A 60948-nucleotide genomic window follows, 5' to 3' on the forward strand; every position below is an offset into this window, starting at 1 on the left:
TTCCAATTTAAATTGGGTAAGTTCATAAAATCTTCACACTTTGATAAGGAGGTATTGTTTTAAAACAATATGTGTAATGATATTTATCAAATAGACTAAATATAGGCCCGTGACCAGAAAGGAGATCCCCTCAGTGTCTCGACTCCGGCGGTTTTAGAGCGAGCAGGTTGGAAACTAAAACCAGTCAAACATCGACTTACATGTACAAAAAGCAGGAATCAGGCCTGATGTGTCGAGTGTACCATCACTGGGTGAAATATGACCCTGACGTATAAATCCATGCCAGAGTCATCCACACCGGGACCATCAGACGCTGTCACACTGTACAATAGATCTGGCTTATCAATAATTCATAATTCAATTGATTTTACAATATCAACAAATATGCAGATTATCTAACAAGCAAATCACCTCGCAGATCATTTAGTCTGGCTTCAGTCTGGAGGGGAAGGGAGACTCCAGCATGGATTAGTGGCATTAACAGCCACTTCACACGTTTTAGCCAGCTGTGCAGGGACGAGAAGGAGACTTTTTTTTTATTCTTGGCTCGACTATTTTTGTACTTTCGTGGTAACAACAAGCAAGTGTGCAGCTTTATCCCCATGTTGAAACGATATCACAACTCCCTCCTCTCATGGGAAACGACTCTCACCTCCTTTAAATGTGGAAGTAGCTGACAAAACGCAAGACTTGCTGACTTATTTGTCTGTTTTTGAAGCTTTTTAGGTTCATACATGATTTACACAGCTGAAGAAAGGAAACCTGTTCTGCCTTTATATTCGTCACTGTCTCCTCGTACCTGCACAAACTGAACTGCTGATTTTTAGATTCGTGGCGGAGGAATGTCAGCTTCACATCATTTTGTGCCTCTAACTCAGTTTGTCCTCATTGTGACAACGTTTCTGGGAACTCTAGGCAGCCTGTTAGTGTTGGATTGAATCATCCAGCACGTACAGTTACTCGCTGCAGCTTTCATTTGATTCTCTCACGCTCTTCTGAGACACTTTTAGTCTTTAATTTCTGCCTTTTTTTTCTTAGTATTCACAAGAATTCTGAAAATAGCTTCATCCACCTGAGAGTTAGTACCGGGCTGTTTGCCAGTGGGACACCTGAGCTGTTAAAAACTTTTCCTCACCCTCTCTCTGCCTCGCAGACAAAGTGACTTGACTCCAGGCGGTGTTTGCTGTACACTGTACCATCAGCGAGACGTTCAATAATGCTCGTCTATAATTAGAAGCTGTAGTAGTGCACTCATTTCCCCTCTTTAATCCTCTCTGGTTGCTGTTGGCTGCAGCCCTGCTTTGATGATATGATGATCTTAGCTGTGTTTTCCCACCATATGGCTGCCTGACATATAAGTAGGCTCTACAATATCCACGGTTTGATTAAACTCATTAATTTCCCTCATGATTCTCTGAGAGCCGGTGGATTGTAGGTTCGTCAACCTGTGCTCATACCTGTATTAGAGGCTTTATCTCGTATAATCCATCCATGTTTTGGTGCTTTTGGGGAACAAAGATTAGGGCGTGGCGTTAAAACGATCTTGTTAGATGATTGTGATCAGATTGACGTCAATAGTAGTGATGAACTTTGGACAGTTTTACTAGAAATGGATCGATCAACCAACGAGTAACACAAAAGTAAAGGTGACAAAGACAGTCTGTAGTTTTGCATGTTAAGTACACACTGTAACACACCAGTGTTCATTTTGGCAGCTATTTTACTTTAAGTCTTTCATTTAGGCCAATGACTGTATATATAGATGGACGACGCGTCTCCATCTGTTCTCATTGTATGAAATTGAAGCCAAAATACCTCACCTAATAGGTGCTGCCATCGTGCGATGGTGACGTCACTTGGAGCCAGAGTCTGCGCAGTAGAGTTTGGCGGGTGAAGCGGCAGGATCCCACATGCCGGTGTGTTTAACAGCAGAACAGCTTCTTGTGTTGGTCTGAAGCAGACGTTAACAGATATGGAAACTTCAATGACTGTAGTGATTGTTTTAGTTACTCTCTCCAATCCTCCTCTACTCTGCTAATCCGGAACAGACCGGCTGCAGGAGCCGTATTTGCCAACAGAGCTGTCAATCATCCTTTTTACAGCATCAAATAACTAATTTAAACTACATTTGTCAGAAAAATGAACACTTATAACTGAACTAACTATAATGACAGAAACCATGTTTGAGAAAAAATTATTTGGTGTGTATTTTGATTTATAGTTTGACTCATGTCCCATCTGTTAACATGGAGGAGGCGGGCTTTATGAGCTATACTGCAGCCAGTCAGCAGGGGGCGATCGAGAGGTTTTGGCTTCACTTTTAGGGAGCTGTCATGTCGACGAAAAATGTTTTTTAGTTCTAGTCACATTTCAGTAAATGTTTACCTTTTATAGTTTTAGTCGACGATAACTCAAAACATTTTGGTCCAGTTTTAGACAATAATCACATTTCATTGTCATTACTTTAAGTCACAATGTTTTCTCTCTTTAAACTAAATCCAGTAGCCTGATACAGGTATCAGACAGTGATATCAAGGAGGCAGGTTGTACCAAGTTTTGGAATCTGTAAAGCAACTCACTCTCTGAACACTGTTACTTGTATAATATGGAATTCCCTACCTTGGACCCTAGCCGAGACTCACCCACTGATTCTTCCCACTAATTTGTATCCACAGGGCGTCTCTCCGCCTCCTGTTACTATGGTGCATTGCGTTAAATAAATGAAGTAAATAAATGACCAAACCTGTTTTGCAAGGATGCTGTCATGTTGTTGTCAAGCTGCCGCTTTGAGACATCATCACCTGTATGTCTGTGTTGGATTCAGGGGGATCTGGAATGCATTGCTTGTATTTTGACAGACAGATTAGACACACAGTGGGTGTAAATGTACGACAGCCCGTCAAGAAAGATAATGTGTTATTTAAAAGAGGGGGAAAAAAAGACAGAAACCGAGAGTCTGTGAATGTGAACTCCTGTAATCCTCCAATGACGAGGAAATTGTTCAAAAAAATGGCAGCTAGAAACACCACAATGGACGTCCTGCATCCTCGGGGGAGCGTTGTTAGGAACAGATATCTAACCTCTAATTACTTTTTTCATTAACTTTATTCTTTTTTCTTTTTAAGATTTTTTTTTTGGCCTTTTGCCCTTATTGTATAAGACAGTGGATAGAGTCTGAAATGTGGGAAGATAGAGTGGGGATTACATCTAGCCGAGGGCCGAGGGTTGGACCCGAGCCCGGGGCCCTTGCATCAAGGACTTCACCCTCAAGTTCCACATGATCCGTCTCCGGCACGTTCCGTGTGCACCGCGACCTTCAGAGTCGATCACGCCCATTCAAGTCGATGCTCGTGATTCCACAGCACGCGCCATGGTCCGTCTCCGGCGCGTCCCAGAAGCGTCTCTCTGCTCTGCTCCGCTAAAGATACGCGCCGAGTCTATAAATGGAGGTCACTTCAAGCACGTGTCAAGCTGAACAGAGCAGATCGTTCCAAACAGGAAGTCACACACGAAAACAGCATAGAGCATCCGGTCATTTCAAACGGACGGAACAGACGGAACATGCTGATCCTGTGGGATCCAGGCGTTAGCCTCTATACACGGGGCATGTACCCCAACAGCTGAGACAAACTGGGACCCTTTTTTAATCTAAGTAAAGTTATTAAAAAAAAAAAATACAGCCTTAAAAATGTCCAATGTGTAATGCATTTTAATAAATTATAGTCTAAAGTCTAACTAATGAATACTCTGGTTTCTTTAGGCCGCCTTAATTTTCAGGATACTCCTCAAACTGGCAGAATTATCAAATTATACACATCGAGATAAATATCTGTATTGATCGATATAGAAAAAATATTCGTTGCCATATTTTCTGCCGTATCGCCCGGCCTAAAGATAGAAGCAATTGACCATTTCAAAAAGGAAGCACTTGAACATGCACGTGGAAAATCTGTGTTTGCCTTAGCTGTTGTTTGTTTGCTGGTAGGACCCTCCCTCTCTCCTCCCCTTGGACACCACTTGCATCATTACACCATTCAGCCCCTGTGCTGGGTTTAAGGGGGCAAACCAGCCCCAATGGATTCCTTCAATGGCCATTATTAGTATTCTGTGGGGAAATAAAAGGACCCATCTGTGGAGGTGGTGATGAGGGGGTGACAGGAGGACAGGGGGGAGGAGTGGGTGGGAGGGTTGTCCCCTGAGAGGCAGAGGGATTAACCACTGACACATGGAGCCTGCTAATAAGGCGGTTTAGAGAACCCCAGCTATAGGATCAGTGCATGCTGGTGTAACACACACCGCGCACTCACACACACTCAGAGTTTCGTATATGCACTTTAGCAGTGTTTCTCACACACTCCAGCAGACACACACACAGAGGCAGACACACACAGAGTGACATCTTTGCATCTTTATTAAATTTGTAGTAGGGCCACATCTGGTCACATACACCCCGAGAACAAAAGGAAGAGGTGGAGGAGGAGGGAGGGGGGGCCCAGTGTCAGATATGGAGATTTCATTCCGTGCTGCAGAGTATTAATGTGCGTGTGCACGCGCCAAGCATCTGTCACATCTAATTGGAGGGTGTCAGGTGTGGACATGGGGGCCAGATTCAGTCCACCCACAACATGAATTGTCTGCTCCTGTGACTGCTAGAATCTGTGTGTCAACATCTTTATTTATTACGGGGCTGACCCAGAGGTTTGGGAACGACGACTGCCTGATGGGGGATGAATGACTCTCGAGATTGTCGTGAATCACGCCGCATCAACCCGACAGACCAGGAGCGCCTCATTTGCAGCGGCCTCGACGTTGCTGTTGATTTAATCAGAATTCATTGATTGTCCGGAGCTTTTCCCCAGAGAGGGTTTTTTTTTTTTTGTCGGCTGAGTAAAAACGTTGGTTCAGTGAAGGTACACATGTTTACACTCGAGTTAATAGAGCGTCTTTGTTGAAGCAGTAAAGCAGGACTTGTTTGTTTGGCTGTCCAAATTATTTCGTCGCCAAGTGCTGCACACACACGGGATCCAAGTGCATGAACATGAGACCCTTCCTCTCATGAGACTTACCTGTCACTACGAACGCACACAAACCCCCGAGAGTCTGTGCTTGATAGGAGAAGCCGCTGTGCCACCAGCTCCGGCAGTGAGGTTTTGACATTTCTTCGCACTAGTTTCTGTTGGTAAAAGCAGTTCTGGTTCTGAATGTGTGCTGACATGAGGCAAAGTGTTGCTCATTACCTCCAGGTTCCATTCACGCTGGGTAGGTAACGTGACGCGCGGGTTGATGAGGCTGCTTGGAATTTACCCAAGAGGCGATGCAATTAACAGACACGCAGAGCCGCCTCAACAACAATATGATGAGGAGGGGGTTCTCCCCTCCTCCATCTTTGCGTCTAACCTAAATTTAACTTAAGTGACAGAATGGTTTAGAGTTCTCGGATAGAAATAGATCACTTGGACCGGAGGAGAGACAAGGTAATGTAATGTCATTCACAGCAAATCAGGTCTCGTTGGCTTCCTGAGATACGCTGGATCCAGAAATAGAATTTTGCTGACAGAGGAAGTTGTTGCGACCAAAGATCGATACGCTCACTTGCCCCCCTGCTTCAAGGCTTCGGCATTTTCTGAGCGCTGCATTTTGTTTTCCCTGTTCCTGTCTGGCCGTGCACTGACTTAAGAGTTGCTGGTTTTGACTCTAATAAAGTTTACTCTTGAAAGACCGGAGAGCCCGCAGAGAGAGTTTACAGGGGAATTATGCAGACTGAGCGTACAATCAGCCGGAAGTTTGCCTTGAGAACAGTTTTTCAGCATTTACAGGAATGCAAGTAAGCAATGTTTCTTTTAAAAGAGAATAAAATATAAAAGCTGCCTCACTGCAGCTCTTTAATAGATTAAAAAAATCACTCGCTTTAATGTAAAACTCACGGAGGCAGAGTGGTAGGGCGAAGTCGATCCGCCTCTGAGCCGGCATCTGAGGTAGTAACGGAGGCAAAACGGTGTCAGTTTAAATGGCGGAGCCGGCAGCGCGAAACAGCGGCGTGTTCGTTCACACCTCGCACACGTTTTGCTTCCGCCACACCAGAACGATAATATGGCAAAGGCAGCATAACGGCAGAGCTTCGTTACGGCGATGACGCGGAATTGTAAAAAGGGCTAATGTCACATTTACACCTACATACGTGCATACAAGTCCCAAAGTGCTTTGTGCTGCTACATTCATTACATGACGTACACTCAAACGAAGAGCCAGAACAGCACTGTGTTGCCAAACTGTTGCTGTTTAAACTAAAAGACTCTCACTTTTGAGAAGTTGGAACCAGCGATACTAGAAGTCGGGTGCCTTTATGTAGCTTGGTGGAAAATAAGGATGATGCCGTGTGTCTGCACTGTTTCCATTGGACTGGAGTTTATGTCCTGTCATGGAAATGCAATCAGCAGTCTTTCACCAACAGTACCCACGTGATCTGTTGGCAATATATATTTTAACCATTGTTCGCCATAACAAAGATCTTTCCCTATATCATTAACCAAGTCACCCTTTATACTGTGACCATGATGGTTTTATATTTGTAAAACTTTCCAAGAGAACAGTTAAGTAAAGCGTTGTGTGTTGTCATCCAAATATCAAGGCAGTGCATTAAAAGAGAAATTCGCCCCTGGAAAAATCCACCATCAGTCAAAGCTGGTGTTCTCTATAATCGATAGAAGCAATAATATTTGAAATTGGCGCCATAGCTGTGGAGAAAGTTGTACAAACAGCTCGTGGTTTCGCCCATTCTACATTCCTACAACACCCAGCGTGCATTGCGCCCCTCCCTCTGAAAGGAACATTCAAGCGAGAGACGCCGGAGTGAAATACTACCGTTTCGCTGCAGGCAACGGCTCAGAGCGGTACAGAATCTGAAATACGACAAGAACATACCGGTAAATTGTCTAAAAAATCTTCAGGTCTGCAGTCTACATTTCAAACCTGACGATTTTGAACGACACATGACATCGGAGGTGGGCGTCCTAGATTGAGGAAGTGTAGTTTAGCAAGTTTCCCGGCCTTGGGCCCTGGAAAACCTCTGCCACACTACGTAAAACATGTAATCATGGGCCCATTGGAGAAGCAGATAGTATCCTCCAAAGGCGCAGAGCCAAATTGCAGGTTTTTCCTACCATAATGATGATGAAAATCGGCGAACTGGCCCTTTAATGAGCATTAAACACTGTTTTGTCTCATGTGCTGGGTTTCCATTCAAATGAATGATTGCTATCTTGCAGTCAGGTATCCACATCTTATGATGCATCCACACATTAGACAGAATTCAGGGTTTAGCTGAATTGTCCGATCTCATGGGGGTGTCTGGTGATTGGGCTGTGACAACTTTATGTTAATGTGGCAGTGAGTCAATCCGCCCTCCTTGCATATGTGAATAGTTATCAAGTTTGGATGAACATAATGTGCTCTGAGGTGATCTGCTTCTCGCAGTGGCTCTTTCAAACTGAGCTCCTAAACGAACCAATCGATTGCTTCTGTCTGGCATGGAGCTGAATTTTACACTCAGAGTTAAACACTGAAGCTTTCGCCTCACGCCAACATGCGGCGCTCAGTCCTTCCCCATATGGCTCCGAACATGCTCACAAGCTGCTGTCAGTCAGTGACTCGATGCCTCCCACACCCTACAGTGGAAGTGAGACGGGCCTACGCTACACGTCCAGCAAAACAGCAGCAGATGGTGAATATTCTGGATCCACGAGCCATTGTGATGAACACCTCTGAGGCTCGCCTGAGTGACAGCTGTTTCTCAGTATGCGTCCAGTTACTGTGCAGTCAGCTGCAGATCAGGAGGGTGACCTGGAGGTGGGAGCTGGCAGGAGGTTTGGCTGGAGAAAAGCTTAATCACAGATGTGATGTGATCAACATGCACTCTTAGATGTATCATTAAGCGGTAATGAGGTGGTCAGAATCAGCGACAGCAAGACAACAGAGGCCTGGATGATGTGTCAATCATTAAAACATAGAAATAAAGGATACATTTTATATTGATGTATAAATATTCAAAGTAGGATACCTAAGAATAGACCCTCTTTCTGAGTATAAATATATACTGTAGACGGCATTTCAAAGCTCTCTAAACATAGTTATAAAAGCCATTAACACAATGTGAGTGATGGGATCTTAAATTGAGTAAGGTTTTTACAAATTTACTGAAGCAATAATTAATTTTTCCACCCTGGTTAGACATTTTCTTTAACACACGGAGGCTCTCTGTCAGGATATTTTACCGATTCAGTCATGTAGTACAGATGTTCCCTGTCAGCCTCTTTAAAAACCTATTTATAATGAAAGCTGGCTGCGTGTGTCCCACCTGAGTAAATTATCATCAGCGTAGCTTGAAAAGAAAATAAAGCATCTAAACCATTTAAGCAGACAATCTGTGAAGCGGGCTTTACACTCATGATGATAAAGTGACTTTTAACATCTTTGTTAGTGCATTTTCACTATTTTTAGCCCGATTTTCTTCACTTGTTTTCCTGTCTCAGAAAGACATCTTAACCATCTGCTAGTGTTTGAGCTCCTGTCAAACATCTAACGACGCTCTTTGCGGTACAAACGGCATATCAACTCACATGTGAAGAACAGTTATGCTTATGATAGAATACAACATGCACTTGTTAAAGGTGTGTGACAGTTATGCAACAAATACAGGAAATGTGGTAATGAAAGGAATCAACACAGATTTGAGTGTGAAGGATCCTTTTCTGTCAGAATCAGTCAGTTCTTCTTCTGTTGCTACCTTTTCTTCCTGTCTTCTGTTGTTGTCCTCTGAATTGAGCCATTAGCTTGACAGGGAATCTCTGAGGTATCTGGAAGGCTTCTGTAGATTGTTAAATGGCTTCACCAAGCACGACATCGGCGCAGATTCTTATCGGTGCACTTGCTGTGCTGCTTCACTGTTATGAAATAATACTCTGTTAGAAATGTATTTCAAATATTTGATACAAGGCTTATCTTAAACCCTTGTTCTTGGAAACTGTTATCAATCGGCACACGGCTCATGCAACATTGACTTAGTTGTTGACCTTGGTTATTATTAGAGTGCATTGTTCTTTAGCAGTGTTTAACTACTTCATCTTCAGTCTCTCTCTGAGCTAAACATCCATCAATGAAGTTCTCTTAGAGTGATTATCTGCAGTGTTTTTGTTGTTATTTGCAGACATCTTTGCTGTGTGTGTGTGTGTGTGTGTGTGTGTTGTTTTCACTGCATCTCTGAGTAATCACTGTGCCAGTACTGGGATGTCACCGCACTGACAGCAGCTGCCAAACCCCAAAACAAACAGGCACGAGCCGCCGAGGCTACAAATAACACAACGGCAGAAATTAACACGGTGACTAAGTCTGGAGAGACCAGAATATCAGCACTATTTTTCAAGTGTGTTTCATGATGTGATGTGATATAGATGTCGTTACTTGATATGTATTAGGAAAACTGATGAGCTCCTATAATGATAGGGGCTGTTTACAGTATCTGTCAGCAAAACTATGCCTGCATCTCAATAGAGCTAACACAAATACTTGATGATCCAACACAACTAATGCAAGTCGTCTAGACTGCGGCTTTTAGCAGCTGTGGAAACAATCCAAATTAAAAACAGCCAGATTTGCATTTAATAATCTGCCCGTCACATCCTCGGTTTCATAGAAAAATGAACTTAATCTTTAATCTGCTAACCTGATGCTCCATCCATCAAAGTAAAATTGCCACTCTATGTATCATGGAAGAATTCCTAAAGAAAGAGCACCATGGTCTCAGTGAATGCTTTGAATGTTAAGGTGTAACAAATAATTGACATCAGTCTGCTTGTATCGAGCAGTATGACAGCAGAGCTAATGTTAGTTTACTTAAAATAGTGTAAAAGTGACTAGTTGGCTCAAGACGACATGTTTTTGTTCCATCCACAGAGCAATCTAGCAATGAATACTAAAGCATACATACTACATACTACATACTTTATACTACATGCTGCGTTCAATTTATTTTGCAGTACGCAACGCCAGGCGCCAGTTTCCGGTTTTCGAAAGCGGAAGTAAACAATACCCCGCCAAAAGCAAAAAGTTGCTCCATAGCGCCCCCTTTTGCTCTTCAGGAATGCTGCGCCCATCTGCCATTTCAACTGCCGCTGTGACGCTCCAGGGCTTTGCATTGTTGGATACACTAGGCCAGGTAGAGTGGTCTGATGCATGCTGGAGATTTTTCCCGAATCTGGACGATATCCAGGTATTTTTCTGCACACTGCACATTTTGCTTTTGTTTGCATACTACATAATACATTTTGGCCAAATCATTACGCACTGCTTGTATAGTAAGGCATTTCGAACACAGCAAATGTTATCACATATCTGTGAAGGTTCTCGGTCATCCAGGTCATGGTAATTCAAAGTTTAATCCAATTGGCAACTGGACATGGTTGATACTGATACTGAAGACATTTTGCCTCTCATCTGAAAGTATTCTTTAGTTCTGAACTGCAGGTTGAATAATCAGTAAGTTACAGTAGTGATTAACAACGAGGGGGTTCTTTTAGGGGGGGAATCTAAGTAAATACACTAAATAGAGATTATAATTTGATTAAAGTAATACATTTATTAATTCAGGCTGTATCACCTGAACACTTTATATTACAATCATTTTAGAGTGTGTTAAAACTAGCCAACAAACGATTACAAAAGTCTAAACGGGTAGCTTAAAGTGATGGATAGATGGTCGAAGAAGTGAGCTCAAGGTAATGGAAGAGTTTGTTAAATTATAAGCTAAATGTTGTGGATAAACAGTTGAAAGTAGAGAAAAGAAAAGAAAATAGCAAAAAGTATGGAATAGATGGTGGGAATAGTTAGCCAAAAGCATTAGATAAACCGTTAAATAGTTTGCTATAGTAAAGTATGAATGGGTGCAATAGTTAGCTAAAAGTTGTGGATAAATAGTTGGAATATTAAGCTAAAAGACAAAGCTAGAAAGTTGAAATAGTTAGCTAAATGAATGGATAAATGGTTGAAATAGTTAGCTAACACATAAAGTTGGCCAATAGTAATTGATAAATAGTTGAATTAGATAGCTAACGCAGACTTAGTTAGCTAAAAGTTCTGGGTAAACAGTTGACATAGTTAGCTAAAGTAATGGATAAATGCTTTAAATCGTTAGCTAACACTGGAATAGTTAGCTAAAAGTAATGCAAAAAAAATTAAAGTAGTTAGCTAAAGTAATAGATAACCGGTTGAAATAGCTAGTAAATGTTGAAATTGTTAGCTAAAGGTAATAAAGATATGGTTAAATAAGTGAGCTAACATAATGTTTGTTAACTTAAATAGGCTAATGGATAAACAGTTGGGATATTCAGCGTAACCAACCAAACTACCCAGAAAAATCACACTTAAATTGTATGTACAGAAAATTGTAACAATATCCAATTTTATACAATCAGTAGCGTCATACATTTTGAACCTGAAAAGAGGTATTTAATTTAGGCGTACATGAATTCATCTGACAGGGCTGCGGGGTAACCTCAGGCCTGAAAGGTTATGAACCACTGAGTTACAGAATCAGTTACAGAGATTTAAATGTCATGGGTTGATCCTTTAGGAGCATGACTTCCTTTGAGCATGTGTCTATCAATGTAACAAAAGATCCCTGATGGGGAGAGCCGTGTCTGAGGGGAGCCCTCCAACAGACGTGAGGAGAGAAAAAAGGGAGCTTGCAGGAGACACAGGCAGAGTCTGTCTCCCCTCTGTGCGATGCTGCTGTTGTAACAGGATGTCACTCACAGGTGTGAATGAAGAGCCTGGTTGGTCGCCTCGCCTCCCTATGTTTCCCACTCACACCTCCCCCCTCATCACACCGCCTCATTTCCTTTGGAGCTGCCGCAGACAATTCCCAAAGAGTTATGTGTTGCTCGGTGACAGGCAGTACATTCGGTTTAGAATATGTGTGAAAAGACGGGAAAGCCTATGCCTGCTTTGTGCCTCTGCCTCTCAAAGTGAACACTTACCCTTTTGGTGCGCAAGTGAGGTTTGGGACAAAGAGATCTCGAGGATCTTTGTGTTTTAACACTTGCAAGTGTGAGAAGTTTGCGAGGAACGAAGACGATGCGTTTCAAAAAGCTGATATGAGAGTTTTAACACAACAAACTGTTCCCATTATGATCAAAAACTGTTGAGACAAACTGAACTTCTTCATGTGCTTCCTTTCAGGCTGTTCCTGAAAAATACAAACTTCACAGCTTTTCTTTTTCACCAGAAACTTTGTCTTCAAACACTTGTTGTGCTTCATCGTCCATTGAACTTGTTACATCTGTTCCCACAGAAAAGGGATGTTTGCATCCTCCAGCGTTATATAATCTTTGCCTGGATTTTGTCGACATTTTAAACCATTCTCTACTACACACTAACACCCACAGAGACACAAACACCCACTCATGCTCATTTTCTGTTCATTAAAAGGAAAGAAAAAAGATAACATAACCAAGAGCTGTGTCTCAGCGTGTCAATTTGACTCACACGAACACATAACCCCTGAGGCCTAAAACCTGACGAGCGTCTCTCTCAGCTGTTCGCCATTCATTAACACTTTTCTCATTCAGGAAATGTGTCACAACTTTAGAGAAGTGAGGGTGAGTGATGTGGAAAGGGATAGATATCTGTCTTTCTCCTTCATTTAGAGGCAACAGAGAGACACAGGGAGGAGAATAAAAAGAGCATGAACATGTTTCTTCCCACTAATCTCACACTGAGTTTTTCGCACCTAACTGCTCCAGCAATGATACATTATTCAGTGTTTGCACAGCTTCACCCAATGCAGAATGAGCTCTGTGAGTCTGTGAGCTACAGGCAGAAATATAAGACAAAACGACAGTAAAGCTTCGAGGTGTCTGTTTGTTCACCTCACATTTACCTCTGAAGGTCAGTGTGTGTGAAGCTTAGATGCTGCAGTGTATCCTGATTTTAAAAAAGCAGGCAAAGATAACTTTACACCCTAAAGAAATTAAGTCACCTACTCGGCTAAGTTCAAAAGCCAGTCGGCCCCTCTGCTGTGGCACAACCCCACTGGCTTTGTTATTGACAGATTTTTTTTCGGGCACATGGGACGGTTGTGTATTCATGTGTTTTGGAAAACCACGCTGGGAGAAGACGGCTTTAAAGACACTTGTTTGAAGTTAAAGAACACAGAGACTCAATCTCTGGGGATCTTTCCGATGACTTCAGGGAAAGAGTTCTGTTAAAAATGTCTGCTAACACATCGGGGTTTGCACAGATATCCTCAGTTGTAATGGACTTAGATGGGAGGGAAGTCCTGCAGGGTCATATTCCCAAACTATTGTTATTGTACATGATTGTGTAACCACTGAGATCTATAGGATTTACCATCATGCTCTATTCAAATGGTGTCAGAGTTGTCAGGGACATTCAGGTTAGTTTCTATCGTCGTCCTGACTCTTACAATACAATTATTGATAGCCTGCCATCAAATATCGATATTTTAATTTACAGATATTTGGCGCTCTAAACAGATTTACCTGCAATTTTGACTTGGCGTGTCACTACTTTATAGCTCCTCGTGGTGGTGCTTATGACATGAATGAGGGTAACGTGAATGGAAATTAATTGGCCGAAGAAGTAAATCAGATATCGTGATGTATCATTCTATGATGGTCCTAAAATATATCAGTTATCGCAGAATCGCTGTATCGTGATAATATTGTTCTTGTGGGCCACATATCACGTATTGTCATTTACCCTGCCATTCCCACCCCTAGTTACAAAGGCAGCTAACATGCTCTCCATTTCATCTTTGTATGCTGATGATAAGATAATGTTCACACAGTTTTTGCCTTGTACCCAAGTAGAGAAAATGATGTTTTCGTGGGCCCATGTATCGCGTATCGTATCTTGAGCTACCCTGCGATTCCCACCCCTAGTCACAAAGGCAGCTAACATGCTACTTATATTACCCTTGTATGCTGATGATATGCTGATGTTCACAGTTTTTGCCTTGTACCCAAGTAGAGAAAATAATATCGTTATAGTTGGCACACGTATCACGTATCGTATCGTACCTTTGGCTACCCTGCAATTCCCACCCCTAGTCAAAAAAGCAGCTAACACGCTCTCCATATCACCCTTGTATGCTGATGATAAGCTAATGTTCACAGTTTTTGCCCTGCACCCAAGTAGAGAAAAAAATAATATCGTGGGCCCATGTATCGCGTATCGTATCTTGAGCTCCCCTGCGATTCCCGCCCCTAGTTACAAAGGCAGATTACATGCTCTCCATATCACCCTCGTATGCTGATGATATGCTGATGTTCACAGTTTTTGCCTTGTACCCAAGTGGAGAAAAAAATATTGTTATTGTGGGCCCACATATCACGTATCGTATCTTACCTTTGGCTACCCTGCGATTCCCACCCCAAGTCACAAAGGCAGCTAGCACGCTCTCCAGATCACCCTTGTATGCTGATGATAAGCTAATGTTCACAGTTTTTGCCTTGTACCCAGGTAGATAAAATTGAATGAATTCAAGTTTAATTTTACTTGCATAATAACTTACTCTAAATTTACAACTGTATTACTTTGGAATTGCAAATATGAGTATTGGAAGTTTTATCGTCTCCTAATCATTTAACTTCAGCAACTGGAAATGTACACATGATATCTTGAGCATCTTTTGTTAGTCTCAGAATGTTGTTTATCATAAGTAACACTTCATTTTCAAACTTTGCTTGCAGACACACACACGGAGCACCTGAGAGAATGACATTTGAGATGGTCATCTTCCTTTCCGGCTGTATCGCCTCGTGATAAATGATGGATAGTCGTGGTTACCCATGACCAGCCAAGCAGCACAGGTAAAGTGTTTCCTTCTAAGCCTGAAGCAACTCCTGATCAGTGGTCCACGTCTGCAACCCTCGCCCACAACTCCTATATTTTCCTCCTCCCTGTCTCCTTTCCCTTCTCCCAGGGGGGCTGCTGTTCTCGCAGAGTGCCTCCTGCTTAATGCTGGATGTGACAGAACCCGCCACATGATGGGATTTAAGGGAGAGGAGGACTCAGGGCTTCGGGGTGTGACACAGTTTGCAGGTTTCATTGCAGGCATGAGTGACCGGACCGTCTGCCCCCCCCCCCTTTAAACCTCATCGCTGAATGATTCATGATGTGAAATGCAAGGGGTGGAGGGGGTGAGGTGGGTGTGTGATTGCATCATAGCTGTGTCTGGGCCTCTCTTGTGAGTTCTGTATTCTTAACCCTGACACCCAAGAGAGTTGGAGGGGGTGCAGTGTTTGAGTTGGAGGTAAATAAGCACACACACACACACACACATTCAGAGGAAGGCAAATGTTAATAATACAAGCAATAAATCAGCATTACACATGCATACACACTCTTGGCTCCTGGCACACATTGTGACAAAGAAAGCTGGGTGTGGCTCCGGGTTGGGGGGGGTGTAGTGAGGGTATCCCCACTGGAAAAGCCCTGAACACAACCTCCCCTTCCCCCTCTGACACCTTATACATAATTAAGACATGTCTAGAGGCGCTGTAGGTCAAAGGCAAGACTATTACAAAGCCGTGTATGAATCCAAACTCTCTGTGTGCGGTGAGTAAAGCTGATTTTGTTGCTTTTATATTCAAAGATCTTCCAATTTTCCACTCCAAGGACGCGCCAACTAAACAAGTCAGGAACACGACTCTCATGAAAATAAAAGATCAATTGTAAAGCAGCTCGAAGACACTAATGGGGAGATAAGAAGTGGAGTGATGCGGGCTATGAGAGAGGAGGAGCCATCTTTTATTGATTCAGGCATTAATGTACATTATGTACAAATTGGTTGAGGGTGGCCCCTCATGTGAAGCCCACTGCTGCGCAAACAAATTGGAGCATTTGTCTCAATATCCACTTGTGGGCGTATCAACGCGTGAGCTGCAAATCCAGTTTATTTATGAATACATGTTTTTTTCTTCTCACTCGCTCGCTCGCTCGCTCCATGCATGCTTTGTAAAACCAGGAAGTGGCACAGGAGAGACGTGTGAATCTCTGCGTGTCAGGAGGACTGAGCGAGCTTTATTTCCTGACAGCTGAAGAAAGAGAGGGGGGAAGGGAGGGGAGATAAATAAAGAATAGAGTCGTCATATATATCAAACAGGTAGCTCAAATCCTGATGATCGACATTCTGTCATAGCAACAGGCCACACTCCCAGGAATCAACGTCCTCGGGAGGAAACGAGGATTTAAATCTCAGAGAGTGTGTGTCCTTTTGTTTGATTTCATTCATCATATTTAGAACCTGTACCAGTGACTGATTATAGTATGTTGGAGCGACATACAGTGTGTATCTGTGTTCCCTCTCTTCTGCAGGCAGCATGTGCGTGTGCACAAGTGTATTGTAGATCCCCAATGCAGAGCCTGCTCAAGGTCTGCCTGTGTAGAGCTCACAAACAGCACCCTGAGACGCCTACACACACACACACACACACACACACACACACACACACACACACACACACACACACACAAACACACACACACACACACACACAGTCTCTCTCTCCCTTTCCGCACATCCAAACACACTTGACACATGCGTATACATAACCGTGTCCCTTTGTGGACCGTTGCCATGCAACATTTCTCTGATTGGGTTAGTTGAGCTCTGCTGCATGTGCACACACACACACACACACACACACTTCTGCCGGCTGATGAGGATCAGATCACACACACACACACACACACACACACACACTCCTTCGCCGCCACACCCATCCTCCTCTCCCACGGGACACAGCTGCTCTTCCTCTTCCAAGGCCAAGGATGCAGAGAGCAAGGAGGAAGTGCTGCTCGGTCTGGGGTCGAAGCTTCTCTCGTCGGCCTCCTCGATGTTGGACGATCCTCTTGTTGGAATATTAGGGATTTTTATTTTATGAAACTTGGTATTTTTCTCTCACTTTGCAATGTGGTGAGGATTGATCAAAAAATACCCAAAGTGCACCTCTCTTTGCTTTTTTTCTTTTTAATGTTAATTTGTCTTGCTAATAGTTTAAGCCAGTTCTGCCCGGTGTACCGATACTTTCACCAGATTAATTCCTGTTGAGCTGACTTTGGAAAGATCAATTTAACTTGACAACTTCAGATCAAGATGACCCGTCGAGAAGAGCAGAGTTGGTGCTGAAGGATATTTCACTTGTAATCCCGTAATATGACTCTGCTCTGACAGCTATGTGGCCCTTTGTATTCATGTGAACTACATTTTTAAAGCTACTTTAAAGCTTTTTTTTTGCTAACAAGTTGCACAAAACGACTGCAGCCAAGATGGCTACCGCTAGCCAAATCTACTCGTCCCTCTCTCTACAGTCTCCCTCAGCTTCCCGACACACGTCTCCAGAATGATCAAAGATTAGACATTGATTAGAAAATGTTGTTTACAAAAATTTATTCATACAAATCTTACAACACTTTCATGACATTGAGAAACGTAAAACCCCATAGAAGGACTCCTGTGTGGATAACGATGTCACTTGTACTAAGGTTCACTTTTCAAACACATTGTTTTCAGATAGATAAGAGATTAAACATTGAAGTAAGGCGTTTGGCGCTTTCAGAAATATCAACAACAGGCATTTTCTAAGATCTGAACAACATCTCTTGTCATGTTCTCAAACCCTTTGAATCCTAGAACGTGATGCACAGAATATGTCGGGGCTATTTTTCTGATTAATAATAAGTTACTGACCAATATCAAAAGAACAACACCTCATAATCAACAGGAACAAACACTGGTCATTGTTCACGACTCGCACGGACACTGAACACCCCAAAACTCATGCACACACACACATACACGCACACGTTGCTTGCTCCATCAACATGTACATTCTATTCTTTTTTTTTTTTTTTTACATTTTATTTTTTACTCAATGAATCATTGGCCATGCTTTAATAAAAGAACGCCTAATCCTACTACTCTCGGGGCAGACTAAGCCGAGCGTTAAACAGACTAAAAAAAGGTTTCAATGTAAGCTAATGGACTGCAGCATCGTAGGGCCACTAAAAATTGCCATCTGTCACTTGTGGCGAATTTTCTCGTTTGTTTGTTTTTTTTTTCTCACGTCAAAGCAAAGGCACCAAAGCCAAAAGCTGTTTCCACCTTCAGACAGTCAGCTCATTCACACAAACAGACACCGAATTCACGCGCACGCTCGCATGGACACAAAGTGCAAACATCTACACACTCGCACAGAGCCTGGAAGCCGAATTGAATGTATGGATGGTTTTCGGTGTGGGATCGCAGGGCCGCTGATTGGATCGCAGGGGTGCAGGAAGCTGCTTTTGCATAATATTGAATCGATTTTTTTCAAAATAAAAGCTTTTCCTGGAGGGCTGGTTTCTATCACCTCCTTTGTAATCCAAGGTCTGAGGGGACTCAGTGTAACTGATGTGGCCTCGTCCACTCTTTTAATCCTGCTAAGTGAAGGGAATTCAACATCTGATGTTTCCTATCAGACTCATTGACCCTGCCATCACCTCTCTCAGACCTGCCTCTTATGTAACAGCTTTTTCTCTCTCTCACACACACACACACACACACTTTGATTCCTCTCTCTTTGTCACATCCTCTCTGCACACACTCCAGTATACACCTAACACATATCAGCTTCGTCTTAACAAAGAACCACAGCACTAGAATCAACTATTTCTTGCACGGCGATCTAGAAGCAGAAGAATCTCTTCGAAAGAAAAAAATGCTACTAGGACAAAGGCAAAGAGGGGGGGAGGGGGGGGGGTCCAGTGTCTCGTCTCATGATATCCACAATGACAGCAGCAGGGGAGGAAAAAATAAATCAACAAGTCAGTGCAGTACCAGCTTCCACCACCTCTAGCCCTCCTTGTTCACATCTGAGGAGGGAATGGTGCTGAAATCCATTTAGCACAGGCCACAATCCCCCCCAAAAAAAGCACCACGGCATGCAGCAAAAAAGATCCAGATGTCAGTCTCAACATGCACCGATAAATAAGCGATAAAGTGGTTAAATATTCCTGACTTCGGATGCTACCTTTCCTCTCCAAAGAAATGCTTCATGTTCCTGCATCTTGCAACGCTCTGGGTCCTCTCTGAATATCTGCAGTGCCGCTCAGATACAATCAACAGTTGGAGCACATTCTTCCAAATAATCCTGCTGACTGACGACGTTGACGTGTGCACTGTGTATTTTCTATACTGTACATAACACGCACACACTGACACACACATGGGACATTCTTTACACGAGCATGATTTATCTCCTGCGCTAAAATGACTTTGAGGCAAGTGAGCAAGCAGTGTTCTCCGCATACTGCTAACAGCAGCTTTGAGTGCTTCCTTTATCTTTAGTGAAGACGATGTAGCGCCCTCGGAGAAGCCTGCCATTAAATTTGTGTTTATAAAGAGGGGTTGGATTTATTTATTTTTTACCACCAGTTACACCAATCACTGTGTAAGTCAATCCATCAGATGAGAGGCAGTGCAACAAAAGCCATCTGGATTCCCCTGGAGGGGGCAGCAAGCTGTACAGACCCACAGAGCTCCCATTAAAGGGAGCGATGAGGAGAAGAAGGAGGTGGTGGAGGAGGAGGAGGAGGAGGGTGCACAAGGGCAAAACATCTATCATTTAGGGGTAAGCCGGATATGCCTCACAGAGCATGCTCACTGCTTCTTTGGGCCTGTTTTTTTTTTTGGAAAACAAACAACACTAAAAAAATAGAACGTTGGTTACAAAAATAAGTATAACATTCAATACTTTGATTGTCTTTTTAAAATCTATTTATTTTCTGCATATGATGACTTGTTAAAGATTTCAAGCGCATAACGTTGAAGGTGCACAATTATCTTTTTTTCTGATTTCTTTCTTTCTTTTCTTTTTTTTTTTGTTGTTGTTTCTTTTTGTTTTCAACATCTTAACATGAAAATAAAATATTGGTCCACAAAGTATAACTGTGCGGTATCAAGTGCTTTTGTACAAAAAGAAAAAAAACCGATATTATTATTAAAATATTCATTTTAATGGCTTTACTTCATACATAAATACATGTTGAAAGAACACAGGCGCAATCCACTGGTTGGTCAGATATATCTGAATGACTTTGATTTAACGACTGGATGTATTTACACAGGAGGGCAGTTTGCGCTGAAACAACGCTACAAATAGGCAAGCCGGCGTCCTTTGTTCCTAACTCTCTGTCTGTACCTTCTTCCCAGAACCGCTGCCAGGTATTTCTGCACCGCCTTCTGCTTTCTATAGCGGCTGTAGCTGTCGGTGAAGATCCCATCTGAATGTCTTTTGGATAGGGGCTCCGACTCTTCCTCCATGCTGGTGTCATCACTGGAAAGAAAACATCAACACAACATTTGTTAAACCTGCATCCTCCCACTTCTTCACACCCTTTTTTAAATGTAGATATTTGATTATTTAATTCTGAGTGGCTTAAATAATTAAGAAAGGCATTTTTGGGCCTTTTACGCGTTTTTATTCCCCTTTAAAAATATGCAACAAGCAAAGACAGCGTAACAGAAACAGTGATTTAAGCGTTTTAGAAAAGTTATAAATTATTCATCCGCAGCACATTGCATATTCTGACGCATGATTTCTCATTAGAGCTGGCGCAAAAGGGGGGAAAAAATCAATTCATGGATTGATCACATATAAATCGTAGTGTATTTTAGTCTCAGACCCTCTATTCCCTAAGGGAGCACAGTAATCATGAACGCAGAGCCACGCCACAACAAAAACACAAAACAAAAGGTGCCATGAAAATGTCCAGACGGTTTTTTTTTTATAAATAGAAAGATTAAAAAAAATCAAATGAACACACGCCACATTTAAAGACAGATAGCGATGCAGCAGCCGTGACTTGTGCAGCGGAGGGACATAAAAAAAGATGGTGATGACTGCAGGTGAACGCGTAAAAGAAATGCCCTTACCCTGCACGAATTGTCATCAGAGAATGCAGATAATGTCTCGCTGTTAACTGACCCAGGATCTCCCTCAAGGCTCTATCTAATTCTTCCTCAGCATGCCTTTCTGCTCTGAGATGATAAAACGCCAAAACACATAGATCATCAGTGACTAAAAAAAGCGCAGACAAAATGATCAAAAGTAGCCTAAAATGTCCCCACCCTCCCGCAGCTCCAAAACCCACAGCAGGTGCACAGAAACCGGAGCCTTTCTTGCACACATCTGCCTCCCATTTAATGTGTGTTATTTACAGTATTTGATGCAACATTTTAGGCTACTCGGTATGAAAATAACACTGAACAAATAACATGAGAAAGTCTGGGGAAAACAAAGCAAGCAAACATTATCGCAGTTAAATCCAGTGATGTGATGGAAGCACGTTTACCTTTTCTCTGGTGGGTAGTAGAGCGTGTACGCGTCGTCGTTTAAGGATGGGGGGCTTCGTATAGCAATCTGATCGCTATCAAAACCCATGTCCGATAACGAGTTCCCATCCTCATCGAAGGCGTCGTTTTCAAGTCTGCAGAGGGGGGGAAAAAAGAAGGGAGAGCATCGATCACAAATCTGATGTGTGCACGAGCGGGGACGCACGAGTGAAAGAATGCCAAAATGTCTGCGTCCGTTTCTAAAAATCAGTGGGAGGTTGGAGATGCGTTCGAGGTATGGGAGGAAAACGAAAATAAAAATGCAACAGCTGAAGTTGTTCTTAAATAAAACTAAAAAACGAATTATTAATATTTAATAAAAAATAAAATCCTAAAATGTGTTTTAAAATGTGTATTTCTCATTTCTTTAAATATATATTTTAATCGGGGAAATCTGTTTTTAATTCCAACTTGCTGCTGTTAACATGCAGCCTCATTAATTATTGAAGACTGGGAAACAATGGGTGTGAAAAATGATCACGCTCACTGCGGGCGTGCGGCCAACATTTGATTATAAGAACGCTGCAATTAACAGCGAAAATTTAGAATCAATGAGAACCACGCCCAAATTATAGATATGCTTTTCACAGAGGGGGAGAGAGAGAAAAGAATAAATGTTAAACGAGCAGAGCTCTCCTATTCGTTTCGCCTCGCCTCTCCTTGGTGACGCCAGTCCACCGTCATCCCACAGGGCTATCCATTGCATCGACTGCACTCTCATTTTTAATAAGGGGAGTTCTGTGCAACGTCCCACCGGACTGATACCTCTACGCAATCTCAGATGCAATTTTCCACACGAGCATTTGTACATGTTGATATTCCCTTTTGTTATTCCTCTCAATTTTGCGATTTAAAAATTACGCGCATAGTTCTGTGCGCAATTACGCACTTATTTTAGACAAGTGCCCAAATCTGAATCTTTACATTTTATTGAATCGGAATACAGTGACCTTATGAACAGAACATTGTGCTCAGCAGCATTTACAACAAGAGGATAAAAAAAAAATCTCATAATAAGCTTGTAAAGATTCATACACCTACCTAATCTTAGGGTAACTTAGTCCGAGAGGTGTGCAGAAGACGCTGTAGTGCATTAAGATTCCGTAGATGAGCAAGATTAAAGTCGCTTTGCTCGAACTGGCCATGCTGTTAGAACATGAGAAAACATGAAACAGGTTAGTCACTCCGACAGAAACAACATGCTCGCTCTTTGTTCTAACTCACACGCTTTGCTGACTTCTCTCTCTACAATAAAAGAGCCGCACAAACAGCTTCCGGTGAAGATTTCTCTGCTTCTTTTTTTTTTTTTAACATCCAATTTCGTAAAAGTTTTAGTATTAGCAGAGAATCCTTTGCATGCAGCGCCAAAGTAACCAAACCAGCAGATCCATGCAGTGCAGAGAAAAAACAGCAGAATAATTTCCTTTACTTTAATCTCGCTCTCCATTACAGAATTTCTCCGAGTTTAAAGAGAATCCGCGGATAAAGCACGTACCTATAGCAGGGGAGCAGGGAGAGCGCTGTGCTGTGCTGGAGGATGTGATCCGGGTGCGGCTGTGGTGGTACTGAGTGTGTATGTGTGTGTGTGAGAGAGAGAGAGAGAGAGAAAGAGAGACGGTGTCTTTCTCACGGCACTTCTTTCCTGGCTGAAGCGCCTCCGTCGTCTCCTTGTGTTCCCCTCCGTGCAGCCTCCCTCACTTTTTATACACAGATATTAAGACTCAAGCAGCCGGAACAAAAAACTCGGTGGGAAAAGTGCGCTGTGTCCTCGTCTACATATCGGTGCTCTAAACTTTTTTGTCCTGCGCTGTGATTGCCTTGGATTTTTATCCATGCATCGTAAGCCTTGCCTCCCCCCTCCCCTCCAGCTCCCCCCACCTCCTCCTCCCTCCAATAAGTCACATTAAGGATGCTATAGACGTCATCAAGTCTGCCTCCCGGAATATAAAAGTACAGTTCCTTCCTCATCGATGCATCCGTCAGACTCGCCACCCCTCCCCCCCCAAGATGGAAGTTTACTCTCAAACTTTTTTCTTTAACAAAAAAAAAAAAGAAAAAAGAAAAACATAAATGGTTGTGAATGCAATTAATCACTGGATTTTGTAACGGCCGATACAAATCCATTTGTCCCACATCAAAACCGAGACATGTTTTTCCCCCCTCGCGTCATCAATAAGTCCAATTAGGCTTTTATGATTATGACTGAGCTGGGAAATGATCATCTCTGCTTGGTGGCGGTGGTGGTTTCGTGTGACTGGATGCTTTTGATGGAAGTGAATAGCGCGCGCGTGTATGTGTGTGTGGAGGATCAGACTTCCGATGACCAAGTTCAAGGCCTCTGGGGAGTCCGGAGCTGTCCAGTGCTGAAATGAATCCTCTCAAATTGCGGCTTTCTTGTATTTACAGTAACTTTTCCCCCTATCTAATCACTTCCAATAATTGCTCACTGGATGGATGTCGGCTTTAATGGCCGTGCAGTGACAGAGCTCAGGCCTCTCTGCAGATCTGTTAGATAGTTGAAATAAACGAGGCACGTAATCTGATTTGAACACGGACTGGTGACGCAGGATGCCGCTTCAGAGTGCTGTCAGAGAGCCTACGTGGCTGTTTAAAAACGATTCACGCGTTCTTATAAACATTATTTAACAATCTTTGCATTGTAAATGTGCTGATTTATATGTTCAAACGAAAAAAGAAAAGAAAAGGCTCGCACTAATATGTGCAGCAATTGGCATTCAATCAAGCAGCATTAGGGCCTACTTCCTTCCGCTCACACTGGAGTGATGAAGCCTAGTTTGGTGGATTTTTGGCAATGAGTCAAACAATTTTAAACGTGTGACTTCTCAATAATGAACGTCTTATTTTTTGGTTTATTGGTGCAGTTAAATATAAACTAGCATTAATATTCATACCACATAGAATTGAAGGCTTACAGCACAGCGTTTGATGCAAGTTATGAGGCTTTTAATTTGAAAGGCCCACGCCTTTGTAAGATCTAATTTTATAATCCTATATAAGGCCTCGTCATCATCAAGTCGAGGTCACATCGCTGCACAACACTGAATCAGTCCTATAGCTCATCAACCAACCGAAGAGTTTGCCAAAGAGGCGAGAGATCCACGTCAGCGTTTTTGTTTACTCCGACGCAATATGACGAACAGGCCCAGTCACCGCACGAGGGGACGAGGGGGGGGGCAATCCACAACTTCTTCTTCATCTGCTCTGTAAGAGAACAACTTAAAGCCCATGTGTGTAAACCGGAGCAGACAGCTGATAACAGGGCCTGTTACAGCAGGTAGAGACGCAGCCGTGTAGGCTGAGCGAACAGCGCCACCATGAGGGGAGAAGAGAAACATGCGGTTCATTCATCAGCTCGCAGAGGGAAGAGAAGATGAGTCAATGGCTTACTCTCACATTTGATGGTAATGAGGCAAACAGGCAGAAGCGAAAGCAGATGTTTTCACAGCAGAAACACACGAATGCTTCATCCGTATCCACAGAGAGGGTTTGTTGTGCAGTAAACAACATATTTTTATGAGGCAAAGCCACTGGGATCAAAATCTCTACTGCAAGCAACATGTATGTGTAGAATCCATTGTGTGTAATAAGTGGTTGGTTTTTAATTATTCTACATTATCTTATTTTGTTACCTATTAAAATGAAACGGCACTGCAACTCCTCCTCAGAGGTTGGATGTGTGATGTCTGACTTGTCCCACAAGGCCGATTTACCCCCTCCAAACGTCTCAGATACTTCATTTAAGGGCCCTGAAGGGGAACACTTCCAGTATTAGACAAGGGAAAAATCAAATGTTGAAGACAAGTCGGAAGAAATTAGTGATTGCGTTGCAAAATGTAACATGAAACCCTGTATGGAGGAATAAAATAGATTGTGTATTGCAATTCACATTATTATTCGTTTATTTTGGCATTTTAAATATTCCATATATTTGGGACCTATTAGATGTATCTTGTGTCCCTTTGCAGAGGTCTCGACCCCCAGGTTTGTAACCACTGGTCTAATAAAGGCTACAACTCTAATCGCTCACGCTACCTACCATTACCCCTCAAAAGATTCAACCAGCAGCAGCACGACAGGCACATGTCACGTATGAACATGAATGTTAATTGTTGGCCTAGTTGTTAAAATAATCAAACCTGTTACATTCATCAGAAAAGACAGTGAAATACAGGCAAAAGCAATGTAGGAAAAAAAATCTAGTAAGTGAAACTTGAGTTATGAGTATGTGTGTATTGTGCGTGTTACTAGGCCTACGTCTTGTTTCCCACAGGGGCCGCTCTTCAGGAGAGCACCCCGTGAGAAACAGGAGCAGCCTGCGCACAGTGCAGTCAGAGTCAGTAGGGGTCAGCAAATCACTTCAGAAATCTCAGCAGAGGTTCTCATACATATTCACTCTGCAGTGTGGCAGTTTTGTAGTCAATGTTATGGCTGATACTAAATCTTTAAGGTGCAACACCATCATAACCCTCCCATTTTAAATAAACAGCCTTATGCTAGCTTGTTCTTACCACATAACACCCCTTAGACAAAGGCCCACTATATTTCTCTCTACAAATATTATGCAGCTGACACCACAAGAAGTTAAATATTTTATCACACACCTCGCGTTAACCGTGGGCCTGAATTTAATGTTGAAAGAAGTCAATATTTAAACTCATTCATCCTTAAACACAACCTAGAGGGCGCCAGATGCCTGCGCATCTGTGACTGGGGTTCAAAGGTTAAACGGCAACGATTCAACGTCTCTTTTTATGTCCAAATTAAAATATTTAAATATAATTTTAACCACTGATTGAGTTACAACAATGAGAACAGCTTTATCTATTTGTTACCGGGCCAGATGGTGGGTTCTCTCCACTATCTGAGCCTGAGAAGTCGGCCATATTGGGCACCAGGGAAAACCATTCAATAGGAGATGATGTGACGTTCAAGTGTTGTCGGAAATAGAAGATGCTGTTGTGAACCTTGACAAACCTCGAGCAAAACAACAGAGCAAGATAAATGATTTTGTTCAAACAACCTATTCGTCAAGCTGTTATTTGTCAAGTGTTTCTGAATTACATTAAGTGCATATCAGCCAATTTCATTGATTAGTTGATCAACAGAAAAACAATTAATACTGTTTAAAGTCATTATTTAAGAAGGTCAAACAATACCGACCTCTCTCTCACACATTTTCAGGTTTTCTCTGTTTTATACTGCGGTTAATGAAATAATTTAGACCAATTTTTGACCATTGGTTATTTATAACAAGCAATTTAAAGACTTCAATTTGAGCTCTTTGAAATTGTTATGGTATTAAGCCTATTTTTGCCATATTTCCCATCTTTTGTATAGGGTAACATGTTAAATGGTTGTTACAAAACTAGAGGTCTGGACACCCACATAGGATAGAAGTTAAATCTGAGGGATAACGAGAGATTTCTTTTTTGTTTTATGTCTTTCCTGTGCTTTTTCTGAATTACAACTTAGTTTCAGACGTTTAAAAATGCCTAAAAACCCACAGGCTATGTATATGCATACTGTGTTTTAAAGTTCTTCCTTGTTTCAATTAATCACAAGCAAAAAAGTTAGGAGCCACTGTGTTAATACGAGTTTTTGTACCAATTGAAGCCGGGAAGCCCATATGCACGAGTCTAATCTGAGTCTTTGAACGCAGCATTATTCCTTCTTTGGCCTCGTCGACTCCTCGGTGCTAGTCCGGCTATTGTTGTGTGTCTTTCAGGGCAACCCTGACCTATCAGCAGGCGGTGATTTGTGGATATTTTAACTGTTTTGCTTAGCTCGTAACCCGCCATATTAAGCAGTCTTTGTCAGCTGGCGGTGCGTTTTCGTTTGACCGGAATATAAAGGATCCCAGCGGAAGACTTTGGGCTGGCAAAGTAGTAAATCGGTATGGGACAGACAGAAGACTGAGATTGCACGGTTACAGACTGCTTGTGTCGGCTGTTTCCACTTCTTTGGATTGCCTACGTGAAATAAAAAACGTGGGGGGAGAAAACATCACAGGACGCATGTAGCCGAAGAACAACACTGCAAAAGTCGCTTATAAGGTAAGAAATTCTCGTCAAAAAAGTAACATTTTGTCTTTGAAGTGAGTGAGCGGGGCCTCGTAGTTATACTGGGACACTTGAGGAAAGTTGGGAAAAGGGGTCACGAGAGTTTCCTCCGTGTGTTACATTGTAATAAAAGTCGTTGTTGATTCACACGGACTCGAGTTTAAGGATGATTTGCTTCTTTCATTCGATGGGAAAAGAGGAAAAGAAACTGAAAACCATCCTGGAACTAAACTATATTGCTGCAACTCTACTTATTAACCATGAAGTGAACATAATTATAAACCACATGACTTTTCTGTAATTCGTAAAGCCTTTTTGCAAGTTGGTTTTCGTGACACCGAAAATTTGAACAAACTATCTCTTTCTCCCTGCCTCACCCAACCTGTGTCTCTCTATACACTATCAGCTGCTGTAGGCCTCAGCTGTTGGAGGCCTTTATTGCAAGACATACTGCTTTACAACACAGCTTTAAAAATGACAAAACCTCAGTAATTTAAGCCTTTTTGCAGCAGTTCGCAAGTCTCATCTTGCATGCTTTTATTGTGGTAGTACAGCTGCACTTCCAGATTTGCCCACTCTAAAATATTAATGAGTTTGGCAACATATAAAGTTTACTAATGCTGTTGTAATGTGTTTTTTGGTGCATGTGCGTGTGTCTCTGTATTCACTGTCCCTGGTTGTGCATGCGTCTCTTGGTGTGCTTACATACTCTGGTGCCACAGTAATCCTCCTCCATGATAATCCCTCTGTTAGTGCAGCCTCAGTTGGTTGGACAGTCGTGTCTCACACACACATACACACACACACACAGCTGGAATGGAGGGGCTGTTGGCAGAGGAGTGAGGAGCACTAACAGGTGGTGTTGGCTGGCGTTCAGGGACTTGAATTTAACTGCAGACATTAAGGATCCTCGCATACTCCTCGAGTGTCCTCACGGCTCGAATGAGACTCTACAGTGTCATTACAGTTTGCTGATTAGAAGCTGAGAAATCATTACGTGACACACACTCATGCTAACAAACGGGACAAACCTTTGGATTTATGTCGACTAAACGAGAATCCTCAGAATTCACATGTCTGACAGTCAACGATGAGGGCAAAGATAACTCTGAGAGCTTCATCTATTTTATAGCTTGTTGATGGGCCGTTCTCTCTCCCAGGCTTTGACACTCACAGCAGGTGGCCTCGGTGGCATGAATAGATTCGGAAGGAAGTTCCCTCTCTCCTCCCCCCTGCTGGCCCCCCTCCTCTCCCAGTGATTGGCAGAGATGGCAGGCTGCCCTGAAGATAAGGCCGGGCTGCGCCTCAGAGAGTGTGCCAGGGAAATTACTGAGTTACGCTTCAGTAATGGCTTGCAGCCCCGGGTACTCTCTCCTTCCCTCTATGATTGTGGACAGTGTTTACAGTGCGGGTCTGTTAACTTAGCTCTCAGGCTTACACGCTGGATTTATCTTTAATAGCAGGAGCTAGTTTACACTGTCGACCGCACATGCTGCTAAGCCATGTAAATAAAATGCTCAGTAGCAACCAGGCGGCCTTAATTGTTTCACTGAAGTTGTCAAAAGAAAACAAATCAAGAACATAACAAACCGGCACTAATGTCAGCACCTTACTTTGAGACATATTTACATACATGCCTTTATATATGTATAACTGCACCCAGTATAATAGCCCGGCCATTCCGTGCCGACTAGTTGTCACCACCTGCTTCTTCCTCACTCTGTGCAGCATAGATGTACTGTGGGACAATAGCACAGCTCTGCAGCAGACCTCACCTAGCTGTGATGTTGAACGAGGTAAGCAGTTCCATAGAAATGGCGAGCTTGGGAACAAAACCAGCCATGCACTGAAAAGATGCGTGGGGTCCGGTCTTGTGATGGACTGTTGCTTAATGTAGCGGCGAGATAAAGAATAAGGTCCAGTAAACAATTCCACTGCTCGGGAAGAATATCAAGATGTTGCTTATCTTTTCTTTTCTAAGGAAAACTGTGAGGTAAACAGGCGATGTGCTTGGCTGACTGTCTGGCCATGTTGTCATAGACCTTCAGCAAAACTCGTTCAGGTTCAGGCTCATTCATAGGAGAAGAAGTTGGCACATTATCATCTATGGTGTATTGGCCAATTGAGCAAGCATCCATTGTTACACAAAATGCCGAATTTCAGTTGATTACCTTGTGATTGCAACAAGAGCACTTGCTACTGTATTAACTTTCCCAGTTGTCTGTATGCACGATGAAAGCCTTTGCATTTGCAGTATTACAGACTGGGTGTCTGTGGCGACATTTGGGGGAAAACTCACAAGCGGCGCCCAGTTAGTGACGCGTTCTCCAGCAGTGGTTGGTCTGCCAGAGAGGGTAGGCAGAGCTAAGCGGCTGCTTTTCCTGTCTCTGCAAGTGTTGCGAGTAAACAGTAATCTACTATGGCTGAACAAACAAAGAAAAGATCGATGACGACAGATACAACTTCAAAAAGAAGTGAAAATCCAAAGAAAAAGAAACAAATTGGACGCTCAGATGAAAGCAAACAGTCTAAAAAGGAAAGCGACTGTCAGTGATGAAAATCAGGAGTTACAACCAGAGCCAACCGTGGAGGTCACACATGCGCCACTGTCTGGATATCTGGAAAGTGTGCTCCCGTAATTACAGTTTATCGCCATTGGTGGCGCCAAAGAGAACAAAGCTGAGATCTTCAAGATTACAACTTGCTTGTTAAGCAACCATTGAAGAACTTTTCTCAATGTGATTGACAAAAGCTTAATGTTAAACAGGAACTTTCTGATTGGAGAATAAGGGAAAAAAGACCTTATTGCCTCGTTTTCCTCAGCACCAAAAAGTATTGAAGATTAAAATCAGTGTGTATGTGCTAAAGTCTATCTATCACAAAAGAATGCTTGAATCATGTTCTGTACTTTCCAAATATACGTCCGGATAAGGGAGTCCGTTTTTCCCCAGAGTGGCTGCAAAGGTTACATAAGTCAGTAGCTCAAAGGTCAGCGGGCCTCTCCCAGAACACTCCAGAGTTGCATCTTATCTGATGAGTCACACCGATAACCAGCCTTTACAGCTTTGTCATGTTTGATCAATACTTTTTGAGAGCAGGTGTGTGTCTTCTTAAAATACCAACATTTAATCAATTGTTTCCTGCATTTTTCTTCTTAGAATGCCATCAATACTTTGAATACAAAAATAAACAGATGTGACGCTGCCCCCACCCACAAGTCACAGTGGGATAGTTGTGATGTGGGGGATTTTCTGTAGATACCCGACCTTCCACCAAACACTTTTAAATGAGTATAATGGTGCTGGGACGCTCGCAGTTTGGCCCGCTTGCTTGTTGTGCTGGGATTTCTTCTTCCCAAATATTGCCTGAATGCCAGCTACAGCAAAAGCTCCCCTCCTGCAGCTCTGCGGCATTGTTGTATTCAGCTCTGTGGGAAGCAGCGGCCTGTGTCTCCTTAATCTGACACAGCATCGCTGGCAGTCTGGCGCACGGCCTCACATGTCACATGTCCTTGGATGGGGTCTGGCTCACGCATTGTTTGAACACATACCACCGTCTCTTGTGTGCGCTCGTACAGTAAGCGAAGTTATTCACCAAAATGTGCGGGTGCATGAAGTAACATCCATTCAGATCAGCTTGTTTAAAACGCAGTGTGTCTCCTGTGTGATAAAGTAAATGTGAGAACTCAAAACTTCTTATAAATATTTAATGTAACTTAACTTCTCCAGTCACAGAAATATCTTAATTTCATGTTTAAAACATGCTAATAAGCAATATTCATTTGTTAATTGAAGTGGGATCCGTGACCCACATCTGTGTGTGAGCTCCAGGCGGTATTTACTGCGTTCCCTTGGAGCCTCCAAAAGAATGGCACATCTCTCCCAGCTAATCTCATTGTGTATATAACAGGCTCATTTAGGAAACCATCCGAGAGAGGATACAATAATCTGCCTGTAATGTGATTTGCTGTGGAGTCCATTTGAAGAGTCATTAGTTTTGATAAATTTGTCACACAAGGAAAAAATAACAAAGGCGGAAATCATTCATCTCGGCCACAATTATTCTCACTCTTTATTTCTCGTTTGAGGTTGTTTAATGGGAGGTTATTTCTTTCCAGGAATGAAACTGGAAGTGCTGGATACCTGCAGATGAATCCCACGTTATCCCCAAAACAGCATATGGACAATTAACCTGTGCATTCATAAAAGCTGTGCTTGTTAATCTTTTCTTGTCTATGGAGACATCTGGTTGTTTTACATGTTTGATTTCAGCTGTTGGTTTGATTGATTATTGCCATCCTAAGGACAGCGGGTCTGCGGCCTTATTAGCATCTGTGCTGCTCGGTGTTAGCATGTGTATGGGATTGTATGGTTCAGAGGATTGTGTCTGTGCTGTGCTCTGTGGGGAAGCACCACAAGGTACTTTCTCTCTGTTCCATAACAAAAGGTAGATGGGGCTGACAAAAGAATAAATGGAAAGCCTCTCTCTGAGGTCCTGAACAGGGAGAGGACAGTTCTCCATGGGTGGTTTCAGAGGCTGCTTGAGAAAGAACTTTAGCAGAAGCTTGAGGATTGGCAACGTTTAAATAGATGACTTGATAATTTGTTGAATTATGGAGTGTGTATGCGGGGCAGCAGGGAAGTGTCGGTAGGTATTACTAATCAACGAGCTGTTTGTTCTGTTAAGCACCAAAAAAGTGGCATATATTACCGCATTGGTCCAAACATAAGACAAACATTCAGTCTCCTAGTAGCAGTCGCTTTGAGGACCACAGTACGATTTTCTGTTATTATCTGTTAGCTTAGACTGTTAGCATTTTCAAGACGATCTTTTTGGGCTCGCCGTCTTCACACACAACACTCTGCGACACAGTATTTCTTGTCTGCTCAACAGTTGTTTAATGACGCTGCATTGATAACCGTTATCTTGCAATTAGCATGATAACTCCTCAGTTGTTGGTTAACTTGACCTACTTTTGAGCCACTTTGTTCCGGACGTCTTTCATCCCCCTGGCGCTGTTGTTGTGCGTAACGGCTGTCCTCAGTCATGAGGGGTACACTTAAACGTATATTGGCATTTAAAAGTCTACACCCCGAATATAACATGTATTTCAAGGGGTATCAGACCAATACGGTACAAGACATTTTGATTTTAGCCCGACCGATATCTGTTGGCAGATATTATTGGGCCTATCTGTATCGGTGAATATTTTCCGATATATGCTGATATGGAACCTGTTTTTACAGAACATCCAATTCAGAAAACAGTGATTGCAGTGATTTTTCACAGCCCCCTGAGAACCTTTGCATTGTCCATATTGGTGCAAAATTGGTGGACAATTGACGCGGAAAAGGTCTGTTTACATGCCTGCTCAAAATTGTACTATACTGACTAGAGATAGACTGATATGGTTTTTTCAGGGCCGATACCGATTATTAGTAGTCAAGGAGGCTGATAACCGATATTTGGAGCCGATATTCATTTGCAGTAAAAGTGAAAATATTGGCGTCAAGATTTTGAATAATACAAACTCCAACACTTAACTTTGTTTAAATGCCTTTAAGCATATGTTTATTAAACAAACAAACAAAAAGCGCAGGGAGTTCCCAGGGTCAGCAGCATCTCTTATAAAGTGAACTGAAAATTTAAAAAAATAAATAAATAACTTCCTGAAGTTTTATTAAGTAAATAAAACAAAGTTAAAATTTTTTTCAAAGAAATGAACTCTAATCGGCCGATAATCGGCCTATCCCTAATACTGACCATCATATGTCATGTTTTTCACCTAAGGTATCGGTATCAGTGTCATAAAACCCATCTCAGTCTGGCTGTAGTTTTTATTAATGGTCTCCTTTCTGAGTGATTCATAAATCACATTTCAAACTTGTCATCAGTTGTTTGATTCTTGATTTTACTGCCGGACATCTCTTGTATTTTGAGCCAGACAAGAAGGGATCCAAAGTAAAAACTTGTGGGTGGTGAAACCGTTCGACACGCCAGATCATGCGCCAACTCTGTGGGCTCGCTCAGGCTTGTGATCCATTCAAAGCCATTTTAGGAGAGAGTCCTCCTGGTGCATGATGGTGCACATATGAAAGGTTGGCAATCATCGAGGACGGGGTGGTTTTAACAGATCATTCAGGCTGTAATTACTTGGTAGGAGTTGGGAACATAAATCAAAAGGCACTAATAGTGAAACTACAGATGTGCTTCTGCTCATTCACACAGAAAACATCAGTTTATTATATTTATAGATATTGAACTTAGCAATAAGGTCATCCTCCCTCAGCTGCTAGCTGAGACAGACTCTGTGTACTTACAGTCATGATGATCTCTGGAGGTCTGGTCTCATCGGGATTAGCCTCAGCCAGGAGTATTAACATCCAGGACACGACCGAGGATTTGAACCATTGATACCTTCTTTTAACTTCACTGACACTCATCCACCATGTTTTCTTTCAGGTCAGACGTTTGTTAGCTTTAGGTTCAGGCACTAAGTGTTGTGGACGTTTGGAAACATGTCGTGGTTGACGTGTGCGAAAGAATAAGGTCAAAGGTGGCAGCCGTGTTTATGTTGGCTTCTGCTCTGATGTCTGGGGCTTTCATGATGACGTGAGCCCTGAATGTGGCAAACATTATTCCCACTTCTCTACAGATATTCCACAACACATGAGCAATTTATAAGAAGTCATTTCTTGATTAATCCTTGGGTCTATCCATGGCCCAATATATTTTCCTGAAGCTGTCAGTGACTTTATTGTTTTCTTTGACCGACACTAAACCCTCCAAAGGAACATGTTTACTATCACGTACGACACAGGAAAGAAAATCTTAACAAGTGAGCAGCTGGAAATAAGGACAGTTGTATATTTTCATCTAGAATCACTTAAATGCATAATGTAATCCACTGTGTTCATTGATGAGTTAACTTGAGAGCGACAAAGATCATAACTAGAGATGTTCCTCTACCATTTTTTCCATCATGACTCCAAAACCTTGACTTTAGCAGCATTTTGGCTGATACCCTCTCATACCATTGCATTAAAATTATAGCAATTATATCACATCCATACAGAGTTAGCAGTATACACCTGTTATAATAATAATTATATGTACTATTATTATATGGCCTGGCTGAGTGCACCAAAGAAATCCTGGGCTGAACACCTAGAAAGAAGCTGAGCCAACGTTAGCGTTAGCTGGGCTCCCAGCCTGTCCTGACATCTTGTTGAAACCCCACAGATGTCCCACTGTATTCATTTTTAAATTATGACTCTACTTTAAGATTTATTCCTGGGAGTTGCATGTTTGTTCTTTCTTTTTTCCACACTCAGCACAGTATGTGACACATTCCTCTGGTGCTCACTTTAATCTTAACATGCATGTATGTTCCCTGACACCTGTGTGGACATCTGCACATGGCAACTGGGAATATCCACAGATTAAAACATGCAACATGAATTTCAGGCTTCACTGCAACACAAAAACCCACTTCATTATAAATATCATGAAATGAAAAATATGTGATACTAAAAATTAAATGTGTTGCTCCAAATGAAAAGCTCTCTCATGTTTCATGTACTGCATATTAACCAACATGTACAAATTGTGCTGCCATGCTCGTACAGATCGCATGCTGTCTCCAGCAGCTGTTATTGGTTATCCTGTCTGTGGTCAGAATCCTGTGCAGGATGTCTGGTTTCCTGAGAGCCCATAATTTGTCTAAGAGGACCCGTTAGCTGGCCAGTAAACACGAGCTGGGCTGATGGTTTTAATGTGATGCTCTGATTGTTCATGTATGTGTTGGAAATATAATCTGCGTATTCTAGTTATGTGCAAAAATACTTCTAGTACAGAAATCTTTGTAAAAATGAGTATACGAAGAAATAATGCCGCTATTAAACTGAGACGATTGTCCATTCGCCCATTAACCGATAATTGTCCCTCCTGCTCTTTAAGTTTGACTGTTTCCTGTATAATAATTAATCTCCATCCATCCATCCGTTCATCTTCCCCCATCATTCATCCTCTATTTCCGCTGCCTCAGCCCGCATTGGCTTGCACTCAATACTGTCCATGGAAGACGTCGATACACCATCCATCTGAAAAAGTATATCCGTAGATTGATTGTTGGCTCTCATGAGGTTCAGTTGTAGCACCGCCCTGCGTAAGCCAATCCCTTTCTTTCAGGAGAGACTGATTTGTTCACTCCACCAGGGGATTCAGTTCCAGTTTAATAGAACAATGTGCTGTTAAATCAATGTAGTCGTTACTATTCATAGAGGCAGGAATACATATAAAGTAGGCTTCTCACCTCTTCGGCTTCTGTCTCTCAACATTGAATGTTTGCTTTGAAGACAGGTTTAAAGCAAAGGGACAGGGTTTAAGTTCATACAATAGAGCCTAACAGAGCCCAACACAGCATAACAATAGTATGCCGTGGTTGTGTTTCCACTGACACATAGATGCTGTATGAAATCAGGGCTGTGCAATTAATAGCTTTAGTATCAATATCAGGTTTAAAGGAGGGTCATTTTCAATCACAAGAACCCCCATCTTAATAAAACTTATAAACATAACTGTTTTATGTGTTTTAGATTTCTTTAGTATGTAACTCCACCATATTTTGTTTCCTTGGAAAAAAACCCACCACGCTGTATCAGTTTGATGTCTGATCAAGTAACTAGTCCTGTCTCTGAAAGGCTATGGTGGACACATTAGCTCAAGCAGCTAATGTGTCCCCCAATGCACAATTCAGTCCAAAGTGCTGAAGACAAATTAGCAGAAAAACACATCTATCAAAGAAGCTCTGACGTTGATCATAAAGTACAACAAACAGACCTCAAATAGGGAAAAAAAATCCTTAAAACAGTTTTAATTAATGGAAATGAAATGACTCAGTCAGCTCTGTCCCTTTAAGAAACCCCGCCCCTTCAAGCCATCTTTCTTCTGATTGGCCAGCTCTCCGAAGCCTGCTGAGGCTGCACTTTGTGACGTCACAAAGTGCAGTGTGTAGAAAAAAACTGTGTGTAACCTGGCGTTCACAGCAGCCGTTTGCAGACTGAGCTGAGAAGCCTGGGGATTACTCCAACTTTTACCTAAAGATTTTAAACTTTTAGTCACGTTTAGTCTGGACATCCGACATTGTAACATCATAATACATAATACCCCCTCTTTAAAGTAAGAGTAATCTCAGTAAGACCACACATTTACCTGCATTAGAATCCTTTCTAAGATGAGGTGAAAAACTGCCCTCTGTGTTCTCCCTGTCTCGCCTTTTTTGTCTCAGTTTTGTTGCCTTCCATGTCTGAATAACAGCAGCAGCGACCTCTGTTACTCTATTACAAAAACCAGTGTGTGACCTGTCACTGACGGCCATTAGAAAACCATGTCGTAACATTTACAATCGCCAGGATATGAGTCACCGACAGTAGATCAGTCTTGGAGTTGGCCTGCAGTGGCAGCCTGTTCTACTGTGTACACAAGACACACACATACACAGAAGGAGTTGACAATGAGGGCAAAGGTGACAGAACAATGAGTAAGCAGAGCGGGCTGTAGTTGATGCTGTCAACTCAAGAGAACACACACACAAAGTTATACAGCCATAAACATAAAGAAATCCATCACACTGAGCGTAAACGTCACGTACAAGGAGGATCTCTTTTTCAGTTTTTTTAAAAGTGATTTGGTCAAATCATTGGAGTCCAGGAATCACACATACACAGGGTCTCATGTGTCAGTGAGCTCAGTAGGGTAGAGCACTGATTCTTAACACCAAAGGGCTCCCCCCTCTCAAATCTGTGTCAGTGATGGTGAGATCACAGGGGGGAGAGGAGAAATGGCCATAGGCTGTAATAGGATCTAGTTTCTCGCTGGGCTGGCTCGGCAGGCTATTGTTGGGACTTGTGAAGTCATATGAGGTCATTCTTTGGCCCGCAGTCTTTTCTTTCTTAACGGCAAAGTTATAACAGGAACCCCCAAAAAGCTCCAGGAAAGTATGAACGATATCATAATTGATTCTCGCCATCTGTGACACAAACTTTCAAGACTGGATCTCAGAGTTTAATATAGCAAACACGCTGTATGTGCTTGTAGTCGTATGTTTGACCTCTTTCTTTCCTGTTCTTTATGCATATTGCAGTAGAAGAGAAAACTGTGGTTGGATATTTGCTATTGCATCAAAGTTTAATCCAAAAGGTAACTTCAACCAAGTAAAGTTCCCGTTTGGTTTAATCTGATAAAACTTTAAATAACCATAACCTGGATGACCTGAAGGCAAATAAAAATGATGTGATTTCTGTTCTCATAGGATTTTGTAGGCTACATAGTGACGCAACTTTATTCATAAGATCCTTTTGCATTATGATTCAGCCACAGCGCTAAACTCTGCTGTTACACTGTCTTTGCTATTTTACATCAAACAAAGCAACACCAGCGTAAAGCCGCCCCAGTGTGTGTTGTTACAAGCAAAGGGCACTCACACACACACAGTGCTGTTCCATCCTGCAAGCTCCGCCTCTGTTACTACCTCCGATGTTGCCTCAAGGGCAGAACGACTTTGCCCCACTATACCACCTCCGTGCATTTTACACTAAAGACTAGACATAACAGAGGAACACACCCGGCTTGAACTGGCAGTGTAAAAGGGCCGATAGTTTAATGAAGTAATTTGTGTTTGTTTATGGAAGTTTGGGATTTCACTCACAAACATTTCTGGCAGAATATGACTGTGTGAATTGTTATCAACGTGCTTGATTTGGATGCATTTCTTTGATTGACTCATTCAAAAAGTTTATTTCTGTGGTTTAGCTTCTACTGGAGAAGAACCGCATTCGTAGTTTGACGTTAATATAGATTTAAACATTTATCTAATCGGAGCACAGTTGGGTTTTGTACAGTTTTGTAATAGTTTATCTTACAACAAAAAACAAGTCACTAACAGCAGATGGAATTCAGCCAATATGTGCGACATTAGCCACTTGAAAAAGCTCATCCATATGAGCACACTCGATCAACTCCTCCTTCTCCGTCTCCTCTGCAGGCTTGACGATGGGTTGCGTCCGGAGTAAAGAGGACAAGGGCCCGGCGCTGAAGTACCGGCCCGACAACCCCAATGCCACGCCGATCAACGCCCACCTGGGCCACTACGGGCCCGACCCCACCCTGATGGGTCACTCACCTGCTATGAAGACACACAACAACAGCTACAACAGCCACGCCGCCCTCACACCGTTTGGCGGGGCGTCTTCGGTCATGACGCCGTTCGGTGGAGCCTCCACGTCCTTCACCTCTGTGGCTGTGAGCGGCCCGTTCCCCAGCGTCATCACAGGTCAGTATGTGGACCAGAGGGAGAACAACAGATTCTGCATATTTAAGAACAGAGTGGTGAAAGTGAATGAAAAGTAAGCTCATACCTCTCTGCCAGTTTGTAGCTTCTCTGTGTTTTCATTATGTGTAAATCAGTGTACAACTCTAGATTACACTCTGCTGAACATTTGCTATGCACAGGACGTTATGAGCAGCAGATGTTATGCAAATTAGACATTTGAAACGACTCCGCCGAAACATCAAGGCCAAAGAGGAACCCAAAATAGTTCTGTAATATGGGAAGCAGTGCGCGGCGTCTCCGGAGCCAAAGAAAACATTACATACCCTGACTTCAATGGAGTTAGTCCTCCATGTTTAAAGTTCTACTTTCAACAAGAGTTTTACTTTAGATGACTTTTTGATGAAGGATTTGTCGGTAATGAAATGGCTCTTGGTAAAAGTAATCTCATCCTATTTCACATGGTTAATTCATCATAGATTGGACGGCTAAATTATGCAACTAACGTACACAAGACGGAGTGATGTTTCCTCCCAAAGCACACACACACACTCATGCACACACACACACATCCCTCGGTCCCTGCCGTGATCTCTCAAGGAGGATAATCTGGCCTGAGGGGCTGCTGGAGATCTAATCCTGCCCGTTCAATTTCCTCCTCCAGATAAACTTATCAGAGTCCTGTTGTCTCTCCGCGCTCCGTCACTTCAGACCCGACAAATCAACTCTTTTCATTATGTGGGAGAGATTAAGTGACATCAATTTGATTCACTGACATCAAGTGATACCACCCAGTTTGAGAAATCGTGCTTCTCTCATGTGTTTTCTTCAAATAAATCAACGTTAGGAAGGCGGCTTGTAGTTTCAGTCTGGCCTCTGAGGGGAAAGGAAGCAGGATATTTCAAAATAAAAGCCTTATTTTAAACAAAAATATGCGATACAGCCTTGAATTGTAACAGCTTTATTATTATTAATTAGTTTGATTATATTTTGAGCCCTTGACTCAAGTATTAAGTATCATAAACAATGCAGGATAATACAAATGAGCCATTTAATGTCTTTTATTTTGAAGGTCAAACGTTTTTGGTGATGTTTTTATTGGTTGTCCAACACAAGATTAAGAAAATGACTTAATTAAAGACAGCAGACATCTCTGTTAGGCTCTGTGGGATTAAGTACATATGATCTAACGCTCAGCTTCTCTTGGTTTCAGGCGGTGTAACATTTTTCGTAGCTCTCTACGACTATGAGGCGAGGACGTCCGACGATCTGTCGTTCAATAAAGGGGATCGCTTCCAGATTATCAACAACACGTGAGTACATTTGCTTTTTAAAACTCCTGCTGCGGGGATATGTGTCGACATGGACGTGTGTGTGTGTGTGTGTGTGCGTGTGTAATCCCTCATTGTATTCAAGTCTGATATTGAGGCTGAAATCTGTCTGGGTTAATGGCTTCCTCTAATGGGCCATCTGTTTAGTCCCCGTCGCTTCTCTCCCGCCACAAATTACTCCTCCAGTTTAGGGTTTTACATTTTTGTTACAGCGATAATCATACTACTTTGTAAAATACAAGCAATGTATGTCATAAAATAGAATATGGTAATAGAAACATTTACAGAATCTATATTCAAAGATGCCAACAGTGCACTGAAAACAAGCCTGAAAGTCCATATCCAATAATGAAACATAACACAGCCTTTATTTCCAGAAATGCATTTCAGTGAAGCGCATAACAATAATATGAAAGGAAATAACAATATCATAATAAAAGAGACACACTCCTTTCCCACCGCCCGCTGCAGCAGCGTCTTCTTCCCAGGCGTGCACAGGTGTGAAAATAGGCAGAGCGCCAAGTGCTCCACATACTCCTCATTCATCACACTCGTCTTCAGCCACCGGCCGTGAACATGTTACGTCTGCAGTGATGAAAAGTCCATCTGCTTTCAGAGAGGAGGTGGGAGGAGGACAGATCTGCTCTGTTTTGTGCTTTCAGACAGATTTTTTTCTATACGTCAGCTCCTGGTCAATTTATGCTCACACATCTGCTGCTGTTCCTGTACATGCAGAACTTTGTTTCCTTCAGCCTTCTGCAACATTTTCATTGTTGTTTGTGGGCATTCATATTTCACTCTGTAGCCCTTTTGACACTGCAGTTCTGCCTCAGCGCTGTAACAAAGCTCCACCGTCAAGCAGCCTTTGCACGTTGCTCGGTCCAATGTGAAATGGCAAACAGCAAAACATGCGGGAGGTGTACACAAACAGTGCTTGCATTAAATACACACACACAGATGCCGTTAGGCCTCTGTTACGCCTCTGTTACTACCTCCGATGCCGGCTCAGAGGCAGAACAACTTCGCCCCAGCATTCTGCCTCTGTGCGGTTTACATAGAAGGCGAAGCGTAAGAGAGGCGTAATAATCCCGCCTTGAGCTGGAGGTGTAAAAGGGGCTTGTGATACCTGTGGAATCGCTTAGCATAATTTAGAGTTAGAAAGCCCTCATACAGCCTCTGCCTGAAACGACTCAGTCAGCTCTGTCCCCTTTAAGAAACCCCGCCCCTTCAAGCCCACTTTCTTCTGATTGGCCAGCTCTCCGAAGCCTGCTGAGGCCGCACATTGTGACGTCACAAAGTGCAGCGTGTAGAAAATACTGTGTGAAACGTGGCATTCACAGCAGCCTGCAGACTGAGCTGAGAAACCTGGGGATTACTCCAACATATGTTTACCTACAGATTTAAAACTTCACCCATGTTTAGTCTGGACATCCAACATAGTAACAACCTTTATGTAGTCTTCAGGGAAGGCCCTTATTTTAAATTCTGTAGAGAGTTCAACTAAACAGAATAAATACATGCAAACAGTGTAAATACCAAGAATGATAACAACACACTTAAAAACAGTCGGGCGCCCGTTTAGCTCAGTGGTTAAACCGGCGGTCCATGTACAGAGGCTGTAGTCCCACCCTCTGTGCCTGTCATCCCCCACTCTCTCTTCCCCACTAAACTCTGTCCTCTCTATAAATAAAGGCATCAAAGGCCAAAAATATAATCTTATAAAAAACAATAAAAAACTGTTACACACAAAGGCAGAGTAGTTTGTAATCATAGTTTAAGTTGACCCAAAGAAACTTCAAAGATAAGACATGCATCTGTTCATTAGTCAGTCTGTTATATAACAACATGTCAATCAAGGATGATGCTGTTGTGCCTTTATTTCAAGCAGAAGCCCATGATTCATAATTGTACTTAAACAGTGTTTTGAACTTTGTAACATTGGTACTTTTACTTTGGTAAACATCATTAAACTTGTTCCATCACTGCCGGCTCTGACCTAAACCACTCCCCCAGTGTGATGACTTTGATAAGTGACGTGCTTGAATGACGCATTATGCGACCTTGCTCCTTTTCTACCTTTTGTCATCTTTTCAACTCACTGTTTTAGAGTAGGTGTACGTGTCGATGGTGTTTTTGTATCCGCATTGTGCCTTTCTAATTCTCAATTTCCTTCTCTCTTCAGTGAAGGCGACTGGTGGGAGGCTCGCTCCATCAACACCGGGCAGAAAGGTTACATCCCCAGTAACTACGTGGCTCCGGCAGACTCCATACAGGCTGAGGAGTGAGAGCGCTTTACTTTTTCTACCTCTCTTTCTCTCCCTCCTTCTCCAACGTTCTTTCACTTTTATTCTCTCCTCGTCATTCCTTTCCGCTGTCTCACCCTGCTTCGTTAGTGCTCCTCTGATTGAGAGGACATGACGCGGCTGGGCGGTCACACATTGTGACTAAACCCGTCGTGTTCCAACATGGCAGCAGAGAGTCTAAACAATGGAGCCCTGTGCTGTCGCTGAGGGCCAGTGGCTCACATTGCTGTTCATCCGGTGTGACAGAAACATTCAGCGGCTGTGCAGCATGGAGACAGTTTTGGCCTGGTTTCTGATTGGTTGACAGGCAATGAGAATACTAATACTCATTTAAGAAATAACCAGTCAGTTTAGTTTGACTTCAGTCTAAAAAGTGAGCAGTGATCCACAGTGATCAGGATCATCGCTTTCTTCTCTGTTTAATCTGGATAGATATGCCTGTAAGGTGAGAGAATTAAACATGACTGAACCTGTATGTTAATGCTGTCCTGCAGACACTGTACAGACTACAGACAGTGTAGTCTTTAAAAGACTGATTTTAAGACGTTAACAGGAAAGAACTTTCTGGAACTCTAACTAAAGAGGTGTTTGTTGTTGGAGTAGGGTTAAGGTTAGCAACGAGCTATCATCACAGTCGTTTATTGCCAATTATTTGGATTTAATGACCTTTTTAGTTACCTATGTGTGACTCTGAAGGTTTCCACATATGAACCACATAAACATGTCCGATCTAAGCTTAACTAACTTGCATTAAATACACTCCTCTTCCGTGTGTTGTTGATGTGAAACTTGATATTAGACAAGATTTATGGGATTCATATAAAGCCAGTGAATTTCCAAATGTCCCAACATCAAAGTATCACATCTCCATGAATGAGAAAATCCTCTTTCATGTGCGCTCTTTCACACTGAGAGCTCCTCCTGAGACTGACTCTCTTGCTTTTGGCAGATGGTACTTTGGTAAAATGGGCCGCAAAGACGCTGAGCGCCTCTTATTGCTTCCAGGGAACCAGCGGGGCACTTTCTTGGCACGAGAGAGCGAGACGACCAAAGGTACGAGGGTTTATAATTGAAAGCAAGTGTAAGGAAATGTATGCTTGTTCCCTTTTTTGTGCTTGTGCCAGCTGCAGACTTGGTTCTAACGCAGCCATTTAATCAGTTTCTGATACCAGGACGCACTGTCTAACGGAGCTTGCGTGGATTTTACAGGTGCCTACTCTCTGTCAATCCGGGACTGGGATGAGGTGAAGGGAGACAACGTCAAACACTACAAGATCCGCAAGTTGGACAGCGGTGGTTATTACATCACCACTCGAGCCCAGTTTGACACGCTGCAGAAGCTGGTGAAACACTACACAGGTATGCAGCCCATCAGCGTGACCTGCTTACACAACATCATCCCATAGAGGCAGCGTTTAGACAAAGTGTTGTTTACAGCTACACAGTGGCTATTTTCCTTTCAGAGTCATGATTATAGAGTGTAATCTGGACAAACATGCCAATGATTTCTGCTCATTTATCCATTTGGCTGCAGTCTTTGTGACTAGTTTTTCCAATACAAATATGTATTGAATATGTTTTTTCAGAGGCTGTGTTGATTCTCAAGCTTTCTCTGACTCAGCCTCAGCTCTGTAATCGCGCCAAAGTTTTCCCAAAAAAGCAGAACCATGTGAGCCTTAAGCCAAAAGAGGCGTGAATATAAAAACGTGCCATTAAAAACACAGAGTCCTAAGCCTGCTGTAATCGCTCAACAATATTGATAAGCAGGCAGCTGTTCCCAAACAATTCCCCTGATGTTCACAAGAGAGTGTTTATTGAAGTTTGCGATCACTTAGCAGAAGTAGAATCTATTAGAATAAAGGTGACCCTGCACTGATCGCCTCCTCATGGTAAAATGACCATACTGTGAGGAACAACACTGAGGAGGCAATTTGTGTTTTTGTTCAACAGGCCAGTGGTTTGACTTTGTGGTATTCCCCTTAAAGCTCATTCTTTTTCTGTCCCTACATGTCTGTTCCTGACCAGAACACGCGGACGGTCTGTGCTACAGACTGACAACTGTGTGCCCCACAGTGAAGCCTCAGACTCAGGGACTCGCTAAGGACGCCTGGGAAATCCCACGAGAGTCTCTCAGGCTGGAGGTCAAATTGGGCCAGGGCTGCTTCGGAGAAGTCTGGATGGGTAAGAAACCATTTCTGTCTACAGCACACAGTAAATGTCTCAGAAGCACACATAAGGTGCTTTTCGACAGTTGGAAGTTTCCCCAGGAACTAGGAACCTTTAGAGCACCTCTGTTCGTTTCGATAGCGGGAACCAGGGTCTAAATTTAGTTCCAGGGTAATTGATTTACCCCCTGAAAAGCCCCTGCACAAAGGTAGTGCTTTCCAAAGGTCCAGGAACTTTCAGGGCGAGGCCTGCAGTGCTGATCGTTTGCGATTGGTCAAGTACTTGCAGCGTTTTATATCACCCGCCATGCTTAAAAGGCTGCAGCTGCAAGCTCAAATGTTATCATCGTGCTTCGAGATTGTTTATCACCGTGCTTTGAGATGGAGTCAGAGAGGAATGCAATGCAAGAAAGCACGATCAAAAACAGCACACGCTGAATCTCCTCCATGCTAACAGGCTAACTGTAGTGTTGCACAAATGATGATACCAGCCCGTCCCTCGCGTTTTATGGCGTCATCCTTGTCGTATGGCCTTCATCTTCTTCTTACCGCCACCTTCTGGACTGGTGGTGTAGTGCAGTTACTTTTATTGCCTCTGCATTCGTCAGTGGCCTGATTTGCATAATCTTCCCGGGACTTTAGCCTGCTGTGGAAACGCAGACAACAATGGGCCACAGGAACCATTGAGTTCCTCGAAGAGAAGTTCCTGGAACTTTTGGTTCGATAAGCACCTTATATTTTATCCTCAAAAAAGGTCCCTTCTCTGGGTACTTTTCCAAAGCACGTGGACTTTGGTGTGGGTCTTTCTGAGTCCTGCTTTTCAAAGCTGAACGTTTCTGATTGGTATGTCAATAATGTGGCAGACTTGTGCCTAACCTTTACAGGTCCGTAGTCCTTTGTGGAAATGCAGACAACAATTGGCTGGAGAAACATTTAAATTATTCAAAAAGAAGCTCCTGTGACTAAAAGTTCTGGGTTCTTTCAGAGTACTTTTGGTGGAAGCACAGCCATACATACACGTGTGCCACATGTATTGTCTTTTAAAGCTTTTTGTAAATTAGCCACAAGTTGTCTGTGAAATAGAATTCAACTAACGTGACCCATCGTCTCAACCGTAGAAACCGCTGATGGGGGCAACTCCCTTGAAATTAGTTGGTTTATATGACTGGATCATTGTGAGGGTCTAAGCAAGTTTCTGTGCATAAATTAAAGCCACGTGTAACAAGCATTTAGGTTGAATCATATTTGTGAGAAGTCTGTCAGCAAAGTTCGTACACCCAAAGCCAGATGTTGCTGATGTAGCTGTTGGATGACTAACATCAGGATGAGCAGCACACAGATGCATAAAGACACTGTGTTGTATTGATGTTTGACGCCAACACTGATCATGAATAAGTAAAGAGTGCAAACAGCAGCATAGACACTCACTCACACAGCCATTATAGCTTCCATACAGAAACAAAACATCCACTGTACATTATTAATAACATGTAAAACCCCTCAGAGGCAGGAAACGCTCACAAGCTGAGTTGGTTTACAGAGTGATTCAGTTTGAAGCTGAGTGGGGCTGACCTCAGTACAGATCTGGTCTTGCCGTCTTGCTGGCCCACGTACTGATGCAAAGACTGATTGCTGCACGCAGCTCAGTAATGACAGGTCACCTCCTACGCTTCAGTTCCTGGGCCTGCATGTGAGGCGGGGGCCTTCGAGTGAGCACGACTCTCCTCTTTCATCACTCAGTCTTTCATTAAGCGTGGCCTGCAGCAAGCCTCGACCTGCGCGCCTCCGCTGTGCAATCCCAGGAATCTCTCTCTCTCTCTCTCTCTCTCTCTGCACGGTGTGGTCCGTCTTACCTACAACTTTTTACTGAACCCCCCGTCTTTTCTATCAGGCATTTTACTTATCTTAATGCGCTCTGTTGTGCTAGTTAACCTCCATTTCTCTCCTACTTACTCTTATTATTATGAGATATTATCGTGCCCTACTTTGTCCTTCAGCTCGTGTGTGTGTAGCTTGTTCAGCGTGATTCATTCATGAAGGTCAGCCACATGACGGAAGCAGCAGATCTCCTGCCTCAGCTCATTGTATGTAAGCAGGGCGTGAGTAAGTGGCTCTCAAACCAGGAAGTGGCTGATTATTTAAGCCGCTGTGTTCCCCCTCTCTCTCTCCCGAGCTGCTCTTCACACACCGGAGCTCTGCCAGGGATCACTGGCACGGCAGCTGATTTTAGAATCGACTTTTTAATCACTTAAAAGGGGTCGAAAAGTCTTTAATGCACCTGCAGTGTTGAAGTGTTACAGCACGTGTCACTTAATAAATTGGAAATATGTTTTATATGATTAATTATTTCCTCACTCAGACCTTTCAGGCAGCACAAATGAAACAGTGTTTGTCGGTTTATTTTGAGTCATTTTGTTTTCACTTTGTGTTTTTATTCAGGCACATGGAACGGCACAACTAAGGTGGCCATTAAGACCCTGAAGCCCGGCACCATGTCCCCGGAGGCCTTCCTGCAGGAGGCTCAGATCATGAAGAAACTCCGACATGACAAACTGGTGCCTCTCTACGCTGTGGTGTCCGAGGAGCCCATCTACATCGTAACAGAGTTCATGGGCAAAGGTAAAGACAGTGGGAGTCGGAGGACATCTTCCTACAAATTAACCCAGGCTCTTGGCTACTAACTAGTAGTTACTAACTAGTACACAGCTGAGTGCTGGTTTAGCTCAGCGGTTAAATCATGCTACCCCTTTACTCGATGCTGCGGCCCCGGGCTCGACTACCACCCTCAGCCTTTTGCTGCGTGTCATCCCCACTCTCTCCTCACCTGTTTCCGTCACTATCCACTGTCCTATCTCTCTTTCTCAGTGAAGACCTAAAAAGCCACATAAAAAAAGTTTTGGGAAACAAAAAAATAGTTAGTTGTTTCTCCATCTGAGCATCTTAAAAAAAATACGGAAAATATTGGCAAAAGTCTAATAAGTGCATCCCTGCATGCTTTGCAACTTCCTCAGGTTGAATTTTAAGTTAATTATTGACCACACACCCCTATGTTAAACTTAACACACCATGCATGCTGCTTTAAGAGATTACAATGGAGAAGTAACCACCCTGTTTGGTTACTTCCATCTAAAATCATTGTAAAGTACAACAACAACTTTAATTAAGGACACATTCAGGTTGCAAGATGTTTTATTGTTAATAGTTTATTTGAAGAAAAGGGACAATGTACATTAATCAACATTCAAACAATATGTAAATTCACCCAAGTTAACCGAAAGGCAAGTTTTCATCAGTCGTCCCTTTCTGCCAAATGTTGTTGGCATCCTAAAACAACAAAGACAATTTAATAGACGCAATAGTTAGAAAATACACAAGCTTGTGTTTGTGATAAAAGCATACAACACAGACAACGCTTAACAACATGTGGATAGACTCCGATTCATAGGTGATATGCAAACAGTTCAAGCAGTCAGTGTTGACATTTTTGGCTGATCACCAGGGTCAGCCCTACACACGGGTCTGTGTGTGACTGACTGACTGAGTGATGCTACTTTCACACCCGTAGAGAGAGAGAGTTGCGACATTGCAATGGCGGATCATGGAGCATATTGGACCTCCACTGACGCGATTCTCTGTCTATACGGCTCTGGATACTTTGTCCGCTGTCCTCGACTACGTCTGCAGCGTGCACCTGCTTTCAGACACGTTGTCATCGGCCTCATAAGGACAGTCCTTGTAACACATTGCCCACAAAAGCTTACACTGACCTGATGCGGTCAGCCACATGCTAGGTTTGGACCTGGTGTTGTTGGTTATCAACAAGCATTTTAAATTAGTTTGAATGTTGAACTGTAATCCGACTCCAAGGTTTGTAGAAAACTTAAAATAGAACTGAACTTTCTCAGAAAAGCCTCTAAAGACCTTTGCCGTCATGGTTCCTCCAAGCTGTTTTGTTTATTTATTTTCCTGATGCTTAACTCTTCTCTCAGCTAATCCTGCATTTATTTCCGTGTTGTGTTTATGTGGCAGACTTATTGATCGTGCTTGACTGTAGTCTTCTAAACTCCCGCAGGTAGTTTACTGGACTTCCTGAAGGAGGGAGACGGTAAATATCTGAAGCTTCCCCAGCTGGTGGACATGGCTGCACAGGTAGGATCAAAGCCCAGTGTGTGAACACAAACACTTTGCTTTTTAAGCCGCCCAGCTGCTGTTCAAACTCTGTGTTTCTGACGGATTATCATGCATCAGCAATAAAACAAAGAGAGCTGTGTTTAGGCGGGCTCCCAGCCGTGTGTGTAGGTGTGCATGAGTCAAAATACTCAGAATGAGGGCTTCAGTTTCCATCTGGCTGTCATATTTATTTAATACTGAACCTGTCTCTACCCTCCTCCTCCCTACTGTATGTGCCTCCCCTCAGTCCCCACCACTTAACTGCCTGTAGCTCTTAAACAGCGCTCATCAGGGGCCACTTGAGCCGACTGCTTCAGTCACCTACTGTGATCTGCTCTTAATGCTCCTCCCTGGGCTCCCCTCTTCTCACTCAGAGAGGGGGAAAGTGTCTGAGACAGGCAGGTTGAAGCCTCGAGGAGCCTCTGAGGGAGCTGAGTGAGGAGATGTTGGACAGTTATGTTAAAGATTTGTCCGATTGTTGTTGGTGTCCCGGCTGGATACCTACTGTTTTTATTTCCCATGGTTAACCTCAGCAACCTTTGTTAATATCTGTTTCAAATACTATCAATGAACTGTATATTTCCCTAAAATGACGGCTCACAGTAACGCCCCTCATTCAGATTTATTCACAGGGAATATTTGATCTTAAACCCTTCATTCACAAAAGCTACAAATTCCAAAAATAGCTTTCTTTGATTGTTTGCTTTGGTTGCATACTGAAGTCATTTTCTCTTTTATGACCATCTCTCTCTCTCTCTCTCTCTCTCTCTCTCTCTCTCTCTCTCTCTCTCTCTCTCTCTCTCTCTCTCTCTCTCTCTCTACATCTGTCTCATCCAATTCCCCTCCCAGATCGCAGACGGCATGGCCTTCATCGAGAGGATGAACTACATCCACAGGGACCTGAGAGCTGCCAACATCCTGGTGGCCGATAACTTGGTGTGCAAGATCGCCGACTTTGGCCTGGCGCGGCTCATCGAGGACAACGAGTACACGGCCAGACAAGGTGCGTGCCGAGACGCGCTCTTTTTTGTATTTCTGCATTTTTGAGGACTTTCATTGACTTTTTGGAGACTAAGAATGTGGTGAACCTTTACCATCTATTCCAAACCCTTAATAACATCACGTTTAAGCTCTTACTGTGACTGGGTTTAGAGCTTAAACCGTCAAGTTATTGATTAGTGCATCAATTTGCAATTTATTACTATTACTCACATTTTATCGACCAAAGTATTATTTGAATAATAAGTTTATCTTACTATGCATCTCTTTTTTTTTTTTTTGCTCTTTTTTTTGTGCTTTTTTTGCCTTTTATTGTGAGAAAATGTGAAAACAATACAAGTGAAACACAGTACAACAAGAAGACGTTACCGAAGCAGAAAACAAACAAACAAGGAAACAACAATAACACAAACACACAAAAGAACAAATGAACAGAAAGAGAAAAAAATTAAGGAAGGAAGGAAGTACATTCTCTCTATTAAGAGGGCTATTTAATGTATTTCTCTTATGATCAAGCTAAAATGCCACACTTTCTCCCATATCACTAAACTAATGTGGATTTTCCACTTTCTTACTATTCTAAACACAAAACTTGTTATTGATCGAGAATTAAAAGATGCTAAATCCTCCTGCTTTTCCTTTCCCAGGCGCTAAATTCCCCATCAAGTGGACGGCCCCTGAAGCTGCTCTGTACGGACGCTTCACCATCAAATCAGACGTCTGGTCGTTTGGAATACTACTGACAGAACTGGTGACCAAGGGCAGAGTACCATACCCAGGTACGGATGAGATTAATGACTTGCTGAAGTTCCTCATTATCTTGAGTGTGTGACCCCTAAAGAACACGAGGGAGTGTTTCTTAAAGTTTCCTCCATGGAGAGCCGGAATGATTCATTCATTTGTGCCTCAGGATAATTCCTAGACGCTATTCTGATTCTCCATCCTCCGATCTTTTAATAGCATTTTCTCACACATGCACATCAGAATAGAACTGCATGTAGCCGAAGTGAGTCATCGCAGATGTCTAATGATTTATCAGAGCATGGGAAAGCACCCTTTGCTCTCTACATGAGCTCCTTCTTCCTGTCGCGTGTCGCCGCTTCTCCGCCCCCTGCTGTCGGAGAGAGGTACTGCAGTCAGCGTGTCAGCGGTGGTGAATGCTGGGCTGGCACTGATTACAGAGCGGGCCATATGGCAGACTTAACCACCATCGCTGGTAGAGGACCATCTGGCTCCTGTGGCCCTCTTGGTTTCAGTGCAAACTGTTGGGTTTGATTAATTTACCTCAGAGCTGCAGAGTCTGGGGGCTGAACCTCCTTGTTCCCTTCTTGTGACTGAAGTGTGACTCACCAGCATTTCTGGCCCCTTTCCTACCGCGCTCAGAGTTTTATTCCCATTTCCTTACTTTTTAGCATAAAATCAGTGTGAGGCAGGTATACCCGAGCATGTGCCAAGTGTCTGCATGGAAACACATCATTTTCTTCTATTTTAGTCTGTTTTTATATAAGTATATAAATAGCTATATGACAGGCATGTTATTAGAGCCGAGCTGCTGAGTTCCAAGACATAAATCACGCTAACACCTCAACATCCGACACACCACCGCCACCACATCCTGGTCTCAGCAGTCTCTCTGGGTCTTTCCTCTCTCCCAGTGTGAGATAACCTGATCCCCTCTCTCCGACAGAGAGAGCGAGAGGTGGTGGTGGTGGGGGGTGTGTCTAAGACCGTCCCGCCGACTCTATGTCAGAGCCTCTTTTAGCTGCAGCGGAGCTCCCCATGGAGCTGCTTCAGCGCCGTGTCACAGAGTTCAGGATCACTGTCTTCCTGTCATGGGAAGGCATCCTCGACTCTGGCGGCTCTCGTAGGACAGGAAGAAGCAGAACGGCTCAGTTGTTTCCTTTGAATGGCTGCAGTTGATGAGTAAGAATCTGGTGATCCTCTGTTGGCAATGACAAAAATTCCAGTTGTTCATATCTGACAATGATTCAGCCCTGAATGTATTTTTACCTTCAAGTTGACCACAGGAAATAATGAGTCTTTTTCCACCGGTGCTTTTGAGTTTTTATTATCCTCATCTTTTCTCTGAACACAGTTGCTCCTGTGGGGATTTCCTTTACTGACAGCTGCACGATGCCAACGGTTTCTTTACTTCTCCAGGCCTCAAACTGCCTGAACTATTTTCCTCACCAGAAATCTTTGAAAGAGTCCTCTTGTGCAATAATTCTGATAGATAACATCATCTTTGAATAACTTACACAAGATATATTTAAAGTTTGTGTGTTGGTCCTTTCCGGGGTTAATTTTACACATCTCTGCAGCGTTGTCCTTTCTGTCCATCTATCTGTTGTTCCAGTATTTTCACAGACACCATGCAATCCAAGTCAAATAGATGCAACTCATTTGTTTGTCATGTTCCTTATTAAGGAAATCATTAACTTTAACTTTTTACCAGTGAGACAAATAAAGCCTGGCTTGTTACCAATCTCAGTCAGCAACAGAAGAAAAGCTATAAATGCTCTTATATAGTCGTTTTAGTCTTTTGACCACTCAAAGCACTTTTACACTACATGTCACATTCACTTATTCATACACTGATGGCAAAGGCCTAAGTGCCAATCTCCAGTCAGGATCTATGCACATCTATACACTGTTAACTTCAGAAGCAATTTAAGGTTCAGTGTCTTGCTTCGACGTGTGACTGTAGCAGTCAGGAATCGAACCCCCAACCTTCCGATTGAGAGACGACCAACTCTTTTTAACACCGAGCCACAGACGGCCCTACAAAACTAAACACACTTCAAAAACAACTTTAGCCTCAGCTCATATTTTAGCTCTGCTATTCTTGTCCCTAATATACTTAGACCCCTTTCCCACTGAAATTAGCGCGTTGACGCATTTTTCAGACCTGGGAAGACCTGCTTATAGATGCGGATTGTCTCTTTTCCCATTGCCAGTGAAGTACACTCCTTTCTGTCTCTTTCCTGCTGGGTCACCGTCTGACGTCACAAATGCATTGGAAACAGGGTTAGTAAACAATAGTACGCAGAAAGAACTTACTTTATACTCTGTGGTAAGCAGCATGGAGGCCAAATGAAGATGTTACGGTGGTTAGGTCTTTATTGTATCTATTACTCATTCAGTCTGCCGCCGACAAATTTGGAACGATGTTCGAGCGCTGCTTGCCGATTGTAACCGTTCCCATTAAGCATAAAAGCCAGGTGTCGAGTGTTTGCGTGTTTTATGACCAGTGGGAAAGGGGCTTTATTGTAAGGGCGGTGCAGTGGTTTTATATTGATGAATCATGCAAAGTGTATATTTTGGATTAAAACACCCTACAAATGAAGTCCATCTAGTAATTAACACTATATTTCTTTGTGTGTTTTCCAGGTATGGTGAATCGCGAGGTGCTCGAGCAGGTAGAGCGAGGTTACCGCATGCCCTGCCCCCAGGGGTGCCCAGAGTCCCTCCACGAGATGATGAGGCACTGCTGGAAGAAGGAGCCAGACGAGAGGCCGACCTTCGAGTACATCCAATCGTTCTTGGAAGACTACTTCACAGCCACGGAGCCACAGTACCAGCCAGGGGACAACCTCTAGTTTAGCAGGGGATTATGGGATGGAAACTCTGGCACCCTTCAGAGGTACATCGATGGAGATCAAAGCTCGGGACAAGAGAGAGCTGCAACACATGGGAGGAGCCTTGACGAGGCTGCAGAGATTTTTATGCTACAAACTAGACACACAACCACACTGGTACATCTGCAAGTGCAGGAGGAGAATTAGTTCAGAGGTAGAGGATTGTCCCTTGTGTACGTGGGGACCAAATGCAGCCGTGCAGATTGGTGCTGGTACGTTAAACTCTGGGAATAATCTGAATAATCTGGAGCGGCCACAACACTGTGATCAAAAGAGAGCTTTCCTCCTGATTAAATCAACTTTTACTTTTATACTTTTTAGATGATTATCTCCCCTCGCTCTTCAAATTTTTACAATTTTTATTTCGCAACACAATTGTTTGATATTGAGAGTCAGGATTTTTACATGTATGCGAGTTTGGTTTGAATACGTAGGTTGATAAGTCTGTTTTTTTAAGTGACCAACAACTGTGGTTGAATTGTCAAGTATGTGCTGTGACTGTTGATGGAGACGTGTGAAGAGAATGAAAAGAAACGTTGGACTTTATGGATGCAAGAATGTACTGAGAGATGAAAGCAGATGTACATAGAGTATGTGCAGACAGCAGGTGTGATCAGGAGGACGAATGAGCGCGAGGAGTGATTTGTATGATTTTTAACACGGTCACTTGAAAGGCGAATCACGTCGATTTTCTTCTGCTTTTTTATTTAAACAGGGACTTGAAATCATAAAGAGATATTTTGATAATATACAGAAAGGTCTTTTTCCTGTTTAACTTTGTGTCAATGTTTTTAAACATTTCAAAAAGTTTCAGCTGTGAAATTTAAGATGATTTAGTTCATTTCTGTTAAAAAGAATTAGCATCTTGTGTTTTATGTTCGATGCACATCTCTGATCGCTGTACGATAACGGTTTTCTTTATATTGCACACATCTACATGCAGCTGTAGTTTTTCTGTCTCCTCTTCTCAGTAAAGTCCCACAAACCTGTGACTAAACACGCCTTCCATGTCTTCAGTTCTGTGTCTGCTGGAGGGAGAGCTTCATCCAAAGCCGACAACACAATGTGAATCCCTTTAAATTGTGCTACTATGCAAAATCAGCCAGTGATGATTCATGGAACGAATTGTGTGTGTCAAAAACTCCCCTGATTTCAATGTTCTTCTATTTCACTCCCCTGTTGCAGAGGAAATGACGAACACTCTGGTCCGATCAGGGCTTCAGTGTTTTTCTAGATTTTTAGAATATTAACATTTACAGGTACTTCTTCCGCTGTCTGTGCAGCAGTGCATGATGGGAAACTTCTAAGATGGCATCTTCTTAGTAAGCTCAAGGATTGGACAAAGATGTGAACATTTTTTATTCTGTCTGTGCGTATCTGAGAACCTAACACGCGATCGTTCCTACAGATGGGCTAGCGGGGAGATGATCGTGAACTTACTGAAATATGGAAACTAATATGATTTTGTACAGAAAAAATAAAAGTTTTACTCAAATGATAACTAGCTCCCGTGTTATTAAAAGAATAGACAATGATGAGACATCAAATTTTAATGTTACACATCTTGGACAAACACCATGTAACAACAAACAACGTTCATGAATCTTCTTGTGGAACTGCTGCCAACCGGAGATTGTGATGGAAAGCAGGTGTGTCCACTGGCAGTGGCTGCAAACATGGAGGAACCCAGCTGGGCCAGAACAGCAGTCAAGATGCCAGACAAACAAAGAGGGAGGGGATTCGCTCGAGAGGGAGGAAGGCAACCGGAGACCGTGTGTGGTGGCCCTTTCTCAACAGTAGTGAAAAGAGTTTAATCACGACTAAAAGGAAGCAACATTATTTTTTTACCAGGAGGACTAAGCCTGGGAAAACCCTAAGTTATTTTTGCTCCCTCACCTTTTTCCTTTTCTTCTTCAAATAAATGAGCTTAAGTTGACTGAACCGGGAGCCTCATTCTTCCACAAAGTCAACACTAAAGGACCAGGAGTGCCACAGAACACATCTGCATCTAAATCTAAAGCTTTCTTATATTTTATTTATTTACATCATTTGACAACAGGTACGCAGAACATGTTCTTCTTTTTATATGCAATATGCAATTACCGATAAGGTTCCATTGTAGTGTATTAAATAAGACATAATGCTACAGCACAGGAACACAATCTAGTTCTGTTTACAAAGAAAGTGCTGGTAGAAGCTCCGACAGGGAGACTGTAGTTACTCATCCTCAAACCTGTGAAGAGAAAGAAGAACGCATTACAAACTTTAGACACACTTTTGATAGAACCACTTTTTCCTTTTTAGGCCTTTTTTAAATATTCATTCTAGCATTCATTCTACTGTAGAGATCAGAGGTTAAAGTTCTCACCTGACCATGTCCTTGTACTTGTTCAGAGCCTCCTGGGCCACGTACTGGATGAAGGCCGGGTCCTTCAGGTCCAGCTCCCCGGGGACGGAGAGGATCAGAGGGGGAGAGTTCAGGATGTTTACCTCCACCGTGGTCTCAGTCTCAGATAGATTCTGTTCTTCGAGGATCTTTGGCGCCACCTGGAGGCAGAAAGCCGTAACTTCAGTTAGCATCAGTTATTTGTAATATTGACTAAATTGTGTGTGTATTGTTGGCATGTTTGTTCATTCTTATTGATCCATTCCTTACTTGGACCTAGTGCATCACATATTTAATGGTGCATTGGGATGCTTCTGCAGATATACCTCTATTACTGAATGTATTACTGCTGGAAGCATTCCTCCTGAGATAATTAGATATATTGTTAATATGAGTTCAGCTAACTAGCCAAATATAGAAAGTAGTCTCCAAAGTTTCTGTCTTTTTAGTAGAAAACAACTGTAATGTATTTATAGCAATGTGAGCACTGCCTTAGGACACTGTTAATCCGCCTTTCACTCCTCCTCACCACGCTGACGCGGAAGACGTTCTCCGGAGCGCTGTTGTTGCTCACAGCCTGAGCCACCCAGCTGAACTCGGCCGCCATGTTGCTGAGCCAGCTCACTGTCTCGCCGGTGTGACGCTGCACGATGGACAGGATCTCGTCGTACTGCTCTTTGGACACATCCAGCAGCTGGGAAACTTCGTCCAGCTCCACGTGCAGCTCCCGCACACTCTGGCACTCTGCAGACAGGAAGAGGAGCAGTCAGAGAAAGAGAGGAGCTCGAAACATGTCAGATGGATTAAACATAAGTTGTGAGGGTGCTGGTGGTGCTTCACCTGTGAGCAGGGCTCCCTGACAGGCCTCACACTGGCTCTGCAGCCTCCAACACTCTGAGGTCTGTTTGCGGAGGTCCCGGCACAACTTCCTGTTCTGCAGGAAGCGGGGGAAGCTTTCCCTCTCTGAATCAAACAGTCAAATGTTTAAAAACTCGTTAAAAAGTTACAACATTTAAATGGTTTAATGGTTTTAATGCAATCCTCCACCTTTCTTCTTCTCTTCCTCCACCGCCACATGGATGTCATCGAACACCTGTGTCACCACAGCTCCAAACTCCTCCACCACACTCTTGCCAAAGTCGAAGAAGGAGTCCAGCACCTCCTCCAGCCCCACACCCTGCAGGAAGCCGGAGTCCCGGGCGGGGTTGTAGGGGTCAGAGGTGGCGTCATCCTCCTTCAGGAGGTCAGTGTTGTTGAGGAAGGCAATCTGCAGGACTTTGTCCAGCCGGCTGCTCATCCTGGAGACCAGGGAGACGCTGCGGTTCACCAGGACGCCCACCTTGTCAATCAGGCGGCCGAAGGACTCCTGGATGTGGACGACCTCGTTGTCGGTGCTGTCAGGGCCCTGATTCACCAGGATGTCCCCTGCATCCATGCGGGGCTCACGGGGGCCAAAACGGCGGGACACTCTGCGGAACAAGTTCTCCACCTACAGAGTGAAAAGTGATGGATGCAAGTTTATTGATCTTTTTTTTGTCTGTATCAGTTTTTCTGCAGGTTGCAAGATCATTTTGGGAGTTAAAAATAGCAGCAATCATAAAAATATATATGTACATTTTTTCTTTCCTCGTTTAGGAATGTTTCGTCCTCCCTCTACAGGCATCCAAAAACAGTAAAGTTTACGTACAGGGAGAAGAAAGCACTAACAAGAGCCAGAGATCGGCTTCCAAAGTTTGACTGAAACCCACAGAAGTTGGTTATTTTTGGAAATGTTGCTCCGAGAGTTCAGAGTCGGAAACATGGAGGTTGTAGTAGTTTTCATACCTTGGTCTGGAAAGTTGCGAATCCCCTGCGGCAGGTGGAGGTGTAGAAAGTTTTACACGCATCCTCCAGACAGGGTCTGCACTCCTCCCACTCTGACTGCAGGGAGTCTTTGCACTGCTCCTCTGCCTCCTTCAGCTTGTCAGTCACCTCCTTGGCTAGCTGCACTGCCCCCTGGTGGAACAGAGGGAATCATTCCCATTTACTTTTTCTTTTCTTTTCTGTCTTTATTTGTTTCTCAGAGAGATTTTATGCTGTGAGTCTTACCTTCTTCTTGTCGCTGCTGTGCTGGAGGGATCTCATGAGGTGTTCGTGCTTCTGCTCGTTCCTCCACATCACCTCCTTCATCTGCTTCACCCCGTATAGAGCTCGCCTCATCTCCTCATCCACCAGTTTCTCCCCGCTCAGGGACAGCTCTGAGAGAGAAGAAGGTAAAAACCCATGTGAGATGCTTTCATGAACACTTAGTGTGGCTCAGTGTGACTTATGGCAGTATTATCTAAATATACCAAACCATCAACTGCAGTTATAAGTCTTTAAAGTAAGGGCCAGTATGCACATTTATTTAATTCATTCATTTGACGTTTGCTGAGAAATTCCAGATAAAGAATGAAGTAAACATAAATTGAGCGTCCTCTGTGCTGTCTCACGTTTTAAGGTGTCCTCTGAGATGCCTGTGAATTGGTCCTCGGGGGTAGAATAAAGGACCCCCAGCGTCCCCGCCAGAACGGCCAAACGGAGCAGGAGCTTCATTCTTGAGCTCGGTCTGGGTCTTGGAGGTTAAAGGTGAGTCTGAAAGGACATGAACGGTATGGTTAGGACTTGTGCAGAACCTAGTTTAAACACGTTTATCTGATAACACACAAATGCAACATTACAGAACAGTACATGTTCACACATACACTGACAGCCAGGTGCACTCTGGTCTTGTGAGTGTGGTGCAACATTAACAGCGCTGTACATGGTCATAATAATGTCTGCCACTTGATGGTGCTACACCTCTGTCCAGGCATTACACACTACATTCATATGTACCTTACACCTGGATGTCAGATCATAACGGGACAAGAGCAGTTAGATGTCGTTGGTTGACATTTCAGTCTGACATGTTTTACTCCATCTTAGTGGTGTTTGCACATATGGATCATAGAGACAGCTCCTGAATCTTGATTTCATAACAGCTCTTTCTGTCTCTGTCTCTATCTATCTATCTATCTATCTATCTATCTATCTATCTATCTATCTATCTTTGTGTCTATCTCTATTTCTCTCTCTCTCTCTCTATCAATCTCTCCCTCTATCTCTCTCTCTCTCTCTCTCTCCCTCAAGCTCTCTCTCTCTCTCTCTCTCAATCAATCTCTGTCTGTCTCTCTCTCTCTTTCTCTCTCTCTCTATCAATCTCTCACTCTCTCAATCAATCTCTCTATCTTTCTCTCTCTCTCCCTCTCTCTTTCTATCGCTATCTATCTCTGTCTCTCAAGCTCTATCTCTTTCACTATCTATCTATCTATCTATCTATCTATCTATCTATCTTTGTCTGTCTCTATTTCTCTCTCTCTCAAGCTCTCTGTCTATCTCTCTTTCTTTCAATCAATCTCTCTATCCCTCAAGCTCTCTCTCTCTCTTTCTCTCTCTCAATCAATCTCTCTCTATTTCTCTCTCTCTCTCTCTCTCTCTCTCAATCAATCTCTATATCTCTCAAGCTTTCTCTCTCTCTCAATCTATCTATCTCTCTCTCTCTCTCTCTCTCTCTCTCTCTAGCTCTCTGTTTCTCTACATCACCATATCAATCACTTCATCTATGGTCCACATGATAAACTCCCAGCAAACGGTGACAGATTTCTCTCTTTCCCTCTCTGTGACATGTTGAGTTTCCATCCTGATAGCAGCCTCGCGCTCTGTTCTGTAAATCACATGAGGCCTTTAGGAGGTCATCTGTGGAGAGTGGGACACCTGATAAGAGATTTATAGGGCTCAGCACAGCAGCCTGTGTTTTTGTCTGCACCATCTGCTGTGTCAGGAGGTCGGCCTCCATCAAAAGCACACAAGAAACCCTGTTTAATGTCCGTTAGTTTCACCAGTAAACAGGCTACGCTCACTCACTGCATGCCCTCACAGGAGAACCTGCCCCAGCTCAGCTGCCAGAGGAGTTACACAAGTTGGCACCCAGCAGGGATTTACAGTAAATGGGGATGTTCTCGCTTGACTTATTTCATTATGGGTTTAAGATGCTCAGCTCGATTGTATCGTAATCACAACATTGGTAGCTGTTGTTTTTTTTAAGGGCACCAAGATTAGAGGAAGAGATATTTATATAGGTTTAAGAATATGAATTATTTAGACATTCAAGGAGGCAGAATATGGACAATATGGACGTTTCAGAAACCATGACAACAAATAAATGACTTTAAAGTAGCAGGTTAACAGAATGAGCAGTTCAGACTGATTAAAACATAAATACATCAAACAAATATTCACTTTAATAGCGTCCTTTGCAAAAGATATATATCATGATTCTAATAAGATATTCAAGTAACTCAGTTTAAATGCACAATACAAGGTTAGGAGTAAAAACAGTCACCAAAAAGTGTCCATCACAACAAGTCAACTTACCAGCAGAGCAGTGAAGGCGCTTCTCCGATAAACAAAGTGTTCTGTGTGAAGAAGTCGGGCAGTTTCTTTGAACTGATCGGGGCTATTTGTGCTCTTTGCACTCCAACTTTATCCTATTACAGTCTTTACTCCACGTTGATCCTGTTAATCCAGCATTCAACACGCTGCCAGGGAGGCTTGTTTTGCATAAGAGGTTGCTTAGTCATGTCAGACACAGGCTTCTGTTTACAAGGAGGAATAGTGAGTCAAAGAAAAGTCAATCAATCAGCTTGTGTTTATACAGCACCAAATCACAACTGATCAATTATCTTAGGATACTTCACATACAGAGCAGGTGTAGACTGTACTCTTTGTTATAAAGTTTAGAGATACTCAACATTAATCCACCAATGAGCGGAAACCTTGAGCAGAACCATAATCATTTGGTGAGCAGTCATTTGTGGGCTGCATGGTGGAGCAGTCGTTCCTGGTTCGAATCCCAGTTTAGACATAGTGGGCCTTTCTGTGTGGTATTTGCATGTTGTCCCCGTGCATGCGTGGATTCGTCCTCCCACCACTCTATATTAATGTGAACGGTTGTACCCCGCCTCTCGCCCAATGACAGCTGGGATAGGCTCCAGCCCCCCTCGTCAGGATTAGCCGTATAGATAATAAAGACAGAT

The 60948-nt window shown here is 43.0% G+C and overlaps 3 protein-coding genes across 4 annotated transcripts; 1 reads left to right on the plus strand and 2 right to left on the minus strand.

Annotated features, from left to right (window-relative positions):
• Window positions 1–17450: 17450 nt before the first annotated feature.
• On the minus strand, window positions 17451–23267 carry adcyap1b (adenylate cyclase activating polypeptide 1b). 2 transcript variants are annotated; one of them, XM_069684339.1, is made up of 5 exons: window positions 22947–23267; window positions 22493–22597; window positions 21412–21546; window positions 20993–21097; window positions 17451–20393 (listed from the first exon to the last, which is right to left on the minus strand). In XM_069684339.1, exons 2-5 carry the CDS (start codon window positions 22594–22596, stop codon window positions 20210–20212), a joined length of 528 nt encoding a protein of 175 aa, XP_069540440.1. In that variant the 5' UTR covers window position 22597; window positions 22947–23267; the 3' UTR covers window positions 17451–20209. The 2 variants fall into 2 exon arrangements, with proteins under 2 accessions (XP_069540440.1, XP_069540441.1); XM_069684340.1 differs by lacking the exon at window positions 20993–21097 and having other exon boundaries at window positions 22947–23266.
• Window positions 23268–27157: 3890 nt separating this feature from the next.
• yes1 (YES proto-oncogene 1, Src family tyrosine kinase) lies at window positions 27158–54463 on the plus strand. The gene is made up of 12 exons (XM_069684117.1): window positions 27158–27525; window positions 38576–38863; window positions 40074–40173; window positions 42374–42472; window positions 43444–43547; window positions 43704–43853; window positions 44520–44675; window positions 47099–47278; window positions 48732–48808; window positions 49679–49832; window positions 50476–50607; window positions 53219–54463. Exons 2-12 carry the CDS (start codon window positions 38584–38586, stop codon window positions 53425–53427), a joined length of 1641 nt encoding a protein of 546 aa, XP_069540218.1. The 5' UTR covers window positions 27158–27525; window positions 38576–38583; the 3' UTR covers window positions 53428–54463.
• A 1220-nt stretch (window positions 54464–55683) lies between these two features.
• On the minus strand, window positions 55684–58426 carry clul1 (clusterin-like 1 (retinal)). Its single transcript, XM_069684741.1, has 8 exons — window positions 58324–58426; window positions 57941–58089; window positions 57677–57847; window positions 56900–57341; window positions 56693–56815; window positions 56382–56596; window positions 55835–56013; window positions 55684–55699 (listed from the first exon to the last, which is right to left on the minus strand). The coding sequence occupies exons 1-8, from the start codon at window positions 58424–58426 to the stop codon at window positions 55684–55686; spliced, it is 1398 nt and encodes a 465-aa protein (XP_069540842.1).
• Window positions 58427–60948: the final 2522 nt, after the last annotated feature.

This window comes from Semicossyphus pulcher, unplaced genomic scaffold (genome assembly GCF_022749685.1).
Source record: "Semicossyphus pulcher isolate SPU_LCO1_2020_fin unplaced genomic scaffold, fSemPul1.0.p SCAF_7, whole genome shotgun sequence".
Lineage (NCBI taxonomy): Eukaryota > Metazoa > Chordata > Actinopteri > Labriformes > Labridae > Semicossyphus > Semicossyphus pulcher.

Excerpts from the sequence above, each read along its gene's own strand:
- adcyap1b (XM_069684339.1), bottom strand. The coding sequence starts at position 22,596 with ATGGCCAGTTCGAGCAAAGCGACTTTAATCTTGCTCATCTACGGAATC. Across the intron at positions 21,547-22,492 it reads CTAAGTTACCCTAAGATTAG|ACTTGAAAACGACGCCTTCG; the intron begins GTAGGTGTATGA and ends CCCCCTCTGCAG. Across the intron at positions 21,098-21,411 it reads TACTACCCACCAGAGAAAAG|AGCAGAAAGGCATGCTGAGG; the intron begins GTAAACGTGCTT and ends TTATCATCTCAG.
- yes1 (XM_069684117.1), top strand. The coding sequence starts at position 38,584 with ATGGGTTGCGTCCGGAGTAAAGAGGACAAGGGCCCGGCGCTGAAGTAC. Across the intron at positions 40,174-42,373 it reads TTCCAGATTATCAACAACAC|TGAAGGCGACTGGTGGGAGG; the intron begins GTGAGTACATTT and ends TTCTCTCTTCAG. Across the intron at positions 48,809-49,678 it reads TGGTGGACATGGCTGCACAG|ATCGCAGACGGCATGGCCTT; the intron begins GTAGGATCAAAG and ends TTCCCCTCCCAG.
- clul1 (XM_069684741.1), bottom strand. The coding sequence starts at position 58,426 with ATGAAGCTCCTGCTCCGTTTGGCCGTTCTGGCGGGGACGCTGGGGGTC. Across the intron at positions 58,090-58,323 it reads CTCAGAGGACACCTTAAAAC|AGCTGTCCCTGAGCGGGGAG; the intron begins GTGAGACAGCAC and ends CTTCTCTCTCAG. Across the intron at positions 56,597-56,692 it reads TCAGGGAGCCCTGCTCACAG|AGTGCCAGAGTGTGCGGGAG; the intron begins GTGAAGCACCAC and ends TCCTGTCTGCAG.